This window comes from Mesocricetus auratus, unplaced genomic scaffold, assembly GCF_017639785.1.
Source record: "Mesocricetus auratus isolate SY011 unplaced genomic scaffold, BCM_Maur_2.0 Super-Scaffold_100676, whole genome shotgun sequence".
In the NCBI taxonomy this organism is placed as follows: Eukaryota; Metazoa; Chordata; class Mammalia; order Rodentia; family Cricetidae; genus Mesocricetus; species Mesocricetus auratus.
The window spans coordinates 167403026-167475114 of NW_024429266.1; the positions used below are offsets into that span (position 1 = coordinate 167403026).

The 72089-nt window shown below is 39.9% G+C and overlaps 2 protein-coding genes across 11 annotated transcripts; one reads left to right on the plus strand and one right to left on the minus strand.

Moving 5' to 3' along the window:
- Positions 1-846: 846 nt before the first annotated feature.
- On the plus strand, positions 847-16587 carry Trnt1 (tRNA nucleotidyl transferase 1). Of its 6 annotated transcripts, none has more exons than XR_005873683.1 (10): positions 847-960; positions 1492-1662; positions 5005-5198; positions 6990-7128; positions 9905-10031; positions 11827-12020; positions 12645-12898; positions 13006-13287; positions 15230-15300; positions 15711-16587. XR_005873683.1 is itself a non-coding variant. In XM_040737339.1 (9 exons), the coding sequence occupies exons 2-8, from the start codon at positions 1515-1517 to the stop codon at positions 13252-13254; spliced, it is 1305 nt and encodes a 434-aa protein (XP_040593273.1). In that variant the 5' UTR covers positions 847-960; positions 1492-1514; the 3' UTR covers positions 13255-13287; positions 15230-16587. The 6 variants fall into 6 exon arrangements, 4 of the variants coding, with proteins under 4 accessions (XP_040593273.1, XP_012965855.1, XP_040593274.1 ...); XR_005873684.1 differs by having other exon boundaries at positions 13006-13277; XM_040737339.1 differs by having other exon boundaries at positions 15230-16587.
- Positions 13791-30744, minus strand: Crbn (cereblon). 5 transcript variants are annotated; one of them, XM_040737338.1, is made up of 12 exons: positions 30597-30677; positions 30040-30272; positions 26581-26693; positions 25756-25958; positions 24863-25012; positions 23009-23168; positions 18575-18637; positions 17554-17638; positions 17075-17190; positions 16576-16640; positions 15774-15905; positions 13791-14995 (listed from the first exon to the last, which is right to left on the minus strand). In XM_040737338.1, exons 3-12 carry the CDS (start codon positions 26662-26664, stop codon positions 14815-14817), a joined length of 1239 nt encoding a protein of 412 aa, XP_040593272.1. In that variant the 5' UTR covers positions 26665-26693; positions 30040-30272; positions 30597-30677; the 3' UTR covers positions 13791-14814. The 5 variants fall into 5 exon arrangements, with proteins under 5 accessions (XP_040593272.1, XP_012965852.1, XP_005066240.1 ...); XM_013110398.3 differs by having other exon boundaries at positions 26581-26696; XM_005066183.4 differs by lacking the exon at positions 30040-30272 and having other exon boundaries at positions 26581-26696; positions 30597-30744.
- Between the last annotated feature and the right edge of the window lie 41345 nt (positions 30745-72089).

The window sequence follows — 72089 nt, forward strand, 5'->3', positions numbered from 1 at the left end:
GTTGTTGTGGGGCTCAATTTGCTAATAATGTTTTTTTTTTTTTTTTTTTTTTTTTTGGTTTTTTCGAGACAGGGTTTCTCTGTGGCTTTGGAGGCTGTCCTGGAACTCGCTTGGTAGTCCAGGCTGGTCTCGAACTCACAGAGATCCGCCTGCCTCTGCCTCCCGAGTGCTGGGATTAAAGGCATGCACCACCAACGCCCGGCTTCAATTTGCTAATAATGTTATTTTTGTTACTTTTTTATATTAGTTTGGAGATTGAGTTTGTCCCTTTAAACATTTTCTCTTACCTCAATGCAGTTATCTCTTTTTGAAGAATTTATCCTAATATTTCTACTTAGTCTTCTGGGACAAAGCACAGGGATCTGAGCTTTGCTCCCTCCACGCTGTCTCCCCAATGGGACAGGCAGTCTGTTGTTTCAAAATGTAGATACATATCCATGTCCCCTGAAGATAAGGGACCGGGTGATAGGAAGTACAGAAATACTAAACCGTAAAACTTTTGGAAAGATTAAGGAATTTTAAGTTGCAGGTCTGTTTTCCCACGCTCTGCCAGTCTCTCCACTTTGCAAAGGACTTAATCAAACTCAAGTTCTTCACGTGGCCTGACGGAAGTCTCCAGACCAGGTAGCAACGGTCATGTAAAGGGGGCGACTGCTTAGACAAAGCGTGTTGGGAGGCCTTTCAGGCACAGAGAGGCGCACACCACTGATTCCCTCCATTTAAAAAGCCCGCGGGACACTGCGTTACTGCGCGCAGGCGCAGGAGGAGGGAGCCCGCGCCACTTGGAAAACCTTGCCCCGCCCGGAGGAAGTGGGCGGAACCCGTCGTGGCGTCTCATTTGCTGCGCTCCCTCAGTACGCACTGACGTCACTTCGCCGCGACCCGGAAGTGCGCGTGTGGCGGCTGCCGGCGGGTAAGCAGGCCCTCGGCGTGGGAAGGCTGCGTTCCTGACGTACCGAGGTGAGCCCGCCGGTACCGCGTGCGCAGGGGGTCTCTTCACCGAGCCGTGGGCGGCGGCCGCGTCCCAGGGCGGCTTCCCGGCGGCTTTTAGAGTTGGGTTGGGCGCGAAAGCAGGCGTGTCTGACACACGTGGCCCGCGCCAGGGTGGCTGCTCCCGCGGGCCGGCACTGAGGTCGCGCAGAGGGAGAGAACTGCCCGGGTATCCCCGCCAGGTTCCACCTTTGGAGACAGTAGCCCTGAGGCCGACGGCGGGCGGGGAAGGAGGGTGACGAGCCCGTGTTAGCAGTGTCCGGGCGACCTGCCGTTCCTGCCAAATCTAGTATTCCATTTTCTGGGACTTTCATCCCCGCCTGCTGCCGACAGAGCAAAGGTGTCAGGAGCACAGAACTTGGTGGCTGCCCTCCGAGAGGTGCAGTGTGCTCTAAAGGGTGGCTTCCAGGTTCTTATCCGGAGAGATGAAGTTTGCGGGGTGAGCCGTCCGACAGCATTCGTTCGCCCTCATTGTGAAGTGTAATTGTGTTTGCCTTGTAGATGTGTTTAGTGACTGTCTCCAGATGCACAGGTGCCTGTATCCTTGGCACAGGCAGGCCCTGAGCTGTAGTTGGAGTAGGTTGTGCCTTCTGAAGCGATACCTATTCACGATGAAGTTGCAGTCTCCAGAATTCCAGTCACTTTTCACAGAAGGATTGAAGAGCCTGACAGGTGAGAGGCTAAGGTTGCCCTCTGTGTTTGGGAGTTGTCCACCACAGAGAAATAAAGGGGTGACATCTTTTAGCCAACGTTGAGATAATTCTTGTGGGGCCAATGAAAGAAAGGCCTACATTGAAAAATCGTAAACCCAGTTGCTACAAGTGGGGAGTTGACTGCAGCGTGAAGCACAGCTTTTCTATGCCTCTAACAAATCTCATTCATTAACCATACATTATGTAATGAGATCCAGCACCTCTAGATGTGTGTTCTCCTGTGTGGAAGAGGAGACACGTGCTTAGAAAGTGAAGTTCCTTTTCTGGCTCCCAAATAACTGAATGAGTTGGATTTTATTTTATTTTATTTGTTTTGGTTTTTCGAGACAAGGTTTCTCTGTGGCTTTGGAGGCTGTCCTGGAACTCACTCTGTAGACCAGGCTGGCCTCGAACTCACAGAGATCCGCCTGCCTCTGCCTCCCAAGTGCTGGAATTAAAGGCGGGCGCCACCAACGCCCGGCCGAGTTGGATTTTAAATTTGCAGTCTGATGTCATCCAGTTTGTAAACAGTGAAGTTACGTTTTCTTCCTTTGTAAATTGCTTTCTGAGAGAATAGAAGGAAATAAAAATGAATTACTCTTTTTCTGCGTGTGCACCTATGAAGCTTGTCTGGGAGGCAGACAGAGAATTGCTCTGGCTACAGTTTTATCAGTATTGGTCTTTAGTTGAGCAAGTGATGTTGAGGCAGCCCACAGTTACGATTTAAAGCCTGTGGGTATGATGGGAATGGCTTCCAGGAACACACTGAGTTGTGTGGGTGTGTAAATCACCCAGGCTGCACTTGAGGTACCTTTTCATTATTGGGGATGAGCAGGGTGCATGTTCTCATGTGTTCACGTCAGACTACTTGTAGAAGTCTGTAGTCCTGGTGTGCCAGGAATGCACTCAAGACATCAGGCTTGGCGGCAAGTACTCTTACCCCCGCAGATATTTGTCTCACAGGCATTGTATTTAACCTTCTGTAACTAATAAGCTCTCATAGGAATATGGTTTATGTGAAATGTAGGATATATGTAACCACATAGCACGTCTCTGTTCAGATTCATACATTTCCAGTGCTCGGTGCTGCTTGAACAGTGCAGACCTAACCTGTTTGTCTTTTCATGTGCTCTTCCAGCCCTTAGCTTTCCCATTCTCTATTGCTCCTCCCTTACAGAATCAGTATTATGGTTTCTTGAATATCTTTTTAAAAAATACTTTAATTCTTTGAGAATGTCTTCCAATTTGAATACAAACACTCTAATACCTTCCTACTCCCTGGACTTTTGTCCTTTTTTTTTTTTTTTATAACCCATCAACTTCATTTTGTGCTGCCCATGTATTCCTAGGTGTAGGGCATAGTCAGCTCAACTTCTCAGGAGTCACCCCCTTAAAGCCTATCTCACTGCTCTCTGTAAGTAATGTCTTTCCTAGTCAATGTTACTGGACAGGAAGTTTGACCACTGGCCAGTGAACTGGATTGAACAAGGTGGAAGGTGTTTGGAGTGAAGTGCTCAATGCAAACGAAGTTGGATGAAGTAAACTTCTCGGAGACTTTGATGTAGTAAAGTGTGAGGCAAAGATAAGAGAGATGAAACAAGTTAGATATGGGAGCCTTTATGTATTGTGCTGTAGAATTTGGACACTGTAATGCAAATCTGTAGGAAGAGGAATTGCCTAGTATAATTTACTCTGTTGATTTAGAGTAATTCAGCTATGGAGGCTGGATTTTAAGGGGCCCGAGGCTTGGCACTAGAGCAAGCAGAGTTTAGAGGCCTGATTTAGGTGCTAGAGGACGTAGATCCCAATTTGGACAATTTTTCAATTGTTTGGCACATGGACCTATCCATTAGTTTTATGAAAGTTGTGAACATGATTTTTACATTTTAAAGATTCTTAATAGGGGTTTTTGGTTGGAAGACTTGATTGGAAATTAAGGAAGCCTGAACCATTTTTGGAGAGGGCTCATGGAAGTGGTATCTTGTTCAAGAGCCCACATTTGTTTAAGGCAAGATTGTTTAGTCAGGCCATTTTAGACAATCTACAAAGTGAGGCTGATCAGCTTGAGTGAGTGGGTGGAAGAAGAGTATGGGAGAGAAACAAGTTGAGGATTGCAAAGCAAGTTGAGTTGTGATTAGGGGCCAGGTTTAGCTGAATGCATGAATCCCAAGGACATGCTAAGCTACTCCTTGCAGTAAAGGAAGAATACTACCCATAGAGCCCTGTGGCCTTGGAACAGAGGGTTTTGGAACTGACTTTACAATGTTGGGGTCTGGATTAGTTTGTTTTGGAGAGAGTTTGAGAAGTGGGATCTGAAGAGGATTGTGTGTTCATTATGCTTTGGTTAGCAACGTAAAAACCACAGCTTTCATTTTAAGGGGGCCATTTGAGTGTCCGGAGCCCTGAAGACAGATTTAGGTTACCTCAAATTCCATGTTTCAACATGAAAGTAGTTTCATTGGTTTATAGAACAGAGAAAGTCATAAATCAGCACAAGTTTAAAATAAATTGGTATGGTACATCAGAGAGGTAAGTACAGTAAAATGAGCTGTTCTATAGGACTAAATTGCTATCTGCTGGCATTCTTCCTTTTGGATTGCTAAAAGCTAGTTGCTTGCAAGGTTATCTTAATTTGTAGCTAGAGAACACAGACTAAAACTGACTGGAAAGTGGGGACAATCATTCATGAATTGTGTGCAAACATGCCTTGCATAGTTTTATAGTTGGTATAGCACAAATTCAAGCTGTTTCCAAACAATATATGCAGTTTTGGTTTTTAAAAGTTCTTGGCTATAAGATTTATCATCGGTTCATACTGTCTCTACATTTGTCCCAAAGAAATAGAAATAGAACAAATCCCATTCTAAAGCACACAAATAAACCACAGAGAAGCAAGGAGAATTTTGTATTGCTTGCTTTCCTGTTGAAATTCATGCTTACAATGATGATCTTAAGGCATCTTGGAATTCTGAACTATCTGCTGGATCAGGAAGAATTTCTCAGAGTTATATTTCTACAGTTTTTAGGGGCAGTCTACTGTAGGAGAACCATTTTAGACCTTTTTTTTTTTTTGAGACAGGGTTTCTCTGTGTAGCCCTGGCTGTCATGGAACTTGATCTGTAGACCAGGCTGGCTCAAACACAGACATCTCCCTGTGTGCTGGAATTAAAGGCACACACACCACTGTGTAGCTATTGTTTCCATTCTCATACAATACTGCTCAGTTCATTGATGTCTGCTTTCTGTAAGAGACGACAAGACCTTATATGAGTTTTAATCTTTAATCACGTGTGCTAAACAACAACAAAACCTTCTTTCTTAGAATTGTTTGCCAAAGAGAATCATGAATTAAGAATAGCAGGAGGAGCAGTAAGGGATTTACTAAATGGGGTGAAGCCTCAAGATGTGGATTTTGCCACTACTGCCACCCCTACTCAGATGAAGGAGATGTTCCAGTCAGCTGGTGTTCGCATGATAAACAACAAAGGAGAGAAGCATGGGACGATCACTGCCAGGGTGAGTGAAAGCTCTGCAGATTGGTTTCAGACAGTATGAAATTTTTAAAATGTCTAAGTAGAAATGTCAGTGTCTCCTATCCTCTGAAATCTCACACACTTCTCCATTGGAACTACTTATTATATCAGTTTGCTAATTACCTTACTTTTACAATTTCTGAGGTAAAACCAAGTAAGTCCTCTGTTGTACATTTTGTTTTACATTTGCAGGTTTAAAGGTGATCTTCATTTCTGTGAATCAGCTACCTTGCCCCCCTCTCTACAGCAAGCCCATATAACTCCTCTTTCCCCGTCATTCCAGGGTATTATTAATACCATAGTTCTTGGTAAATTCAGGATCAGGGTTTATGACTATGTTATTTATAACTGTGTTCTGAGTATATTTTACCAGATAGGCAGGTCTTTCTGGACATATTCCACAAGGGTAGTAGTCATGGGGGAGACCAGCTCTATCTGTGACACTTTGACTCTCATTATATTTGGATGTGTCCCCAGATAGCTATGAATGCAGTCCATCCCACTTGCAGATGACAGTGTCATGTTATGATGGCAAAAGGTTGTGTACCTATCCTTCCATCTTCAGCAATGGCAACCTTCGGTTGGTAGTCTATGACAGTGTGAGCTAGTGCTCCTGGTGCTGTTAAGAGTTTTCATTAGAGATCAGAAGTCTGCAGAGTTGTGTGCCAGACATAAGCTCAGTTGTATATTTTGAAAATCAAATGGGGAAAAGGACAAGTCTTGTTGATTTCCACTCAATCCTGGTTTCATGTGCCTCATTTCTACTATCAACAGTTTCTGGTGCCCCAAATTTTGATTATTTTTGGTCCACCCTGGTTTTGTATAGCAAGGGAAAGTATAATGTTTCTGATAATAATTTTACAGTTTTCCTACTTCAAGCCTGTTTCTTTTCCTTGAATCTATAATTGTATCTCAAGAGCCTTAGTTTGTAATGGGACTCTAGGTACAGCTTTGTATCTGGAAAAGTATGTGAAACTGAGGAATGCTAGAATAAACTTCCTAATGCAGAGGTGCTAAACTCCTGTTTGATTGAAAATCTCTGTGCTTGACTATTGCTAATACACCATTTGTTGCTGCACCATTGATCATGATCCAATGAGCCTGCATTTGAAATGGGCTTCTTCCCATGTCTCATGTCCCCATCCTTTACATCATGTGACCAGCCTTTGTAGCTGGAGGGTCTCTTTCCAGGATACAGTACTTCTTTCAGCAGCTGCTGCTCAGTGGTGTATGTTCCAGAAACTGGTCTTTGCCTCTCTGCAGACTGGAGCTGTTTTTTTTAAAATAACATTTCAGAGAGTAGCTTGCTCTGAAATGGAATAACTGGAATCCGATGCATTGAGTGCTCTTTCTTACCATCCCACTTCTCACAGCTGGATGTTTGTCTCTGAAATTGGTCTTAATTACAGTGGGTATTTTTAAGAAACTGTTCATTGGACTTTTTAAAATTTTATGTTTCTATAGAAAGTTAAATGTGTAAACTAATGGACTTTAAAAGACAAAGTAGTTGGCAGGTATCCCAGTACCCTGCCTTATGAAGACAATTTTTAAAAATACTTGGTGATACTGAAAACTAATTAAAAAGAAAGCAAAAAGTTTTGTGGGGATGAGTAGGTAAAGATGCCTGCTGCCTAACCTAACATCTTGAATTTAGTTCCTAAATCCCCCAGAGTAGAAGGACACAACAGACTTGGGTAAGTTGTCCTTGGCTGTGGCATATACACACACTCATACATGCTAAAATTTAAAACAACAAATTTGTGTTTAATTGCAGCTTCATGAAGAAAATTTTGAAGTTACAACACTCCGCATTGACGTCACCACTGATGGGAGACATGCTGAGGTAGAATTCACAACTGACTGGCAGAAGGATGCTGAACGAAGAGACCTCACCATAAACTCTATGTTCTTAGGTAATCTCTTGAGAAAACAAGACAGCTTTGAATTCAGTCTGTCAGTGTTTCCTTTCCTTGGTAAACTTGTGTTATGGAAACATTGGCCAACTTTAAAGTTGCACTAACTTAGGAGAGCCAGTATATCCTGCTGGCTGGAGCCAATATCTCTGGGCTCAGATTCTGTGTTACTTGCTAGTTGGAAACTTGCATGTTTCTGCCAGTTTCCTTTGTTCTACTATAGTGAAGATTAAGGGAGTCAATAATTGTCACTGCTTAACAGTCGTGCCTGACACATGTGCACATTCAGTCTGTTAACTCACTGTACCTAAACAGTGCAAGAAAAATGTGTAACAAATATCCCATATTGTATCACTCACTCTCTGCACTGTGTTTTATACATGTGTCCACTCAATGTTGTATAGACTAGCAGATAACTATCAAATCTTTGTTACTGACTCTACATACAACCTCAAAATCTTTGTTAGCATCCAGTCGTAGGTAGCAACAATAGAGTTGCCATAGATAATGAAACACCTGTCAGCTTTATCTTCTGTGATATTAAAAGTGAGGAGAAACAGTCAGGATGGAGTTCATCTGCTCCAGCAATTTTGTCGTTTAAATTCTGCACAGTCTCTTTGTGTTTGATTATTGCTTCAGAGCTGAGAAGTAAGTTTAGGCAAGAAGGATATATAAAACTGCAGAATGCTAAGTGCTGTAGTTCAGGTTAGTGAGTGATGGTGGGGGCTTCCACCTAGGCATTTATGACAGTAAGGAGCTCAGATAATGCTACACGCACACACTAGAAGTGTTTGTTTCTCTTTACTTCATTCAAACAAACTACTTCATCTAGTTTAGCAGTCTTGTCCAACAGGAATATTTTCAGTATAATTCACTGAAACAGAAAAATCAAGTCTTTAAAAGTGGTATTTTACATAAAACAAAGCTATTCTTGCTGTTTTGCCAAGTTTGCTGAGCTTTATCATGTGTCCAGCATAGCTATAGGCCCATTATCAATTTAATCTGCTCAACAACTCTATGAAGCCATTTAACTCATGTTAAGATGCCTAATGTGTAGCGTGTAAATTGAACAATTAGGATTCCAACTGAAACAGCCTGGCTCCAGAGGCCATGCATGCTCTTTGTAGCTTTAGGATTTTGTTTTTTTATTTTTTATATAGTAATCAGAGCAGAACAATGATAACTGCTTGCATTAGCTTAGTTATCTCTTTCGGCTTCTTTCAAATCTCACTGATTCAGGCATTAATAGTATGGATTAATAGCTGGTTACTTTGCTTCCAAAGACGCCCCCTTTGTTTTTGCAATAGCAGAGCTGAAAATGAGGTGCTTGTACATGGTAGCTGGGAAAAGAGTCAGCATCCTGCCAATCTTGTATTCGAACAGGATCTTATGAAAATACACTCTGTAGTCTCATTTTGCTTGCCTAACATTTTCTCTCATTTTTTTTTTTTTGTGTTTTTGATTTGCTTGTTTTCCTATGGAGCTTCTTGAAATTGTCATATAAATCAAGATTCTTCTAGTACATGAATTGGTTTATGATGTATTGACCCAGAACAGCCTGGAAGTACTGAAAAGATTTAAGTTTTAGCTTGCCAGTGGTTCTCTTAGAATAATCAAGCAGTATTTAATGTGAAACAGCTAAATTGACAGACACTCATTTTCCAAATGAGGTAGCACTTTCTCTTGTTCCTGATGGCACAGAGTAGAATATTTCACAGGGCCACTGGCCAACATGCTTAGTTAAGTGAATGAATGCTTTCATTTTCTTTTGAGTTCTTGCGGTAAGTTATCTATGTCGTTTTGAGATTTCCCTTGGAAGGGGAATCAAGACGAGTGGTTCACTCTAATACTGTTTCTAAGCTAGTAAGAGTAGTTTGACTAAACTCTTTCCCAACTTTTTAGTGACAGAGGCATCAGTGGGTCTTGTTACATATGTGTGTATGTGTGTGATTGCATCATTACCTCACAGAGTCTAGTGTCGAGCCATAGTGCCTACTTTGTCAAAGCCTATTGTTATCAGACAGATATTACCCAGTGTGAAAGAAATCTGACAAGTCTTTCAAAAACTTGTGACCAAGGTTGAAATGTTTTAAGATTTCTGGATTTTATTTATATGGTTTATGCTTTTGAAGTTTGGGTATGTGTTCAGGCCATCTTAGAAACCCTTCTCTTACTTTCCTAAATGTTAATAGGTATTTTACCATCTTGTGTCTGTTTATTTCAAAACAGCTTTTGCATATTAGGGAAATGAGTCATTAAGTCTCTTTTGGTACAGACATTTTTCCCAAATTATTTAAGCTTGTAATTTTCTGCAAGATGCTTTCTTTTCTTGCTAATAAGCATATTTATATTTTCATATTGTTTTAGTCTACTATGTCTGTTACTGGGCTTTTGTTTAAGATTTGTTGTCTTATATCTGAGTGTATGCAAATATGTGTATACATATGTATGCATGCACACAGAGGCTGGAAAAGGGTACTGAGTATTCTCTATTACTCTCCACCAATTATTATTTATTCCTTTGAGGCAGGGTAGCCTCATTTTAGGAATATGTTTAGAAGATTATCTGTTGCTGTTGATGTTCTGTATTAATAAGAAAATCCGTTTGTCTGGTATCTTCCCCTCCTTCCCACTTTATACAAGTATTATAAATTGGTTTTGTTCATTTTTAGTTCTTATCCTTACTGAATTTTTACTGTGTGTGGTAGTTAACAGATGATACTTTTTCCTTCATACTAACCATTGCTAATGATTTTTCTTCTTTTCTAATGAATAGGCTTTGATGGTACCTTGTTTGATTATTTTAATGGTTATGCAGATTTAAAAAATAAGAAAGTTCGATTTGTTGGACATGCTAAACAGAGAATTCAAGAAGATTATCTTCGGATTTTAAGGTATTTCAGGTAAGAATTTATAAATTTTAGCAATAGAAAATTTGTTTTTTTTCCCTTAAGCACTGTCCTGTTTTGTGTGGTGCACATCAGCAGGAATATAAAATGGAAGCACCCAAGTACCTGTCTTCAGGGATGAGGTAGCACCCGTTGGCTTTGACTTTGAAAATATGGGTAATTAAACCATTCTTTGTGCTGTGTTCTATATAAAAGCTTTAAATAATTAATGTATTTCCTTCATTGATCCTGTGGTTTGAGTCCTTCCCATGCACTGTGCTAGGTGCTCTGATCATAGTGAAGGATGATTTAAAGTGTCTGCCTTCATAGAACTTAAAGAATCTGAGATGCTCTGGAACATATCTGATCTGATGCCTCACCACAAAATGACACACTGACAAAAAGAAAATACTGTTAAATGAGTGGTAAAACAAGTCAGTATAAATGTACATACTTCAAAGGGAGGTGTGAAGTGCATGAGCAGATTTGAGGCTAAGAGTGGTTTTGATTTTTGTGATGCATTCTAATTTAATGCACCTATCTGTCTTCAGACATGTACTATGTTTATGATAAAACTTGGTTATCTGTTACTCTATTCTGCAGCAGGGATGAGAATGTCAGCTCTTGTGTATGCCTGTAACTCAGTGCCCACTGACGAATCAGCTGATCCTCAGCTTTAGTTCACCCTTTGACTATACGTGAGATTATGCATTTCTAGTCTTGAGGCAGGGCTTCTCTGTGGCTTTAGAGCTGTCCTGGAACTCGCTCTTGTAGACCAGGCTGGCCTCGAACTCAGGGAAATCCGCCTGCATCTGCCTCCCGAGTACTGGGATTAAAGGCATGCGCCACCACCACCCGGCGCATTTCTATAGTCTTTTGTGTCTAGTCGTCTCTAGCTTTGTCTATTGTTATAAGTGACAGATATTGCATCAAGAGTGGTGGCATATGCCAATAATCCTAACCCTGAGGGAGCCTAAGGCAGGAAGGTCTTGAGTTCAAGGCCACCCTTGGCAGACCACTGTACAACATTCTCAATGTGCTACATATTCTGACAGTTGATCAACAGTTTCTTTTCAAAAGTTAGCCACAGTGAACACAGTAGAGCCGGGGTCACCTCCTGATACTAAACTGACCTCCTCTTCTAGTCTTCAGGAGTCTCCCCATTCCCACAGTGCCTGTACCAGTGTATCTCTGCTTGACTTCTTCAGCTCTAGCTACCTTTGGTAACAGCCATTCTTACTAGAGTGATCCATGTGCATTTCTTTGGTGACTACTGATACTAGACATGGCCCATATACTTCTTGAGCATTTATACATTTTGCAGTTATTTTTTGAATTCTTTCTATAATCTAATGACTCATCTGATGTTTACATTCTGTAGGTTGTATCCTGATAGTTTACCAGTGATTAAAAAAAAAATCCAAATTCTAACCTAAAAAACAAAACGAAACAAAAAAACCTTACTTGGCTGGTGTACATTTGGTAACATTCATTGTTCACTAGTTGGGACCACTCAGAATACTGTGTATCAGAGCATGAATATTTTGTCAATAAATCCCTAAATGAGTATATGCAAATAGTCTGTTAAAAACAGACCAAACAGCAAGACTTTTAAATAGTAATTTTGTTGATCCATTACCTAGATATATACCAGAAAACCCTAGTAAAAATGGAAAAAATACTTTATGTGGTGAGACATACCTATATATAAGTAACAAAACTCTGAGGCTTACCTTGTAGGGTTTTTTTCTTTTTAATGATGATTTTTTGAAAATCTTGAAAAAAAAGTCACATGTCAAATGTCTTACAGGTTTTATGGCAGAATTGTCGACAAACCTGGTGACCATGACCATGAGACACTAGAAGCAATTGCAGAAAATGCCAAAGGCTTGGCTGGAATATCAGGAGAGAGGATTTGGGTGGAACTGAAGAAAATTCTTATTGGTGACCATGTAAACCATTTGATTCACCTGATTTATGACCTTGATGTGGCTCCTCACATAGGTGAGGATAAGTTATACAGTTAATCTGTAATTTCTAGCAACAAAATACCTAGTTTAAAGTACATGAGGTAAAATGTTTTGTGTCACATGGCTAAGGAATTTTAAGTGGGGAAATGAAATTCTAAAGAGAAACTTTGGAATTAAGGATTAGGACAGTTTATAGGTAAAGAATAGTTCATAGTGAACACTTGGATTTGATGAAGCTATGCCCCTTACTGGCTTTGCAAGTTGGCTTGGTTCATCATCAAAAAGGGTTGAAAATAACAGCAGTTAGACTTAGTTAGCACTTCTACAAGAATGGTTAATACAGTAATTATAGCTAATATATTCCAAACAGGAACACAAAATTGCAGAGTAGGGAATGGATGCAGATAGGAACGTGACTGAGAAGGCATCTACTGTGCACTTGACATGACCACAGCTCCTGAGCCTCCTGCTACATCTTGTTCCAGGAAACAAAACATGATAGGGTTTCCTGGGAGTTAAGGGAGTTAAGAGAGTGGCAGATGGGCCAAAAATAAGCAGTGGAGAAGGAACACTATACATTATTTAAAAAGTGCACAGTATGAGACAAACATGAGTTTTATAACTAAAAACTTTTTTTTTTTTTTTTTTGGCCATATAGGTTTACCTGCTAATGCAAATTTAGAAGAATTTAACAAAGTCAGTAAAAATGTTCAAGGCTTTTCACCAAAACCAATGACTCTTTTAGCCTCTTTATTCAAAGTACAAGATGATGTCACAAAACTGGATTTGAGATTGAAAATTTCAAAAGAAGAGAAAAACTTGGGTTTATTTATAGTTAAAAACAGGAAAGATTTGATTAAAGCAACAGATAGTTCAGAACCATTGAGACTATATCAAGACTTCGTTATAGATGTAAGTATGTATTGGGTTTGGTTAGAAAAGTAGTTCTTCATTCACTAACTGCATAAGTAATTTTTTCAGACTGTAGACTTTATGTAAGTATTTACTGTGTCACTTAGTCAAGGGAACCAGATGCAATTGCCCGTGTGTGTGAGCTGCTGAAGTACCAAGGAGAACATGGTCTGCTCAAGGAGATGCAGCAGTGGTCTGTCCCACGGTTCCCTGTGAGTGGACATGACATCAGGAAAGTGGGCATTTCTTCTGGGAAGGAAATTGGGGCCCTGTTACAGCAGTTGCGTGAACAGTGGAAGAAAAGTGGTTACCAAATGGAAAAAGATGAACTTCTAAGTTACATAAAGAAGACGTAAAATGAACTTTCTACAAAACAGTGGTGAGTCTTGGTAAGACTGGGTTTTCTTTCCTTTTGAAACAGCAAGAGTAAAAAGTATAGAAAAACTAATAAGCAAGTCTACATCCTCTTAATGGTTTAACTCTGAATTTTCCAAGTGCTAGTAAGAAAAGTGTAGCTGTTATTTCTTTACACTTGGTGGATGGGTAATTGTTGGAGAACACTTGTGTATGCTAAAATAACTACTTAGTTTTATGTGGTTTTAGCTGTTTGCTGAATCTTAAAATTAAAATTAGTCCATAATGCCATTCATTTTACACCGGACTTTCTGATTTCCTTATGTATCCAAAGCTTAGAATGTTATGGTAATAATTGAAGGTTGGCGTTGAGACTACTGGCTTTGTATCAGTGTCACAGATAGTGAATACAAGTATTTACTAATTAGATATGGCTTAGAATTTGACATTTTATAACTGACTTCCTGCGTAGACACTTGGTGTCCATGTACTATATAAGCAAACAGTAGCTTTTGGAGTTTAACAAAATCACTTGTGATGAAGCCCAAATAAGAGGAAGTTTAATAGGATTATGTTACAAAAAGGTGAGCCTCAAAAACTACTTTACATAGGTTAGTAAATACCTGAATTTTACACCATGGAGTTCCTGCTGTTGTTACTCCACTGTATACATATGCAGGAATTATACAGATGCAATGATACCAAAGCTGCTATGCTGTGTAACCCTTCCTTTAAACAGTACTATCTGCAAGTAATGATAAAACAGTAGGTGCATCATGCAGAACTGCCTCACTTTAGCTTGAGTGGAATTTAAAAAATGACATTGAGGAGTTACATTTTATTACTGTATTCACTATGAATTTTACTTGATTACTTTGACTTTTAAATAATTAAATTGTGTAGGTTTGGACATAGGTATTAGTTTTGGTCAGTTTTAGTTAAAGATGCCCTTTGGTTGCTTTTTTATTTCCTAAAGGGTATAATACCAGAAATATATTTATATTTAATTTAAATTCAAAATGCACATATTCTACTATTTAAAGGGGTCTTACACATGACAGGGTTATCAAATAAATAGTGCAAATACACAAAATGCTATTTTTTTCTGTTCAAACTGCTTATTTACTCTTTAATATTTTCAAAATTTACAAATAAGTATCTCAGACAAGCTAAAGAAAATTAAAAGGACTTTGTTCCTTTCAAAATAATATACACTGCCTTGCCTCTGTCTTGTGCTTGCCAACCTAGCTTCTGGAACATTTATCATTTAGAGCAGTGGTGCCCTTATCCTGTTCCACAGCCATTCTCATCATTTCAAAGGTTTTCCTAGCTTCTCAATGACACATATTCAACAGAATAATTAATGGCACCAGGCTACTAAGGCAGAGACTTCTGACTCCAACTGTATGCTTTAGGCTGCTTTTTCATCCTCTGAACAAGTATGCTCTTGAACTTGGTAGTCAAATGCTGTAACCACTGTACACATACATCAGGGGCAGAGGTGTCTGGGGCAGATCTGACTTGAGAAAACAATTCGTTAGGAAATTATCCCTACAATGCACTTACAAACAAAGTATTACTTTGTCTGGACTTATTTCATCTTCAGTTTCTGGAATTGTGGGTAACAGAGCAGAGCGAGTTAAGCCCCAAAACTTTTGAGGTGACATCTCTTTTTTGGTGGCTGTAAATTTCCATCCAATATGGCTTGCACAAATCTTACACTGGGCAATGGTCCATGCATACCTGTAAAAATGAAAGAAAACGACAAGCTAAGGAAATCAATTTTACCTTTTAGGCTTGCCGTGCAATTTCTCTGAAACTTCATAAATATGTATAACTACTGTGTCATAATTTGATACTGTATTGATACTATAATTTGATAATTTTATTACTACATGCGTCTTTATATTGCTGTTTGCCAAAGACTACATTGCTCCAGCCTTAACTTCACTGTTTTCTATTGCATTATTGTTACAGATGAGGTAGAGGAAGGAGAGCATGGACTCCTCCAAAATAAACTTCTGTTCTCAAGTTACCATTTTCCTCAGGTGGAGTAGTCTGCTTTTAGTGTTTACAGAAACATATTTTATTAGCTTCACAGTAGTCAAGAATGTTAAATAAGAGGACTCTTTTTCAGCTGCAAGTAAAATCCCTACTCCCTAATTCCTTTACCACTTTAAAAGTAAAAGGGTGGCCAGAATAAAGCAGGCTAGATATAACAGGACTTACTGTTTTTCCCATCTCATTATATCCCTGCTTAAGGCCTCTGATCTACATATCAATGGATCAAGCAATAGTTCTAATTACACTGGATCATAAAGTTTTACAATAAACTGCATTTCAGTTTTTTGCCCTAAGAAATGCAGTGACTTACCCCCTTCCTATTCATTTCTACCTATTGATGAAATGAAGGTTAGTTAAAACTATTCCTGTTCTGTTTCTCTTGTATGATTTCTAGAAGCTTCACTGAAGACTAAGCGAAGGAAGAGTCAACAAAAAACAGTGAACACAAACATATTACCCAGGAAACCAGCTGTGTACTGTAGAAGGCCGGCCTATCAGATTCAGGTTGGAAGCTTTATACACAGTCAGTGCCTCATGTACATATCCATGAGGATTCACATACGCTGCCATTGGACCACATAAAGATAAACTGCAACAAAGAAGCAATATGGAGAATAAGATAAAAACAGTAATCCCAATCTTTTCCTTCTTTGGTGTATATGTTTTTAATGTTTGAATTTTGTCTCAAATATAAATACAGTATACAGGAGGCTGGCAGATAATATTTGGTTTTTTTTGAGACAGAGTTTCTCTGTAGCTTTGGAGCCTGTCCTGGAACTTGCTCTGTAGGCCTCGAACTCACAGAGATCCACCTGCCTTTGCTTCCCAAGTGCTGGGATTAAAGGCGTGCACTTCTACCACCCAAAGACATTCTATTTTTACATGAAAATTTTCTTTGATAATTCAAAGGGAAACACACTATTTTTGAAAAGGTCCTGTTTCTTAATCTTTGGATAGTTGGCTGCTTTGCAGACAGTTTCCTTACTTTCTTGATTTATAATCCTACTGAATTTATCAAAATGTTAAACTACTGTGCATTAATTAGCATATATGCAGAGACATACCCTAGTTTGGTCCTGTGTGGCATAACTAGTTAAAAGATAATGCTTGACACACTCATGTCAGAAGATAAACAGCCTTACCCCAAACTGAACCAATTTTCTTTGTTGAGTATAATTTTTAGACACTGGAGGAGAAAGTTTGAAAGGGAAATTGGAAATGTATTGAGAGGTATACTAAAAATACAATAAAAATCTTACCTAAATATTTCATTCTTGGTTGTTATTTCTGTTTCTTGACATTGTTTACAGCACAGGGAAGTACACTAAAATGTTTAAGTGAAAAAATAGGCTTGTTACCCAAATCATGAATAAACTTCTCTAGGGTGAAGCCTAGGATTAATATTTAAGGACTGTAAAATAATTTCAAATTTTCAGGCTGAATATATATTATTCTAAGGTGTACTGACTATGTGTGTACACACACACACATACACAGACAAGACTATGCATATATACACACATATACATATAAGACTTTACTGTCCAAACATTCCTAATCCTCAAAATTTGGAACAGTTTAAAATTACAGAGCATTTAAGACTCAAGAGAAGCTTTATAACACAAACCAGAACAGGTAAACAAATGCTTCTCCAGAATATGACTATATTACTACACAATAGAGGTAACTCCTGATCTCAACAGTGTATTGTGTAACCTGACTGACAATCTACTCAACAGACATGTGGTCTTTACTCACCTTATTCATGATGTCTAATTCACAGCGAAGTCGTTGAATAGCACTGCCAATTTTAAGGAGCTGAATTCTCAACACATCATCAATAGGAAGACAAGCAGCTACTCTGTAAGAAAAGTCTTAAAAGACAGGATGTGTTTTTAGGCTTTAAACTTAGGAATCATTCATATATACTTTTTACTCCAGTTACCTTTCTTATGTCAAGCATATACTTGAATGAAACTGACTTACAAATATAGAGATGACATAAAGCTAAGTTCTGGAGCAGATTTCACTTGTAAAGGCTTTATAAAGAACAGGAAGTGTCTACTTTAACAAAATATGAAGATTCTGTTGCTTAAAATACTAACTTCTTGGGAAAAAATTTCCAAAGCAAAGAGATACAAATGCCTTTTCAAAATTCAAAGTTTAGTTTAAACCAATTAATATTAAAGGCTTTTTCTCCCCCAGTAACATGCCACAGTGTGCAGTACTTGCCATACCTATCGGATTTGCAGGAAGAGAATCATCTTTGAGATTTTCATCCCATTCACGTAACTGTTTCTTTATTCTATCCATTAATGTTTCCTGGTTTAAAATAAAAGTAGCCATAATAAGGTTCAGCCCCTTTAAAAATCATGCATTGGAACTAAATCTGAGACCAGGTGTAATGTCTATTCTTTAAAGGCAGAACTGGTTGACTCTTAACTCCTGTGACTAGCAAGTAGGCAAACTTCCCAGGTGTCTCACCCTTACCTTAGGCTGTCTATCCCAAAGAGTATGTGATTCAAAAAGCCTCTATGCTCTTCTAGGCTGCTGCTTGAACTGGCCTCTTCTGACTTTTCAAGCCCTTTTCTGGCTCAGTGTAAATGATGATTTGCCACTGCATTTGCTGTCTACACACTTCACATAGCAACTGGTTTCTACAGAAAAGTGCTGGCCTTTTGCAGGCATTAACACATTTTCCCAGAGTGCATCTGTACCTTTGTAAGGCTCAAGAGCCGCTGAAGGGCAGAGGTCAACTGTGTTTTCCTTCAGTGATACATACATCATACATGGTCAGATTACTTGTTTTATCTTTCCAGTTCTCTAGATTTCTTGGCAGGGATTCACTAAGAAATATAACTAGCATTTATATGTTTAATGTTTACTATGTGCATAGCTACTATTATACCCATCTCTCTCAAATCACACAGTAACTCATAGAAATTGGGCTTTGAAGGCAGTTATTGTATTCCAAGTCAAGATTCTTCAAGTTATCTAGTATTCTTTCTTAGGGATTTTGTTAGCAGTGACTGTATACTTCTGACACCAGAAGTCTGTGTAGAGGCATCAGTTAACATGCTAGTGATGTAGAGATACATATGAATATACTTGCTTGGAAAATAACTTTGTGATGTAAGAATTCCTAGTTACAGTGTGACTTTCACATGACCCTTCATAATTTCAGTTGTCAAAAATGTGCCATCTTATTTTGCTAAGATAACAGGACTATGAAAGACAAATTTCTGGCAAGTTACTTACTGCATCATATAATGAATATAGCCATCGAGGCCATGAAGTCAGATTTGCACAGTGAAACTTTCTCTGAAACAAAAAATGTCTCTTAAGAAAATTCAAGGAAAAATTTGAATACCATAAATAGTAACATTTAAAAATGATTAGTTCTACAAAAACATTTTCTAATTTAAAAAAGACAATTACCAATAAATTATCTGAAATGGTATAGAGAGACGGCAAACACTTTCAACACCTTAATGATAAGTGCATTCTGAGAAATGCCGGTCACAAATGGCACTCAACAGAGATCAGGGTGGTCTAACTACTCACCTAAACCACATAGTACAGCTTATTGCTTCTAGACTACAAGCTCACATGGCATATTGCTGTACTGAGTATTGTAGGCAACTAAAACACAATGGCAAGTTCCTGTGCATTACAAGCTAAGCTTTAACAAGTACAAAAGAATAAAAAAGTATTATGCCAATATGGGGCACTTAACACAGATGGATTATGTAGAACTGTTCACTGTTCTGGGTGGGTCAGTGGTAGGAAATGGATAGGAATGCCTAGGCTAGTAATGTCTGAATATTGCTATAGACTATATAAAGTATTTTCTTCAGTAATCTTGTCAAAGAAAAATTCTTGAATTAGAGGTGTATTTCAAGGGGAAATGATAATTTGCCAATATTAGGAATTACCACACGTTAGAGACAGACTTTCTGAAGTACCTATAGGCTACACCTCAAACTAGTAGATACTTGAAAAAAAAAAAAATGTAGCCTGGCATAAACTTCCTATTTCAGGCTACCTAAAAACAGTCTGGAATGGTTTCCTATTCATGCTTAGCTCAGGAATCCAGCTTAATAGATTGGAGCAAAAGACTTAAGTCCTCTCCAGTAAGTTATCCTTTATGTCTAAGACCATATCCCTTATGTCTAGGGTTACTGTCATGATTCAATTACAGATTTTAAAAGACGTGTTACAAATAAGAGCAGATGACTGACCACGAATCACCATGGAAACCATTAACATTATAGCAAGAACTTTATCTTTTATTCGAACACTGCATGGCTACTAGAAGTATCTCCATTTTAAAGGTAGGTGAAGCCAGGCATAGGAGGTCATGAATTTGGTAGTGGGAAGTAGCTAGGATGTATACAGAGTCAGTCTTCTCCTAACCACCTGTTCAATGTGCTGATTGTTTTTTATGGAGTTGGGATATTATAAATGGCTAACACAACAAAGTAAATCACAGCCCACAAGGTTTATACTTTGGGGAAGAAATCTTCCTAAAATTAGATATTCTTTAAATTACAAAATTACAAGAATCTAAGAAAAAGTTTCAGGTTAGGTTGCTGACACACATCTGGCTAAGAAGTAAAACATATTTTTCACATTAAGATGATCATTTCTGGAACAATGAAGACATTGTAAAGTGCACTGCAAAAATGTAATTTTGACACACACAAGAGAAACCAGTGTTTTTCCTTAGTATACGAATGGGTTTTGGTTCGTTCCTTTGGAGGGATACTCTCTCAGCCGAGATACACAGGGAAGGGCCTAGGCCCTGCTCCAAAAGATCTGACAGATTTTGATGATCCCCATAGAAGGTCTCACCCTCCCTGGGGAGTAGACGGAGGGTGGGATGTGGGACTGGTGAGGGGAATGGGAGGATGGGAGGGAGAGGGAACTGGAACTGTTATATAAAATAAGATTGTTTTTAATTTAAATAAAAATGAATTAAAAAAAGATACAACATGCTGAGTAGGCATATGTCTATTGGGCCTTCTTTACTGCTACACTGTCAGAATGGGAGAGTTCATAGAACACTTAAGGAAGTGTCAATACTACTTTATGATATCTAGGTAGCTTACATCCATTCAAAGATAACTAAATGTATCCCAGGAAGATCATATTCTCCTGGATCCTTTATCTTTCCTATTAGAAGTGTAACAACTACCTTAAATCATGTTAGCAATCTGCCAACTCTGCCACCTTAATTACTACTCAGCCATCGAAAAAGGACACATCTATTACAGCTGTACTTTGTGGTGGGATATACAAGTGAGTGGGAATGAATTCTATGAAGAGGACTGAACTGACACCAGGTCTGTCTAAACACAAGCAACACATGGTCCATTTTTAAAGTAATCCAATGTCCACCGACAAGTTCAGTATGCAACCTTAGCAGAAGTCCCAGCCAACCATCCCTGCAGCACTTCCCTGTTTTACAGCCTGTATTCTGGTGAACACAGAATGGGTCTAAGGTACAACAGAGTTTACAAGACACCTGGATACAGCATACATTTGCTAGCAATGTTTTTTTTTTTTTTTTTTTTTGGTCTGTTTGGTTTTTGTATTTGTTTTTTTAACCTAGTGATCAAGATTCCAAACTTCAGAACCCTAAGGCCTTCTAAGCTTAAACAAGGAAACCCTTAAAACCATCTGAAAAATATGAGGCTGAAGGCTTTTTTAAAATCTCTTAAAATCTCATGTGCCTCCCTCATTCTTGAGTTCCTTCTGTGAAAGCCTTGGTAACTCTGCTGACAGTCAGGATGGCTACTGAGTGCAAACCTAGGATGACAGAAGACTCAGGAAGTCAGGTGATCTGTCTCCAGATAAGCAGAAGCTTCCTTGCTCATTGAGCCAATGACAATCCACTTGCAAAGGAAAACATTTCTGAATTGAATGTAAACATGCAGATGCACTTTTGTCACAGAATATGAAGAATTTAACTAGTAAGTAACACAAAGTTAAACTTGCCAAGCTGATACTTGCTTAACTGAAGTTCAGGTTTAGAATTTCAAGGTCCTGTGGCCAGGACAGGATTTGTTATACAGAGCCAATAAGTCAGTAATTACGGTTCCTTCCTATACTTACTAATTTTCAAAGAGGAGTTCATTTGGAAAATTCAGGTAGTTAAGAATTCCCATTGCCATCCAAATCTGAATTATAAATCTCAAAATAAGTCCTGCTGAAAAGATGCCAGTCGCTGAAATGAACAGCTGCTGACAGGACTTGTAGGGAGCAAGCATCTCAGTATGATTATTTGCCTCACAATGACTAACGATTAGCAGACAAGTGACAGTACTAACTAGTAACGACACTCCTCGATAGAACTACCTTTTGACATACTTATTCCAAGAATTATGCTTAAAACCATCATGAACATTACTTCTCCATTGTTGTATTGACAAATAAATAAGGGTAGATACATTGAAAGTCTCTATACCCAGTTTGGAAAAGGACATACTATACAGATAGACCAACGCAACATGGAACAATAATGTCAAAGTTTCCGAAATAAATTATTTGCAAGGTTCTTCTTGCATGTGTTTAAGCAGTCTAATTATACTTCTGTAGAGTATGTTTAGAAAAACTAAATAAAGCATATTGTACTATGCATAAATTGCTAACAGAATTTGGTAAAACTGTAAACCCTAACAGTTGTGAGACCATCAAGTACCCACTCTGCCCCAAGTTCTCTAGAAACTGGTCTTCCAAAAGAATACTAAATGTAATGGAACAGTGAAAAGAAAATGAGAGCCTTCCATGAAAATTATATACTAATTCACACATCACCTTAGGATGCCATGCTACCTACAGCAAAATGTAAACCTCTATTCTAACTTAATGGAGAGTAAGGGATGATTCACAAAACTGTTATGTTTATAATGGAAATAATCTTCTTGTGTTTTTAGAAAATAGCAAAAACAAAAACCAAACCTAAATATAGAAATTAGTACATTTCTCAGCTATGGGCAAATCATCAATTTAGGAAGTTTTATACCTAAAGCTATTTACACATATACCCACTATGAAGTGCATATCTCACTGATGAAGCAGAACAGCTTTCACTTTTGTCTTAAGAGGTGAACTCATTTAGCCAATGGAATGCATAAGACATAATGTCCAAACAAGCACCGTTGGGTTTTCTCCCGTGCTGGGAATCAAATGCAAGGCCTTGAACATGCTAGACAAGACCTCAACCACTAAGCTACATTCCCAGCACTAAACAAGCACGACCTTACCCTCTCAAGTCAATTTCTGTTGGGGTCAGCAGCATGCTGTAAAACAACTCACAAAAACTTCCCTCTGAGAAGTCAAAGGACAGCATTCTTTTCTGAATGCCAGCCCAAACAATCTTGTCCCTTCAATCAAGGCTGTTTTTAACTCAAAAGCCAAATATGTGATCAGTTTTCTAAAGTTCCCATGGAATTGAGATCCACAGGCCTTTAATACAAACATGATAAGTATAATATTAGCAGTGTCTTACAATTGTGACATTTCACCACGACTGCAAGTTATCTTTCATAAATAACTGCCTGTGAATTGTTTTTAAATCCATCTATGATCAAGTGAGCTACAGTGTCTAGAAAATGTCAGGACAGTTGTGACTTCTTAAAAGCAACCTCTCTTCAGTTCTAGAAGATACATAAGAAATTAGTATCTCACCTTCTGGTATTTCTGCCACCATTTACATGAATACTGGTCTTCCCAAGAAACAGGTTTTGAAGGAAATATCTGGCACTTATTGAGTGATTCTAACTGAACTGCAGCCATGGTTGACGGCAATACACACTCTGGCAAAATTTGCACTTTAGCTTGCTGAATTCTAAAATAAAGAGAATCAAGCATGTTGTTCATTTTTAAGATACACTAAGTTTTTCAATATAGGACAATTTTAAATACCAGGATTTTTCCAAGTTCCCCACTTTAAACAAATGGACCCAATGTTTTATATGTATATACATACAAGAAATTATTAAAATAATTGTTTAATAAATCTTAATATAGAATATAAGAGATAATTAGATTTTAGTCTCACTTGTACAATCAAGGGATTATAAGTTTCAAATAAATGTGCAGGAACAAATTAAGCAAAAATTATTTTAAAAACTCAGCATATAGCCTACAGATTATCTAAACACATCTAATTTCTTAGATATTACAGTTCTCCATCCCCAAATCTCTAGGCTGTGAACCTCCCCTCATTCTTTGTCATTTAATATCCAGGCAGCAAAAACAGAGAAAGAAAGGAACACACATATTCTTTGGACAGCGTTACATACATACATACTTACACACACCTGTTTCTAGACAGAAATTTATTGCACCAAAGACATTGTGGAACCAATGTCCTCTAGATAACCCCAGGCCTTTGTGGGCAGTACCAGCTTTCAGAACTGGGGGTGAAATGAGTCTTCATGATCCCTGGTCAGCATGCCTGGGATGCGTACGTGTATGTGTGTGGTTCTTCCTTAAGAATTTATGACAGTTATTTCACGATTATAACATGATTTTGTAACAGGCTCTAAAAATACATGAAATTGGGGAAAACTGCAGAATGAAGATTTTTGCACTCACATTGTAATGCCTGTTCAAATGACCTATGAGTGGAGACGGGTAATGTGTAAAGAATATCCAGGAGCATCTGAATCCAAATTGATCTGCAAACCCAGTTCAAAGAAAACCTTTGTCTCTCCAAAAATCAAAATTACATATTATAATTTTCAGATAAAATGTTTGTAATACAAATATTTCCAACTTTCTGACTAAAAATTACTTATCTCAGATATGACAATAAGAAATCTCAATTTCAACAGGATGTTAAACTCCTTTTCTGTACACTTCTAAGAAATAGATTTCTGAAGAGTCCTATACTAAGTCAAATACACCCTTCTATGTGTTATGTTTTAAAAAGTCTATGTGTTACTTCTGGATTTCACATTGTGCAGAGACAAAAGTGTTTCTTCATTCCTCATATAAAACTTATCTTGAGAAGATTTAAATGCACACTGCAAACAGCCACAAACCTCCCTGGCTGGTACAGCTCAGGTGAAGCAGTTGGCAGATGTACTCAGTGTAGCTTTCAAGCAGCACAGGAACACTGCCAAGACCACACCTGTCCAGGTGAGCACACTGATTGGCTTTTGCCTTCTATTCTCCTACGCTGCAGAGGGCCCTTCAATCCCAAAGAAGCCACACCTCAAGCAGTACTTCCTTTGGGGCTTATATTACTGTTTTCAAACCTAGAGGAATATTACAATCACCTAGAAATAATTCTTAAGCAATGCCACAGCCTCACTCAACATTAAGTCACATTCTGGTCTGAGAGATGACGCTGAAAGTGAAGCCTCTACAATTTTACACTTGACAATGACTTTGCTAAACATCAAGGATGGGAACTATGGGCTTTTATCTTAGAAGGCAAGGAGAACAACTAATGAAGCTATAAAATATCAAGGATCAGTAACCAGTGAATTACCACAACACCCATCTCCCTCTGAAACGTCTGAAGTTTCTTACCCATCTGACTGTGTTCTGAGTTCAAGGACCTTGAACCTCTGCCGTCCAATTGCTTTCACTTTCACTACTTCAATTCCGAACTCCTGCTCTTCTCGATAAGCATATATCTCTGCTGTCGTTCCGAACTGGGCTTCCCTTTCTTGCACATTACTTCCAAGACGAAAAGTACAGGAAGAGTTGTCAGCTTAGCTTTTAAAGACACAAAACTGGCAAAAGTAATACAGATGGGAAAACAATTTACAGCAGTTAACCCTCGTTGCAAAGCTAACACACAAGGCTCCAGGAGGCAAACAGTGCAGCCTAGAATAAGGCAGACTTCTGGAGTCACTGAAATGACCTAGGGCTAAACAGTGTTTAACTGTCATTTCACAAAGTAAACATTCTTCCACTTTGTTAGACAATGATGGTTGCCTCTAGTTTAGCAGCACTGTGCATGTGTTGGGAGTGGGGGGGGGTGATGGGCGGCTTCCTGTTTCCATTTCCTGTCTCCACCATATGGTTCCTTCATTTGCCAAAGGTTAATTAAAGGACAGCTTCAGTTTATCAACTGTTTTGTGTTGGTACGACAAGGTGTGAGTTGTGAAAGGGAAAAGTAGCCTCTATGTGAAAAATAAAAGCCCAGCTGTCATTGATAAAAACAGTTCTGAACTCAGATTCCAGGCAGGCTTTCCATTAAATGCATGCAAGTTTTTCAAGAGCCAGACACAGCTAAATTGTAAAATACCTGACTTCCAAAGTGATGGAAATAACATTAGATGCCCCAATGTGTACTCTGACTTCACACTCTCATCCAACATCTTCTGCAAACCTCCAGCTGGAAATGGCTGCCACACTGACCTTGGCTGTGACAACACAGGTGGCAGCATAGTTGGCAGATTCACCTAACCTCTTACCTGTATGCAAGAACTGCAAAGGTCCTGTCTTTCTGAATTAAATTCCGTACCATGCTGACTTCTTGTGGGTGAGACAGCTGCAGTGGTAATGTCTGCCCAGGAATCAGGATCATCATCACTTGAGGGAGGACTGGAATTACCTGACAGCTATCATCGTCATGTAAAGTCCTCCCATGAAACTCTTCCATATCAGCTCCCAGATACTATTTAAGAACACACAGAGTCAAGAGAGACACTTAATACATCTTAGCAGATTAAGAATAAAGCAGAGTCAAAGAACTACACAGACAGCACACATTTATCTACATAAGCCTGGTCACATAAGCACATCTCTATCAAACTCTAATTTTTGATCTAGTATTTTCTGTTAGAACTCCTAGTTTTTAATGAAGAATCTCGTGTTGGTATTTTGTAGCTCAAAATATCTTTTTTAAACCAAAAACCCATGTCCAAATATGACAATTCTTATGACAGAATGTAGAATTCCACCCCACATCCCAGCAGTACCCAAGAATACACTCTTAATGGCTCAGTTACTAGTAGAATCATTCAGAAAGAAACAATTCTTCAAAGAGGCATACCCGGGATGACTTTTAAAGTTAAGGTTGCATATTAGAAAATAGCCAAGAATTACATGAGACTATAGTATTACATTGTTTCAATTTGTAAAATTACATGCCTAAACATGTAATTACATGCCCGTCCTCATCCACTAGTTGAAGGGTCAGCTAATATATAGGAATCCTTCAGTCACTTGCATTTAGGAAATTCCAAGCACAGTTAACTGTCCATCTACTGTATTAGTTTAATGACTAAATTACATACTGTATGTGACGTTGGCAGACTGGTGTCAAAGTTTATGACGTTTGGTTTTCTGGCTTCTTTACTATCCTGGTCTTCGACTTCCATTTCAATTTCATCTTCCTCATCTTCACTCTCTGCTGAAGTAGAATAAGAGAAGAAAAAACCAAGATTCAAAACAAAGCCAGCTCTGTTCCCTTCCCATTCTCTGCCCTGAGGAGAGACATTATTATCAAGAGAGCTGTAGGTACAGAGGCAGCAGAAAGAGGAGCTAGGCTCCTTCTGCCCGACTGCACTTTTCTCCTTTCACCCGTTTTTAAAAATCAACTATTTTAGAACACTTAAGATCATAGGAATGTTGGGAAAATAGAATTCTAGTATGCCAAGACTTTATCTTCCTCCAGTTAGCACCGTGCATTCATTTGGTAATCTTGTCACAATTAAGCCATCAATACTGGCACATTACTATTAATTACATTTCTTATTTTATTTGGATTTCCTTAGATTTTTTAGATAATCTCCACTTCCTGTGATAGACTCCCCTCCAGGGTACCACATTGTATTTAGGTATCATGGCTCTCTTGCTGCCTCTGGCAGGCCAATTGTTCTATTCTTCCGTGTCTGGGGAGACCCTGATCACTTGGAGCACAGATCAGGTACTTCGAACAGCATCCATCAATTAGGATCAGCTGGCTGTAATTCTCAGGATTCAGTTGAGGTCCTGTGGCGTTTCCTCGCCTCACATCAAGGGCACGTACAGTCAAGCTGACCTAGGGGCTGATGTTTCCTTGATCGCCTGGCTGGGGAAATTGCCATCAGACTCCTTTGCTGTAATTTTCCCTTTTCCCTCTCCTTTTGCACTGCAGTTTTAGAACACAGATCCGCAGGTATATACAGCCTTACACTCCAACAGCTAAATTATGCTCAATTCTCCTGTATGGATTCATTTTTTTCTTCTCTATCAAAACTAATTCTGACCACTTACATAATAAATTCCAACTGCTTAAAGCTTAGCTTCCTCATCTAAAGGGAAAAAAAAAGATTTGAATACGATAATCTCTGAGGATTTTTCAAACTTTAGCTGTTCCTCTGTGAGAAAGAAAGCAAGGGAGAAATAAGCAGGCAAGAAAGATCAGTTAGTTAAACTGGAAAACAATTCCATTAAAACCTGGCAGAGGGCACTGCTTTCCCACTGACAACTTTCCTGCAGTCACCATCATATTTAAAAGTGAAATGTTTGCAATTATTTTCATGCAAACATTGCTTCGTCATTTTAACTTTAAAAATAATGTTTTCTCAAAGAAAAGTAGATTTTAAAGAAGCTTTAAGAAGTCTAGCTGCATTTTATTTTTAATTATAAAAAGTAAGCTGACCTACTTTAAAGCCTGATGCTACCGAGGGCAGAGATAAAAGCCGAAACATCAAAACAAACCACTACTTTACAGAGGTGTTACTCTAGTAAGTAGGAATTGTTCTTTTCCTGCCAACTATGGGTTCATTTCCCACTCCAAGGATAATTTTGTCCCTTTATGATATTTGGAACTGTCTTAAGATATCTTAAACTGTCCCGACTAGAAAAATCCTTGGAATCCATACTAGGTATTGTCCAGGCATACAGTTAAGCTCCTGTACTGCTTAAGGGACATTTTAGAAGGGATTCTCCAGCTTGAAATGTTGACAGTTTTAGGGTTGGGAAACACTGGCCTAACTAGAATCAAAACCCACTAAATCTCTTTTCTGTTCATATATTTTTAACTGCCTCCCCCCAAAACTTTTAAATGCATAAGGTTTGAATATAAATAGGTCAGCTTTTCCATTATGAAAATTATTTTCATATAAAACCACCTGTAAATATGTCCCTAACAGAAAACAAAGATTTTACACTAAAGGAAATGCTTGGAACTTTATATTTATTATGAATTCCTAGATATAAGGTTTTGTTAGAGAGAAGAACGTGACTATTGCAAGTTGCACGCAGGTAGTTGATGTTTTTCTTGACAACAGTGAAGTTTCATCAAAAGATAAAGACGAAACTAAAATGATGAGAAAAACATTCTGAATGCAAATTTTTTTCACCTACAACTCTAAAAACCTGAGTTTTACTTGACATTTGGAGACAGCCATTCTCTTCTTATTACAGCAAAGTTAAAGTATCTGCTATTAGCTCAAGGGCTGCAGTTGTACGAAATTTACACCTGACATTTTCTACCTTTACTCTTTAAAGGCATTTGTTATATATGGTGGCCATTCTCATAAACTTGGAAATGTTTATCTTTGAGCATCGAATCTGTCCAGCAACACGTAAAAATGTTAAGCAATTTCCTTAGCACTTAAAGATGGTCACTTCTCAAAACAGTTCCACTACATGGATTCAGAGGGCAGGCAAGCCAAAATTTCTCCAGAAATAAAACCCTTACAATTTGGAAAACCATTATTCTGCATCTACAACATCTAGGGGCCTCTTACTTCTTATATTGTCAATTGAGAAACTACACACGGACTTTTCAGGGCTCCTGACGACTCATGCAGGAGCCTCTGGTGGATGCCAGCAGAACACGAGCATCCTCCTACTCCACTCTCCCTAACCCTCTGGCACACCCACAGGGGAGCGGATGCCACTGCAATCTCTTCTGTTGGAAGATGACTTACCTACCTTTACCGAGTACCGCTGCACAAGCAACCAATGACTTAGACAAAAGGTGCCTTCTATGAGCTGGCACAGCACCCAGCATTCCCCCCTCTTCAAGCTAAACTACTACCAAGGAACAGACTCATACCCACAGCACAGCTTTCCCTAGGCAACTAATTGAAACCTGAAATTATTTCTTCACAATCCACAAAAAAGCTCCAAACTCAAATGATCAAAGATGCAAGTTTTCAACAACTTACAACTAACCCAGTCCACAACTGCACCCTAAGTAAATCTACATCCTAAGATTATTCTTCAAGTGCTCTAACCCCAGAATAATTCCTACCCCCGAAGAATCACAAGAGGAGTTGGAGACACAGCTCCAGAGGATTTGGAAGACCCTGGTATCTGATCCAGCATAGCAATGAATCAAACAAACCCCAGATACCCTAACAGCACTTGTTTATCCGGCCCTAAAGGAGCTGCACCTGAGATTATAATTACTCTCAATAGCCTCACCACAAACGTGAACCTCCTTAAAGTAGACTGGTGTGTATGGTGATGGTTTTCATTCAAACAAAAGGCTAACACACTGCCTGGTTTATGACCAAAAAGACTCGGGAAATGGTCTGTGCTGTCTACAGCATTCTAGGACTAGTATGTACCCCCTAGTTCATGTCCGTTTAATGCTCAGTACTGCAACGTAAATTGTCACAAAGTATATGGGCATAAAGCGATCAGGAAAGAGCAACTGGCAATACCACTCTCTTGACCGGTAACATGCAAGCATATTATTTTCAGACCTGCGAAAAACCACCAAGTCCGGCCTCGACAGAGAGGTAGTTAAGCGATACCTGTTGTGTCGACAGACTGGCACACCGCAGGGCCCTGTCTCTGCAACCGTGCGACTTTCCATATTATTTAATTGCACACACAATTTAACAACTCGTTGACACATCTGTCCTCGCCAGCGAGGTTCTGAACAGGGGTGACAGGTGTCTCCTTAAAAGCAGAAACGCACGCAAAGCGCTCCCTTTCGTGGCGAGTGACGCGTTAAGGGCTCAGTCCGTGTCAGCTGTCAGTCTTACTAAAGACAGGGAAAGCAACGGCCACTAAGGTAACCCGGTTCCCGACGTCCCCCGGCTCCAGAGAATTTCCACGGAGGCGTGTTAAGGAAAAGGACGGTAAGGACTGGGTCCCTGCTCCGGGAAACGAAAAGTCCCCTGCCCCCCAAATCCACCCCCCAGCCCCCAGCCCAAGGAGACAGAAGCCGGGAGGAAAGCGCAGGGCTGCAGCGGTCGAGGCTCCCCCCACCCGCCGCTGCATCCGGCTTGCTGTCCCTGTCCTCCCCGTGGGGTCGGCCCCGGGTCTCGCTCTCCACCCGTGGCCAGACGCCCGTCCCGGAGGTTACCAGGCAGCAGCGGCAGGTGGTTGCCCATGTTGTGCGCAGCGCCCCGGCGATCTCCCTCGTCGGCCATGTCTGTTTACCCGCAGAGGAGCCTGGGAGACAGGGCGGTGCCGGGACGCAGGGGGAGGGTCTGCGCCCAGCCGCCGCCGCGCTTCCGGGTCACGGCGCCCCCTGGCGGCTCCAAGGCGGACAGCGACCCAGCGGAGGGCTCAGGACTGTGCCTAGGGAGGAACAGCAAGAGACCTAAAACTGTCCACACCCGGCCGAGAATTTGAGGCTGAGTTTTTAGTGTCCACCTTGAGCAAACAAACCTCCTTACACAACAGCCCCTTCTGCCCGGAAGTATGGAAAGGAATATTCGGAAAACACATCGACAGTTCCAGGGACAGTTGGAATACAGCTGATTTTTAAAACGATTTCAGTTTTCAGTGGCCCTCGTATATAGCCACAAATTAACCGGCATCAATATGAGGCAAAGATTTGCAAGAACAGCAAAAGGCCGATAATCACCTGAAAAATAAAACTTTCAGGGTATAAACTAGCCCAGTGATAATGGCTTCACTAAGAGAAAACGGATCAATATGTGGTAAAAGAATTAAAAATATGCCATAAGAGAATTTTTTTTTTAGCACTGGCAATGTCTTCCCAACATGTTTGCACTGAAGAAAGAAAACTGGAAAAAGAGAATGATATAAGATACATAAAGAAGGAAGTGTTGGAGGTAGCGAATGAGGGGAAAGGGAAAAAAAAAACACACAGAGAACACTGATAATCTGAGGTTTTAAGACATTGAAATGCCACAGCTGAAAACCTTTTTGCAAGAGTGTCCCAGTCAAGTCCACATCACTCTGCCTTCTATCCCTGAATCACTCTGTGGCCTTGGCAAAACCACCTTTATAGCCTCAGGACTCAGTTTACCCAATATCAATAGCAGATCAAGTAGTGTCCAAGACATGTCCTCGTTAATAATGCATGCAACGTTGATGCCTTTTGTGATCAAGTTAACAACAGCTGCATGAACAATTGCGATGAGTTAGTAATGTTAAGGTTTTGTTCTAGATAGTGAAAGGGCCATTCAGTTCTACACTGTCTGAGCGCATAAGCAGCAGAGAGGCAAGAGAATAGATGATGAATGTGAAAGAAAGAATAAAGAGTTCAACCCAGTCATCCATAAACGTATCTACACACACACACACACACACACACACACACACACACAGTTACCATCCATAAATGTATACACACATACAGTTACCATCCAGAAATGTATCTACATACACACACAGTTACCATCCAGAAATGTATACACACACACACAGTTACCATCCAGAAATGTGAGTATCTGCACACACACACAAACACACACACACACACACACACACACACACCACAGGCTCAAGTTAGAGTTTGCAGATTTTCAATCAACTGTTTATCTGTAGAATAATCTATATACAGCAAGCATCTGGTTTCTATTTTATGTCTATTTGTGTATGTGTGAATTCACACTTTTTGGTGCATGGGGAAGCATGTGTGCCAGTGAGTGTGGAGGCCAAAAATCAACCTTGGATTTTATTACTTAGGAACCACTCACCTTGCTTATGGAGTCAATGTCTTTCATTGACCTGGAAATAAACAATGAGGCAGAGCTGGTTGTCCAGTGAGCCCCAAGGATCCACTGACTGCCTCTGCAGTGTTGGATGGCATTACAAATGAAGCTTAACACTGTTATGATAAAACTTTAAGGGGGGTCCTTGCATGGGGGACCATGGCAGATTCCATGGCAGGCGGGGGTGACCGAGTGGGGGGGGCAACACGCCAGGCAGACAGAGTTTAAGTGAGAAGTTTTATTAGAAAGGGGAGGGAGGGGGAAGGAAAGAGAAAAGAGGGAAAGAGACACAGACACAGAGAGAGGACAGAAGAGGCAAACAGGCAAAGTCCTGTCTGCTCCAGGGGAATGGCGGGAAGAGAGAGCAGGAAGAGAGCTGAGAGACAAGAGCCAGAAAGAGAACTTGAGTGGGCGGAGTTCTTTCTTTTAAAGGGGTTCTTTGCACCTGCGTCCAGACTACTACTGCCTGAGTGCATTGTGCTAGGTAATAAGAGCATGCCAGCATAATGCCTGAATCCTTCCAACCCCCATGCCTGGATTAAAAAAAATGTTTTTTAAATAGATTCTTGAGATTGAACTCAGGGCCTCAAAACTGAACTCAAGTTCTTGCAGAACAAGCACATTACTAGTTGAACCTTTTCCCTAACCCTAAGTGCTTAGTTTCTAAATAAGGAAGCTCTTACTCTCCAGCGCTTCCATCAAAAGTGCCTTTAAAGTTGTCTGAACCTTGAGTCAATCAAGAACTGTTTGGGCAAGAAAGGACCACTGTAATCCTAGAAAAGCACAGGCCATCTCTCTCTCTCTCTCTCTCTCTCTCTCTCTCTCTCTCTCTCTCTCTCTCTCTCTCTCTCTCTGCTCTCTCTCTCTCTCTCACTCTCTCTCTGTGCCTCTGTCTGTCTGTCTGTCTGTCTCTGCACTAGAATCACCAGAGGTCCCATTTGTATGTCTTTTACTGTTCTCTCTTCTTTTATCTCTCCTCCATTCAAATTCACTGTCTTGTTTTTTCATCATTTCATCCATTTCGTATGGACTCATTTATCCGTAGCTTTATCTTTTAGTATCACAAGAAATATCACTGGGGGAGAAAAAAGACCTAAGCCAGCATGCTTCTTGGATCACAGCCCCGAGTATTAAGAAACCATGATCATGTGCTTGTGTGTGTCCTTGTGTCAAGTGCTGGGTCTGGCAGCTATTGAAGTGAGATGTGTACTTCAGCATCTTATGCTGCAAATCCCAGTTACAGGTAGATAAAAGATGGATTTTTGTCTGCTCTGCACAGGTCTAGAGAGGAGGAAAGGGGGAAACCTTTTCTGCAAGCAGGAATATAATCAGAGACAGTGCATCTATCAGAGCCCCTTCAGTGTCAACAATTTTATTAATGGCTCTCATATTTCAGTTATATGTAGAATAATGCAGGGTTTGAGGAAATTGTTATATACAGCTTTCACAGCTGCTGTAATATTTGCTGGTCCTCCAGAGCCTATGTATGTTCCGTAGAGGTTGGGTTATTTGTGAAAAATGATTGTTTGCGACAATACTTAAGGCTGCAATTTACTGAGACCTTCTACCACTGCATCCATCTCTGACTTGACAGGTAAAGTAGTGAAGATTTTTGCAAGATGGCAAAATGTTGGGCAATTTATGGCTCTTAAACTTTTTTATAGAATTTTTCATGAGTCACCTGGATATTCTCAATGGCATGTGACACTTCCACTAGAGCCAAGGATCACTGCAGAGAGGCGAGCATAAAACAGGGAAAGGACCCTAGGTTCCACTTTCTCCCTCACTGTTTACATCACGATTTCTACATCTTTCTCCTTGGCTCTGTTTTCATGGTGTTACGTCCCTAAAAATGACAAAATACCACTAGTTCAATGCTAAAGAGGTTCACTTTTTGCTCAAATAGAGTGTGTGTGGGGGCTTTCCAGGCCACTATCAGCTCTGTTGGAGGATCATGAGGCTACTTCGATATTGTAGCACCTCCTTACTGGGATTTTCTTCTACAGTCACTAGCTGCCACAGCAGAAGGAAGGAATCACTGTCACCTAGATGCCTTCGCTTCCAAGGGAAGCATAACAGCTTCTCCTCATATTTAGTTGGCCAAAGCAAATCCTTAGGCTCTGTCCCAGTTGGGGTGGAAGAATAGTATCCCTCACAGTGTGGGTAGGGCTAAATGCATGGTTTTCATGTGTGTGTGATTATGTTTCACTCAGCCACAGGAATAAACTCAAAGAATGTATCTTTAAGCGATTTCAATTTTCTATGAATCTGAGTGCTACAGTCTGCCAGACATCTAAGTTACACGGTTTAGTCCTTGACTCCTAGGATAAAGCTTGTATGCAGTGTTGCTGTCCTGAATATGACAGACAGTTAGAATACAATGTTAAGTCCTCGTGGAACCAATCAGAGTGAGGGTATGGCACTAAGTTTGGAAACTGGCACATAGTGGAAAGCCAATGCTCTGACAGAAGCTTCCAGTCCGATGAGTTATTTTCTGGGTGAGTCAGTGAATAAGTGATGAATGGGTATAAAGATGGGAGACCTTGTGCACACACCTGTAGACTTTGTAAACATGACACACAGACTCTTCCAAATCTATAAAGACATTTTCTTTAGGCATTAAAGTTTCGTACTGTGAAATCTTTTAACCCTGTGAGCTATTAAGAATAATTTTTGATTATTTAATTTGAATTTTATAATCTACTCTTATACTTTAAATTATACACTTGAAATTTCTAAGCTTATTTCTGTTTGATGAAAATTAAGACACACACACACACACACATACACTACCTGATGCCGACACAGGACCAAGCTTACCACCATCTGTATCATGTCCCTCTGGAGAGTCCTCAGGGCAGTAACATTTGGAGTGTGACCTCCTATGATCACAAAGACTTTGCTGGAGTACTTCCAGAAGGACCTGCCTGCCCCCGTTTAAATTTAACTTGAAAAAAAAAAAGCAAGCAGAAGAAATATTCTATAAAATATCCATTAAAGTATATTACAGTAAATATATAAAGTATTAACACATACTACAATAGTTGCCTATTAGTGATGTGATTTATGTGACTCATAGTACACTGTTTTTTTTTATACAGGTGACTTGACAAATGTGAGCAAGGTATTGTGCTATGACACTGTAATGTCACTAGGTGGCAGTAGTTCTTTGGCTGCATTATGCCTTCCCTAATCACAATCACAGAAGCTGTCCAGCAAGAATGTATCTGAGATTCTTGGCAGGCTGGCCGGCACTTGATTCTAAGTCATAAGTTACTTCTGATCTGTCACTCACAGGTGAGAAAGTGTTTGTTAAAGACATAACTCTAATTAAAAATTGACACGTGTGCTTTGTATGTGGTTTCTTTGAATTTTATAGCATTCTTGCGAAGTCTGTTCTCAACCTTTCCTAATATGTTGTCACTGCAAGTCAGTTTTCATGTAAGACAGAAGCGCAGCCTGAAGGACCTTCGGTATCTCAGTTCCAGTCCATGTCTTTGCAGCCTTGTCTCAGCATCTGAGTCGGCATTCATGTCTACAGCCTTGTCTTTTTTTTTTTTTAAATCATCAACTTAAAAGCTTATATTTTAATACACATTTTGAAAATCTAGGAATGTAAAGGTTGACACTAATGGTATATAAACACATATTCTATCAAGAGTCTATGTATCACACATGATTTGAAGAGACCACTCCTTTTAGACTCTATTTTAGGGGACAGGAATCAGGACTCTCTGTACGTTTTCATTAAGAGAAGTAGGAGAAACTACTTTAGCAAGAGCTGAAATATCAAGTAGCAGCCTTGTCTCCTTAATCCTCCTTACATCTTTGTTCACTCTGTCTTTCTAACGTTCGTCCTATCTTACTGGATCTTGCTCAACTACTGCCTAGACCAAACTCAGACTCCTTCTCTTACTATGAATCTGTGACCACCTTCTTGCTTCTTGTTGCCCTGTGGTACCATTCCTTTGCTTTGTTCACACAAACGTTGGTTTCACTTAAATCACTGTTTCATGCTTTTTTTAAAAGCATAAACTATTAGTCACATTTCTCATTGCTATGACCCAATGAGAAGCACCTTAAAAGGGGAAGGTTCTTGGAGGATAAGACATGGTGGGACCATCTCTCAGCTGTAACATCATGGGCAAGTGGAGCTGCTTGATTGTGTCTTTGAAGATCAGGGAGGAGAAATGGGACAAGAAACAACCTCAGGGCCTGCCATCTGGTGATCCACTTCTTCTAGCTAGGTTCTACTTCCCAAGGATTACAGAACCTCCAAACAGCGCTACTACCTGGGGACTGAGTGTCAAAACACACTAGCATATACATATATACGCACATACACATATATGCAAATATATACACACATATATGTATATATACATACACACATACATATATATATGTATGTATATATATATATATATATATTGCTCAATAGGCAATGAGCCAGCTGTTGGCTCCAAGGTCTTCTCAGACAGATTGAAGTTATATCCCAGATGCTAGGCTTTTCTTTGAAGACTGTAGGCTCTAATGGTTAATGTATTGACTATCAACTTGACAAGATGACAGGATGTAGAATAACCTAGTAGATAAACTTCTGAATATGTCTGCGAGTTTCTAAGTAACTGAGGTGGAAACTATGGATGGCACCATTCCATTGACTAGGGTCCTCTTGAACACTAACATTCATCTCCTTCTGCCTCCTGATTCTGGTCACAGTGTGGCCAGTTGCCTCATGCTCCTGTTACCCTGAATTCCCCACCATAATGGACTGTACACTCAGACTATGAGGCAGAATCCCTTGTTGTCAGCTATTGTGTGACCACAACAGGAGAAGAACCAGTAAGTAGACACGAGCTCACAGGTTATCAATTTGATGTTAACTTAAAGACTACCTATTAGGAAAATTTACAAATACAGATGATTTAAAATTTGATTTTCATAAAATAAGACTGGGGCATGATCAAAATTTTCTACAGACTTCAATTTTGCAGTCTGTCAAGGAGTCTGGCAGTCACCTAGTGTTTTGGCAATATTGTAGGTTTTCTGTTGAGACAAGCCTGAAGCAGAAAGATCCCCAGTACTTTCTGGAAGGAAACTCTACCTCTGCACTTCTACTGCATCAGCACCATCTTCTGGTGGTTTAGTTTTAATTGCTACTCTTGCTGTATGCTGCTGAAGATACGCAAAGGCCGATTGTTATGTGGGTGGATTCTTAGATACTATTCTGCTATTGCACTTATCTTGGCTATCATCTTCCCAAGGTCCTTTGCTTCGAACAGCATGTGTGTACAAGGTAGGTTGAATTAGTTCTCCTGCTCTGCTGTCCCCAGTCAGGGTCTAGAAAATGAGAGACTCATGGCTGGTGGCCCAGCCTGATGCCTTCTTAGACTTGGCATGTGGCCATTTTCTTGTCATCTGGTATCTCCCTGGGCTGACTCAAGGTGGTTGAGAAGCCTCCATTTTCTAACCAGCGCACAGTCTGTGCTGCTTGTATTTACGCTGTGCTGCCACAGGCAAAGCAGAGCACCCTCCCACTCACCCCTTTCATGCACGACCCTTTTCTTTGCCAGGCTTGGGCTGGAAAACAGGTGGTGAAACTCTTATTATTCCAAAACACCCATGCATGAATCTTGCTGATGACAGCAACAGACCCAAATGCCTCAGGTAGGGATATAATCAATAAATACACAGAGTGCAAAATGCTTATAATTTAACCTTTATCCTAAAAAGTTACTTTCTGCCCCACTCAGTTCAATCGGCTCTTAGCTGGAATCTTTCCTGATATTTTTCAAGGAAAAAGCTATTTCCCACATTATTTTGAAGCCATTCTTTCCTCTATCTTCCTTCCATTTCTTCCTTCCTTTTTTTCTTCAGTTTTGTGAAACAGGGTTTTACTATATTGTCCAGGTGTGACTTGACTATGTAGTCCAGGATAGCCTCAAACTTAAGATTTTCTGCCTCTGCTTCCTGAGTGCTGGACTTATAGGCTAAAACCTCCAAGCCACATGACTTGTTGTTCTTATGTTCTGCTTGTCTTGCCCTGAAGAATGAGCATTGGAAATGTAGATTATGCCTCATTCATCTTTTTATGCTCAGTGAAGAGTAAAAGTATAGGATGTTGATAAGAAATGGCTGAACCTAATTCAAGCCAGAAAAGAATGACTCAGCAGAAAGGCTCAACCATCTTTCAGGTGATCATGGACCCCAGACCCCAAGCCAGGCCAGAAACATAGCAGATACTGACACTAATGACTGTGATAACCTATATCCACAGAATGCTTTCTATGTGTCAGGCCCTGGGAGACACTTCTTTCCATAGTTTCACTTAATGACCTCAGTTGCCCAAAACGTAGGCATCTATACACCAGCCCAAATATACCAAAGAGCTGACATCCCATGACTGGGGTGCCACAGCCCTGAAGATGTGGAGCTGGGAAAGCAATCTAGGCCAGGCTGTCTGCAAAGAGAAGCTTCCTAAACTAATGAACACAGTGAAGGGAATTACTATAGGACAGGGAAAACAGGCAGTGTAGGAAGAAGAGTTTCTTCCATGGAAATTGCAGGAAATGATAAAGAGATGAGACGGTGGATGTATATTGCAAGGAATAATGGCCCTCCAAAGATGTCTACCTATAAATATTCTTAACCTTCCATGACAAAAGGGCACTTGTAAATGTGCCAAATTAGAAACTTTGAGTTGGTAAAACTATCTTGGTTGTCTGAGTGAGCTCCATGTAGTCTGATGGGTCCTTATAAGAGGGATGCCGGAAGGTAAGAATCCAAGAAAACATGATGGTATAACCAGAGGTTCTGAGATATGAATTATGGGGAGCTAAGAATTTCAAGGCAAAGTGTCAAGGTGTCTCTCTGAGAAGCTTCTAGATTTTTGAACTTTTCTGTCCAGAATTGAAAAATAGGATTTGATTTCCAGCCAAATCACAAGCAGAGGAATGGTGTGAGTGAGTGTGGCCATGCATACTAACTACAAACCCAGTGCTGGCAAAAATGAAATATTGACCAATAAGATAGGCACTCATTTGAATGGCAGGAATTAGGTGGTTAGAGCTCAATGCAAAAGGAAGCTAGAGTCCAGATGAAACCCACAGCCTCACAGTCTTGTGGCAGATAAGTCTATCCATCCTACTGTTCTTTTTACAGTGCATTCAAAAACATCTCATTTTCTATCCAGATATTGACTTAGCTGAATTGATTCGCTGCCCATGATTCTGTCCATGACCTAACTGTCCATGATGTAACACACTAATAGAACTTTTAAAAGAAGTTAGGCTTTTTGCCTTGTCTTATTCTACAGAGAAAGCACAAAGGAGCAAGTGAGGTTTAAAAAGAGGGGAGGCCACAGTTATGGGTTAAAAATGGAGTTGGGAGAAGCTATGAGTGTGCCTGCACTCAGATCAGTTTTGGTCCAACCATCACACAATGGCAATGAACAAACTACTGATCGATGCATTGGGAGCAGGCTGGGCTCAGGTTCTGATTCTAGAGCAGGGAACACAATTTTCACTCAAAGATGACTATCATCTGCATCAGCAAAGTGCAGAAAGCAAAGGCTTTCCGGAAACATAATCTACATTAACAGAGTCTGTGGTTATGCTCACATGGTAAGAAAGATTCTTGAGATAACAAGTAAAAGTTAGTAAAGACTTTACAAACAGTAAAGGAAGAAAGATGTTGTAGTCATATCTATACGAGCTTATATGACCATAAAGTATTGATTACTGCAATACTTCCTTAAGTCAGGAGACCTGTTGTTAAATTACATTTCTCATTTACTATAATTTTAATGCCTTTTTAAACAGTAAATCATCTTATTTTTGAATTTGAGCATGAGGATAAAAATGTATAAGATTTATCTCAGATGTTACTGATGTATCTGCCCCCCTCCTGAGTCTCCCCACCTGTATGTCCCTAGTAGGTAGCTTAAACCTCTGGCCTCTGTTTCCTCATCAAATCTTTTAGTGGAAATAATATTTCAAACTTAGGGTAAGGGGTGCTAGGGCTGGAATCCAGTGCCTTATGCATGCTAGGCATTGTTAATCCTACAAATATGAGAAGGAAGGTCAATGATCTTAATAATCATGACCAAATTAATTAAAGCAAGATTTAAAAAAATCCTGTACATAGGCTGTCTTTCCCTAAAAGCAGGGTTCAAGAGATCAGCATTAGACATGGGTAAGATAAGGGTATTTTACAGTTCAGGAGTAGGGCAAACCCCACTTAGTATGTAAACAGGTGGGATTAAAGAAGCAGAATATAAACTTAACAAGTTGGTCATAACAACTCCATGAAACAAAGACACAGTTGCAAAGTGGTCATAACAAGATAGTCATAATAAAGTGATCATAACAAGGTGGTTATAACAACAGGTGGTCATAATAACCTTTGAAACAAAGGCATGGGTGCCCTTTCCTGGAACAAGCAGTCTAGAACTGTTTCTAGTTAAGGTTGTGGGTAGGACATAGGTCAATCCTTGAGAAACAGAGATGTAGTCATAAGAAGGAATAAACATAGTTTGTCTTTACTATAAAATGGCTTTTAAGCTTAAGATAAAGGTAGGCTAGTTTATCAGCATGGCATCTCCCACTGAGTTAAATTCGGTTCTTAATAGTTCATATCTTTAAGAATGCTTGTGACATGTAATGGGATAATGTGAAGAATCCTGAGAACAGAGCATTCACCACCAAAGCTTAGCTAAACAACACTCCTGCCAAAGTGGCATCCCCCTATTGACTGAATACTTTTCTACTTCCTTGGCTTGCTTTTTTGTTCTCTTGTCACTAATTAAGCTGTGGTCTATCAGTTCCAACCTACCATTCTATTTTGTGACATGGGAGGTTGCTATAAGGTGCTAGACTGAAACTTAAGGGTGAAGGTGGGAAGAACTCCAACCTTCTATTCTCTATCTGGCATCCAGAGCACCAGTCTAATTCCTCATGTGCATCACAACAGTGCAAATATGTTTCCATAGCAATCGTTTCCAACATCCACAGAAGTTGACTTGCAATCCCTCAAAGACTCAGCACTAGCTGACCAGCGACAATTATGAGTCCCAAATTTCAGCTCAACTCGCCCCTGCTCTAAGTTTCTGATTTTTATAACATCAGTCTTGGCTCACTTGGATGTAGCTGTTTCTTACAAAATGCTGCCTCTGGAATGTATTAATGTTTATATTTTGGTTTTGACTTACCCACTTAAAAATCTGCATCTGTCTAGCCATTCTTCAAGTTGCAACCTCTCTTTCCACACAATTGGAGTAACATATATGTTTGGAGTCTTTATCCTTATTGATTTGTCTTTTGTATTTTTCCCAAGGATAAACTCAAGCTCTTATTTTCAATAACACCTAACAAAAACAGTTAAGGAAATCAACACAATAGTAAAGAATATTGAGTGAAAGACTTGAAAAATGAGTGAAAGGCTCATAAATGATGATGTCTAAATGTCCCCAAAATATGAGTGAATATTCAACTTCCTTAGAAATATGCAAAGTGTTATTTCAGACTCACTGAAAAATGACAAAGACAAACTATATGTACCTATAGTTTAGGTAATGGATAAGAAGTCAGTTATATAACAATACATATAATTCCATCCAAAAAAAAGTTAATAACTGGAAAAATGAATCTGGCAGAGGCCCACACCAAAACATTAGTCAGAGTTCAGGGAACCCTGTGGAAGCAGGGGAGGAAGGATTGTAGGGACCAAACTGGTTGAGGAAACCAGGAGAACATGGCCCATAGAATAAACAAAGCAGGGTTCAATAGGGTTCACGGAGAAACAATTATGGGGTCTGCATGGGTCTGCATTAAGTCCTCTGCATACATGCTGTGGTTGTTTAGCTTGGGGTGTTTGTGGTACTTCCAACAGTAGGAGTAGTGGTGTCTCTCTGATTCTTTTGCTTGGTTTTATTATCCTTTTTCTTCTACTGGGTTGCTTTGTCCAGCCTTGATATGATATGAGGGTTTATGCCTAATCTTATTGCAACTTGCTATGCTGTGTTTGATTAATATCACTGGGAGACCTACTTTTTTTCTGAAGGGAAACAAATTGGATCTGGGGTAGAGCTGGAGTGGAGGAAAGGGAGGCTGTGGTCAGGATATATTGTATGAGAGAAGGATAAATGAAATTTTAAAAAGAAAAAAATGAATCTTATGTTGAAAATCGGCATTGTAGTTAACCTTGGCCTGATGTAAGGGTTCCTGAGTGGCAGAAGAAAAGGGAATGTTGGTATTGATAAGATTCTATTTCTGAGCATGATTTATGTTTTCACAGATGTAATGATTCCATTCATTGTGCAGTAGTTCATTGACATTTAAAATTTTTGATTTATGTATGTGTTAAATTCAATGAAAGGTTTTAAAGTATTTAGAGTCTGACATTTATTAACTTTAGCATTTATTTTGAACATTTACTTTCAAAGTTTCTTTCTTACTACACTTTAAGTTCCTGCAGAAAGTGGAACTTATCTTTGGTTTCTTGCTGCTTCTTATAGGCCTATGTCACCACATAAGCCAAAGTGTGCTTTATTCATTAGTTATAATGTTTTGTAATGGCACGTGGGCTCACAACTCTATTATTGAAGGATTTTAGTTGGTTTTGAATTTTCAGGGCTCAAGGCATTGCCTGACTCCAGCAACTGCTCAATAAATATCTGTTGAGTGAAGGCTGGGGAATATTTGTTCAAAAACATCTCATTACTATCCTTGCCACTCTAATATAATGTCTTGTATAGTGAAGACATTCAAACATATTTCTTGAGTGTTTTAAAATGATTTCTGAAACTATAATTCCAATTTAAACCAAGTGGTACCTCACAGGAAAACTGGCTTCAAGTTCTTTTTTTACTAGGCAGGGAACTGTCACCAATTTGGATAGTATGTCACTATCCAAATAAATTGTCTACTTAAATGACTTTTTCTTGCCAATGATTTTAGATAGCAAAGAAAATAAAGTTATTTGTTTTTATTGATAATTGCAGCACTTTAGTTCTTGAACAGAAATAGTAGTGGCTAGGCCAGCTTGATGAAAGAGCAGCTCATTTATTCTGGCAAATATTGACCTTAGGACACTCATCCTTATAATAGAGGAGTCTGGAATTGCAAAACAAAGTAAATGACTTCTGTACCAACTAGCCAATATCCTGTCCACTCAATGTAGACATTTGCTAATCAATAACATCATGTTTTTCTACCAAGTCCAAATATAGCTTTAGAATTCTCAGCTTAGTATACAAAAACCACACAATGAATTATAGTCAGCAAGTTAGAAGTTGGCAAAGGTTGATTGCCTACCATTAATAGGATGATCCAACAAATACCTCTTAAATCCCAACATTCTATGACCTACTATAAGTCATATCTGCTGTGATGACTTCAAGACACTGAATGTTCTTTGAGTACATTCAGAACTATCAAAGAAAAATTACATTGTATTCACATTTTCAGGCTAGTTTATTAGATCAGTCTTTGCAAGTGATTATTCAATGTGTAGGGATCATTTAACATAATTCTTCTTACATAATTCATTTCCAAGATAAGATTTAAAATTAGCATAGGAACAAATAACAAGTGTCTCCAGTCTCCATGGAATGCAGATGCCTTTAATCTGAAATCCACTGCCCCTTAAGTATCAACAGTGAAATGAATTTTCTTATAACTGTATCACTTGGCAGGTAGAGATTTGATTTGCTTCTCCTTTGAAGTACTGAATTTACTAAAACTAGGAGCAAAGACCTAGAAAATTGCTCCAGCAAAGGTCTGGGGTCTCAAGTATTTTAATAGTATCTTTGTGTTAGGTTTAATACCAAAATGTCCTCTAATAAACAACCTTATCTATTTGCTGACAATATAATAATATGGTGTCATGTGGGAGATGAAAAGAAAGTGAGAAATCCATAGTTTTCAAACACAGTGTGCATGAGGAGATTGTCAGAGCACCAGCTGATAGTCAGGCCTTTCATTTCACTCTCCCTGAAGAAAGTGGAATGACTTTCACTTCTTCCCTCAAGAGGTGGGTAAAAAACCCACTCCTTCTCTTATGGATCATAAACTCTTACCTAGGAATCACGTTTTCAGACGGAAGGTTAGACGATGGCAGTGTATGATGAGTTATAGCAGCATTTTATGAGACTATTAGGATAGTCTTATAAAGCCACCATTAATTCCAGTGAACAGAGGAGAAAGTCTGGAGCTGAGAGTTAGCAAACACACATGAAACTCTGGCTGTGTTGCTAAGATCAACGTTTAACCTCCCAGGGAGTTTCCTTTTGGATAATTTTGAAGAAAAATGAGGTAACCCAAGTTTCTCAGATCTAACATCCTAGAAGCCATAAATGTTCACTAGGTAAACAAACACATCAGAGGTAACATCAAAATTATCCAAATAATTTAGGGTGGAATGGCTCTCTTTAAAGGAGAGACCTGCAGAGATGGTTTAGTGGTTAAGAGTCCTGGCTGCTCTTGTAAAGAACCCCAGTTGGTTTGCTTCTCAGCATCCACACGAGTGGCTTACAACTTTTTGTAACTCAAATTCCAGGGAGGTCTGGTGCCCTCCTCTGGCCTCTGTAACACTAGGTAAACAAGTGTTGTACAAACATCCATGCAGGCAACACATCAGTGTGTGTCTGTGTGTGTGTATAAAAATATATTGTCCTGGAGCTCCTCTGTAGGCTATGCTAGCTGCCTAGTTGTTTCAAGTTTCTCAAACCCTTGTAATCCAAGGCTGCATAGTAAAGGCTGTTTGCTTCTGCATGGTTTATACTGTATGTGCTCTGCTCACCCACCACCATGAGCTCAGCTGGAGTGGCATTTGCCAACTGTGTTTTTAGAGCATTCAGTGTTCCCTGCCCCTGAAAAATTAATCTGATTATATCTGACTAACAGTGTACATTTGTACATATGCATGCATACATGCACAAATATGTGTCTGTTTGTATTTCCATATACATAATTTATATATATAAATGTATATACAAGTACATATGTATAAGTATGATGCTCAGGCCAAACAACATTGTAGATACGTTTACAATAGGTCTTAGCTTGCCCAGTAAGCTGTACTAACTACTGGATTCTTGCCTATGTCTTGTAATTTTAGGATACGTTTATTAGTTTTTTAACTACTATAATAAGAAATAACCATGACTTAATAAGTTTAAGCAGTGCATATTTATAATCTTGTAGTCTCATTGGGCTATAATAAAAGTGTCAGCAGTTTTATTTTCTGGATATTTCATAAAAGACCTTGCCTTTTCTAGCCTTGAGAGGCTGTTCATGTGTCTCGGGCCACAGTATTCTTTCTCCATGTTTACCAATGTTGCTTCTCTTTGACCCCTCTTCCACCCTCACATGTTCATCCCCCACTGGTTGCAGCTGAGAAAGGTTCTCTTGTTTTGTAACTAGAATGTGATGAGGACTGAACTCACAGTGTAGCATTTACTGTGCCAAGTAAAGAAAGATAGTCATGGGTCCTGAGATTCAGAATGTAGACACCTGTGGATAAACTGTTATTCTGACAATATAGTCAGTGGGACTTGTAAAATGGCCTTCTTTTTACATCAAAATGTAAGGTGTGGGAGGGAAATTTAAAACTTCAATGATATAAATAATATGCAGATGCCAAAGGAACATGGAAACCACTTCTGCAAAAGGGGAAAGCAGGGTCCAGTCAAGTGCATTACTTACTCAAGGCTATTCAACAAGTCACACAGCTTTTGACACAGCTTCTTTTTCTGTGACTCCTCTGATTGGATATTCACTATAAAAAGTGTTTTGTTTTATAAAACCAGATAGACATCTCTGTTCTGCTGGATGAATAGTTTTCTATAAGAACAGAGATTTGTTAAAAGATTTGAAGATGAAATGTCAAGATGGTTTGCCATTTTACAAAAGAATCATTTTTAATCCCAAGTGACAAAATTACTCAGTTGCCAAAGGGAGATGGTATTTCAAAAAAGGTCACACAAAATTAAGGGGCTCCAAATATGATGTGCCAGAAACTCAAGGAGTCCCAAGGATCATTGGACCTTGGAACCTTCAAGGTTCTGCCTTCTGCTCTAGTCCACTCTTCAAGTGTGTGAATCTGTTCCCTTTCATCCATCATCCACACCTACAAGTGACTCACATACAGATTGTATGTCCGGAGGACCTATGATACACTGATGAGCAAAACATAGATCTTACAGGGTTAAAAGAAATAGATCAAGGCTCTGAAAAGTACCTTGGATCTCACCTATGTCAGCAATGTCAGGTTCTTTGCTCTTGCACATCGACAGAAGTAGGAAGGCACAACCTTGATTTCTGCAATTTAGCAATCTCCCAAGGCAACATTAACATATGCTGTATTAGAGTCAAGTGACAAACTCAATTTGGCTAATAGACACCACTTTCCTGATCTTCACACAGTTCTCTGGGATCTGAAACAAGAGATGGGGAGGGGAGGGTGTGGGATGACAAGTCATTTAGGGCATGCCCTTCCGTATGCTTAGGCTTCACTTCAATTGTCTGGGTTTTATTTTCTTTGGGGAAGCTGTTAGCCTTCTAATGAAGTGAACATTCCCCTTAACAAACATCTGGGAACCTATAAACATGCTCTTTAAGTGCAGTGAAGTTTGCCAAGCTGAAACTGTATGCAGTGTCAAATTTTACAATTCTGTTTCTACCTTTCTATAATGTCTTATTACTCACCAATAGATTCTTATGTTCTCCCATTGTGTGTATGTGTGTGTGTGTGTGTGTGTGTGTGTGTGAGTTTGAACAGCATTTGTCAGAACCCAAAGTATAAATCGGATATCACTAAAGGCATGTTTGATGTGACCTAAGTTCATATTCAAGAACACTTTCTTTCTATGCATGGAAATCTGCTCGTTCACCAAGTAACAAGCCTCCCAGTGGCAGGGCTTAAATCGGTTATCTAAATGTCACTTGATAACCCCACAGAATCTGGCAAACATCAAAATGTGAATTTCCCAGCTGTTCTGACTTGACTGTTGATTCGGAGAGGTATCAGTTCATTGGTAAAGACCACAGCTTCCGTAAGAGGACTTCTCGTGAATCACATCACTAAATAATGGATGCCTTATCCTAACAGTCTCGCTTTCAGCAACCTGACCTGAATCACTGCGTCTATTTGGAAGTACCAGAGATATATATCCAAGCCATTTTTACTGAACTCTCTGAGCAGGCGCAAGTTCCCATCAGTCACAGAGATTTTCCTAACTTGTGCTTTTCTACAACTGCTCTCATTTATTTTTAAATTAAAACATAAGTTTTAGTAATTAAGCTCCGTTTATCAGTTATCATGATTTGAAAAATACTTGTTGACTGCCTACTGTGTGCTAAGGGCCATGTTAAGTAGTGGGTATATAATGGTGAAACACAAATAAAATCTCTCACCACAAGGAATATATTAAATTCTGAGATAGAGCAGAGGGGGAAACAAACCAATAAAAATGTGTAAAAAATAGTCCCAAAGAAACAAAGAGGAGATGATGTAAAGAAGGATGAAAGAAAGTGGGGTTAGCCTGAAAATAAAAGAGACCTTCATAGCTGTAATCACAGAGATGCTTCCCAGTTCACAAGCCAGCATTAAGGCATAAATGTTGGGTAAGGGTTTTATATTTGATATCTTTATAATTGTCCTTTGTTTCGCAATAAATATTTGACAATGAGAATATAGTTCATTAGCACCACAGAAGAGTCTGTTCATCAGAATTCATATTTTATTTAATGATTGAAGGGAATGAGAAATTTTAGTGTGTGCACAGTTCAAACTGTGACTTAAATCAGGAACAGGAAGATCTATAAGCCACAAGATGGCGTGGTTGATATTTCCAGAGAAAGGTGTATGTGTGGGAGTGGTGGTGTTGGTGGTAATGTTTTGAGAACTGTGATGTCTCTCCCTTTCCTTTCTTTCAGTGAAGAACAAAGTGAAAGAATATAAGAAAATGAATTCCTTTTTTAAAAATACTCAACTAGAAATTTAAAAAAGTAAACATCCCAAACTTGTGCATAAAACCCAATGCCAATTGTGTGTGCTGTGTCAACTAGAAGATTTGACTACACATAAAGATGTCAATAAAATGGTTTTGTCCATTTCTAAAATATATTTGCCACTGGTAAAATCTTTCCCCTTTCTCTTAAAAAATATTAAGTAATTTGTTCATACAAACGAACCAGGACACTATCTTGGACCCTAGTCAGTAGTAGCCTTACACTTTGAGGCATATTCTTTGCCTCACACCTGCCTTTGACCTCACCCCTTCTGGGCTCCCCTCATCCACACTGCGCAGGATGTACCAGCATTGCCGCACAACTATGACCTTGGTCTTCAGCAGATTGTTATGCCTACAGAGCTATAAATATTCTCATGGCTACCCTTGCTCCGGATATACCTCACATACTCTTCAATTCCATTTCACCTGAGCATTAGCGTCAATAACACAATCCTAACTGATTCTGCTCACCCTCACAATGTGCAACTATAATGAAAGGAGATAAGATTAGACTCACCTTATTGCAGTCAGGTTTCTTGATGTAGAGTTGAAAACAGTTTATACTTTTTACTTGACATTTTGGAGTCTACCTAATTAGTGTATTCTCTGGGATGTGGCTGCCAGTCTCAACTGCTATGTTAACTATGGGATCTTCTGGGTGACCTTCCAGGACCTCTGAATCCTCTAGAGAATGAAGGCCATGGCACTTGCTCTTTGAGGCCACTCTGTTTCTAATATTTTATAATTCTGTAACTAGGTGAAACACACTTTGCACAGCATCTTTCATTTAATTTTTGTTGACTTCTCACTAATATGTATGGGGCTGCTCCTGTGTGCCAGTGAGCAAGTTCAGAGCAGGGTGGTTGGGGAGAGGCTAGGGATGAACCCTTTAGTTCCCCCTTCTACAAATTCTGTGTCCTACCTTCTGCAAAAGTTACCTAGGCTAAAGAAAATTCAACACCTTATCTTTTAAATCCTGTTAAGTGGCATAGTGACTTTTTCAAGTCATCTTTTAAGTTCCATTTAGAAGAATGGTAAGACCAAATAAGTTAGATACAGTGTGATATTAAAAAATGATAATTTAACCTTCAAAGAATGGATAGGTCTCTTAGTGACATTTCTCTTGGACCAAGAATAAATGCAAGTCAGCTGCTCCCACGAGCGTGAAAGGAACAGTCTTTGTATATTCCCATCTTTCCTAACCTCTAACTCCTCTATTCCAGAGCTTTTCACTGGTATTGTTATTGAGACTGCCTCCCATTCTGCACTTTCAAGCTTAAGTACTTACATTCTGCCAAGTTACCAGGTATGCTTATTCAAACTCCTGGCTCCCTAAGAACCTCCACTCTGAACAAAGGCAGGTCTGACCCCATGTCCTCCACCATTCATACTATCTGTCAATCTCTGCTCTCTCTGTGGTAAAAGCCCCAGTTCTCAAGCCCTGTGAGTATATACACCATATGTCAATGGGAACTTTGCAGAGGTCTGTAAGTATCTAGAAATGAGAAGTATCTAGGATTTTATGTGTGGGCTAATATAATTACAAGGGCATTCTAAGTCAGAGGTAAGGGTGTCAGTATGAATGAAAGGAGAAGCAACCACAAAAACAAGGTTGATGTGAAAAAGGGACCACAAAATGCAAGAGGCCTGCACATATTGCAAGAACAAAGCTTTTGGTAGGTTGGCCTGGAATTACCAAGTGTTGGGGAAGTCTTATGCTAATGAAGCACTGTCTGGCTAATAGGAATCTAGATAGGTGGGGCTAGGAATCGAGGAGAACTCTGGGAAGGAGAAACACAAGAGAGTTCGAGATGTAACGCCATTGGGGTAGGAAGCCCGGAAACCTCTCCGGTAAGAGACATACTTAGATTAACAATTATGGGGTAATTACTTAAGTCAGAGCTAGCCAGTAAGAAACAAGCAAGGCCAACAGCTTCATAATTAATATAGCCTCCTGTGTGTTTATTTGGGGACTACAATGTGGCAGAGCCCAGGCGACTGGCGGGTGATAAGCCAAAGCGGCTAGCAAAGGAAAAGCTTCTCTTAACAACCAAGTTCGAAGGTTAACTACATGAAGAAAATAAAATGAAACATATGTCCAGTCAAATACATGCTGGTACCAAGTTCCAAAGCCATTTCTTCAATAAAACTTCAGGGCATGAGTTTTCTTTCCCTGCCTCTACTGCCTTCTTCTTAGGCTCCCCTACATGAACTATTATGGTAGCTACCAACTAAAGATGGCCACTTAAATGTAAAATATGAAACTGAATGTTTAAGGCTGGGATGTAGCTCAGTTGATGGAGTCCTTGTCTAGCATGAACCACACCCTGATTTCTAGCACAGTATAAACCAGGTGTGATGGCATGTGCCTCTAAACCTAACACTTGGGTTATGTAGGCAAGAGGACCAGAAGTTTGAGAACATCTTCATCTATATAGGAATTTCAAGGCTAGTTTGGATTATAGACTCGATAAATAAATAAATAAATAAATAAATAAATAAAATCAAATGTAAACCTCTTCACTACATGTTGGTATGGAGGTTGGACTGAACTAGACATGGATTGTGCCTATCACAGGGAATATTTCTAGATAAGGCTGCCTTAGTTGTTTCTTACTACTGACTAGCACAAATCAGGCATAGGTAATAAATTTGATTCTAATAATAGAATAATAATCCTGGAAGAAATACAGGATTTGACCCAGTTCTTTAATGTTGGCATTGTCAGCAGTCTATGGGTTAATAGCACCCAGGGCATAGAGTTGATCAACAGATGACCATTTAGTGGGAAGAATGAACTAGAGTTCAAATAATCTTATGATTGTTTAATTGTCTTATTATTGATATTTTTGAAAATCCCACGATGAGCTAGGCCATTTTAGAGATAAATAAATTTAAGTTTAGAGAATGTATACTATTTGAACAATATTAAGCTACCAAAATTAAGATACCAATGCTTAATCACATTTATTAATATAGGAACTTGAGATGCAGAACAGACATTCTGTCGTGTGTGTGTGTGTGTGTGTGTGTGTTCACAACACATGTCTATGAAAATGTCAGAGAGAGTGAGAGAATGAGAGAGAGAGAGAGAGAGAGAGAGAGAGAGAGAGAGAGAGAGAGAGAGAGAGAGAGAGGAAGGGAAGCAAAGCTTTCTTGAGTCTTTTTTCACCTTTCACCTTGTAGGTCCTGCAAACAAACTGGTGGGGATGATGACACCAGGAAACCACCTACACAGCTCTTGTCATTCTCTGTGTAAATAGCAGCAAATTAGAGAATGCTTAAAGCAGTGAACTAGGAGCTGTGAATTCTGCAATCATGTAAGGTTTGGGGTATGGTTATTGCAAATTCTTTTTTTGGGGGGGTGTTAATATATATTTTTTATTTTTTTATTTTATTTTATTTTTTTATTTTCCAGTTTAAATTTAGATAAGAAACGAGGTTGCTTCACAAGTCAGCTCCAGGTCCCTCTCCCATTCCCTCCCCTTCTCCAGTGCCCTCCCCCAACCCCCCGTTATCCCCTCATTCCCCCAGGGAGGGTGAGGCCCTCCATATTTCATATAGGGCAGGGCCTAGACCCTTCCCCTGCAAATTCTTTAAACTGTAGTTGCTTAGGGACCAGAAAAGTTCTGAGGAAATTTTATACCTATCTGAGAGTGGCCCTGAAAAATTCTCAAATCTGATCAAGATTCTTTCCATGTGGTACAATGATAATGGTAAAAGTATAGTCTCCTGTTCTCATATCACCTATTTTTGAAACCAGGTCTTGTAATATAGCCTAGACTGACCTCAAATGCATGATTATAACACAATTTGGCCTCATATGAAGATAGTCATAGAGGTTAAAAAGTAAAGTTTGCCACAACCCAGATTTTAGAATCCTCTCATTCTATATAAATCTGAACTCAAACCAATTTCCTATGCTCCTACTAGATCTTGGGGTATTTTAAAGCCTGAAGGAGAAACCACAACAGCCTATGATGCCCAGATTTCTCCAGGGATAATGGAGGAGAAATGAATTTCTGCCTAACTAAATGAGAACAGATTGCTCTTGAAGGTATGTTGTTCCCCTCCAAACTCCTGTGAGAAGCTATTTTGCTTTGTGATGTCCAACTCTGGAAATTAGCCAAATACATGCCTTTAGGTATTCTGAGGTTCTGGGTCCTGATGGAAACGTTTCCTGTACAAGTCACTTGATGAGGGCATGCCTAGCGACAGGCACAATTAGCAAGTTTAGCCATCACTACTGGTGCTGCCATGTTGGAAGGCAGTTTCACTATTCCCCAAAAACCTAAGTATCATTTTACCATATGATCCAATATGTATCTTGCAATCTACTCAAATGAAATGAAAACTAATGTCTACACAAGAATCTGAATAATATACACTTATGGCAATTATATTCATAATTGTCAGAATGTAGAAGAAACCAACATTTGCACTGGTAAATGAATGCATAAATGTGAGTCAGGTATGGTGGTTCATGAGTATAAAACTAACACTAAGGAAATGGAGGAAGGAGGATCATGTATTTTAAGTTGAGCCTAGGCTATAATACAAGACCCAATTTAAAAAACAAATAGAAATGTATACAAACAAACACATCAAGCAAAAGAATCTCAGAGAAAATGCTGTTACACACAGATAATAGAATAGCTATTAGTGCTAGAATAGAAACAGATGATCAAAAGCCAAGAATAGACTTAGACAAACATGAAGTGAAAGATGCTGTGTAAGCAAGCTTCCTATTACTGTCACAAATACTAAAGACAATGAGCTTAAACAAAAGACCCAGGATAGCTAACACAACCCTATACAATGAAGGAACTTCAGGAGGCATCACCATCCCTGACTTCAAGCTCTATTATAGAGCTATAGTCCTGAAAACAGCTTGGTATTGGCACAAAAATAGACAGGTAGGCCAATGGAATCGAATTGAAAACCCTGATTTTAACCCACACACCTATGAACACTTGATTTTTGACAAAGAAGCTAAAACTATACAATGGAAAAAAGAAAGCATCTTCAACAAATGGTGCTGCCATAACTGGGTACTGGTATGTAGAAGACTGCAGATAGATCCATGTTTATTGCCTTGTATAAAACTTAAGTCCAAATGGATCAAAGATCTCAACATAAGTCCAGCCACACTGAAGCTTTTAGAAGAAAAAGTGGGAGATACTCTTCAACAAGTTGGTACAGGAGACCACTTCCTGAACATAACACCAGTGGCACAGACACTGAGATCGACAATTAACAAATGGGACCTCATGAAACTAAAAAGCTTCTGTAAGGCAAAGGACACAGTCAACACGACAAAAAGGCATTCCACAGAATGGGAAAAGATATTCACTGACCCCACATCTGACAGAGGGCTAATCTCCAAAATTTACAAAGACCTCAAGAAGCAAGTCTCCAAAACACCAAAGGATCCAATTAAAAGGTGGGGTACAGAACTAAACAGAGAATTCTCAATAGAGGAGGGTAAAATGGCCAAGAGACACTTAAGAAAGTGCTCAACATCCTTAGCCATCAGGGAAATGCAAACCAAAACAACTCTGAGATACCATCTTACTCCTGTCAGAATGGCTAAAATCAAAAGCACTGAAGACAATTTATGCTGGAGAGGATGTGGAGAGAGGGGAATACTCCTCCACTGCTGGTGGGAGTGCCAACTCGTACAGCCACTTTGGAAAGCAGTATGGAGATTCCTCAGGAAAATGGCAATCAATCTACCACAAGACCCAGCAATTCCACTCTTAGGCATATATCCAAAGGAGGCAAATTCATACAACAAGGGCATCTGCTTCACTATGTTCATATCAGCATTATTTGTAATAGCCAGAACCTGGAAGCAACTGAACAGTGGATAGAGAAAAATGTGGTACATTTACACAATGGAGTATTACTCAGCGGAAAAAAACAATGGAATCTTGAAATTTGCAGGTAAATGGATAGCACTGGAAGAAACCATCCTGAGTGAGGTAACCCAGTCACAAAAAAACAAACATGGTATGTACTCACTCATATATGGATTTTAGACATGGATCAGGAGAGTGCCAGTCTGCACTTCCACTGACAGAGAGTCTGGGAAACAGGAAAGAACCTAAAAGATATGCATGGTACCCAAGAGAAGAGAAATGAGGCAAGATCCTCTGAACAGATGGGGAACACGGCAAGGGGTGGGGGGAGGGGGACCTGGGAAATAGAGAGGGGGAGAAGTGGAAGAGAGAGTAGGTCGTGGAGGAACAGGAAGGTTGACTGGGGGGGGGTAGGATAGGGGGAAGAGGGAATCATAAGTTAGAAGACAGATCAGGCACCATTGTGACCTCTAGTGATCTAAAGGGATGACACCAATTGGCAAGCTAAGCAATAGTGTAGGGACCACCTCGAATGTCCATTCCTGATAGTGAACTAGATGTCTATAACCATGCTGGAGCCTTCATCCAGTGACTGATGGAAGCAGAGGCAAACACCCACAGTTAAATACTGAACAGAACCCAAGGAACCCAGCGACAGAGAAAGAGGAGCGATGAGCAAATTGGCAAAGAATGGGCTGACAAAGCCAGCAGAGACAGCTGATCTGAACAAGGGGGAGCTCTTGGATCCCAGACCGACAGCTGGGAGGCCAGCATGGGACTGATCCTGACCCCCTGAATGTGAGAGTCAGTGAGGAGGCCTGGGCAACCTATGGGGTCCTGAGCAGTGGATCAGTGTTTATCCCTCGAATACTAACAGACATCATGTGTATGTGTCCATAACACAAAGAGGGTTGCTCTCTCTGCCTGGACTCTTAGGGAAGTGCCTGGACCCTACCCTGAGTGAAATGATAGACTCTAGATATCCCCTATGTGGAAGGAATTGGCAATAGGGTAGGAGGATGGGGGGGGATGGTGGGGGGATGTGGAAGGAGGGGAGGGAGAGGGAACTGGGATTGACATGTAAAACAAGCTATTTAAAATTAAAATAAAAATAAATAAATAAATAAGCTTAAACAGAGGGTTCATTTTGACTCACTGTATTGAGGTGATAGTTGATGGTTTGTTGGTCTGTTGTTTGGGGCAGTATATTGGGGTGGGAACACATGACTAAGGAAGCTCTTACTTCCTGGTCAGAAAAAAAAGAGAAGGGTACCAGAAACTCAATAAACTTACCAAGCACAGACTGTAGATGACTTACGACTTCTCACTAGACTCTTTCCCCATCTCCTCCCGCTTGTCTTCTGCTCTTGTCTCCTCTTCCCTCCTTCTTCCACTCATTTCTAATTTCCTCTCCTCTCCTTTACTTTTCTCTGACTCATCAAGTCAGGCTCTTATTGTATAGCCCATCTTGATCAAACTCTTGATCCTCTTGCCTCTGCTTCCCCAGTGCTGAGATTTTAGGTATGTGCCACTTTATACCTGGTTAGATTTCATGTGTTAAAGGTTCCACCACTTTCTTAGATTACCAAGATGGCAATGAACACATGGGCTTTTGAGAGAGATTCTAAATTCACACCGTAAAAGGTCAAATTGTTTAGTTGCAGTGACACGAAATTCTATAAAACACCAAACTCTTGATCTACTGGAAACAGAGATAGTTGCCAGAGAGAACTTGAATAGACACAGAAAGTTTTAGACATAGAAAGTTTTCAGGAGTGTAGAACTACTCCAGATGATGCTTAAATGGTGGACACATGATGGGCATTGCCCAGACCTACTGAATTTACAACATGGATAGTGAGCTAGCATGTGAATTATGCATTTTGCTTGATAGCATGTCAATGGTCACTCATTCTGATAGGATGCTGACAGTGGGAGAGGCCGAATATGTGTGGCTCCAGGTAACACATGGGAATTCCTGTGTTTTCCACTAATTTTCTCCATGAACACTAAAGTGCCCCCAAAATCTCTAGGAAAATATACTAAAACTTGAACCAGTAGAACACTGAGCAGGAGACATCCAGGATATTTACTGATCTCACTCCATCTCTACTTCTTATGTATCTTCAGCTTCCTTCTTTTATATCATTTATTTGCTTGGGGAAGGGGAACCTGTCCTGGTCTCTCGAGTATCTGTCTGACTGTTCTGAAGAAATGTGGAATATTCTCCCCACTGTGACCCACAGAGAAAATAAAGAGGACCAAGTCAATTTCCCAGCACCAAGCAGTGACAGATGGGCTATCCACAGGCTGCGTTGTGCCCACAAGTACATTTTATATTTTAATCTGAACTACTTGACAAAGTTTAAATTTAATGGATCTATTTACAAAGGACCTAGGTTTTCACAAAACTTTAGCAAAACCTAATGTGACATTTTACCTTCTGACCCTTGAAACAATCAGGATTGAGAGCTCTACTACAATGGGTCATAGTTCTAGGTACTTTTAACTTCTCAGAGAGTTGGCTCCCAAGACTGGGCTGGTTTAACCCCCAGAAACAGCTGACCTGGCAAGGGTTAGCTCTTGAATCCCAGACTGATGTCTGGGAATCCAGCATGGGACTGATCAAGACCCCCTGAATGTAGGTGTCAGTGAGGAGGCCTAGGTAATCTATTGAGCCTTGGGTAGTAGATCAGTATTTATCCCGGGTATACAAATGGACTTTGGGCTCCCATCCAACAATGAGAGATGCACTCTCACTCTGGACTCTTGGGGGAGGGTCTAGGCCCTGCCCTGGATGAAATGACAGACTATGGACACCCCCATGGTGGGCCTCATCCTCCCTGGGGAAATGAGAGGATATAGGAGGGGATGGTGGGAGGGTGTGGGAGGACGGAAGGGAAAGGGAGAGGGACCTGGAATTGACATGTGAAGCAACCTTGTTTTTAATTTAAATTTGAATTTAAAAATAAAGAATAAAAACAATCATCAGAAGTTGAAAATTTCATAAAGCCAATCCATTCAACACACTCACTCAACCCAATAGCGAAGATTATCAGCAAGCCGCATATAGTGCACTGCATAGTGTCAGCTGAACAGTCACATGGCTTACTGGATGCTGTGGCTGGCTGCTACTGCCCACTATCTCGGATAGTATTAACAACATATTGCTAGCCTGGGAAAAGATCAAAATTCAACATTTCAACTATAGTGTCTGCTGAATTCATATCACCTTTTCTAAGACAGGAAAATCATTGAGTTGAATCATATTAGATGGGGGTGCACTGATGTCTGCAAGGACATAAGCACTCCAACACTATAATATTCATTTAGGAGATGGGAAGCATAAATTAGGGTGTCTCTTGGGCCTCATAGAAAATTTCCAGAATATTTAAAATAGTGGACTTTTTCAAAGGTGTCATTATCACAGGAGTGTCTACAAAACAGAGTAAACGTGCACAGAGGAGGAGAGAGTTTTATTCTTTACTAGAAAAAATCATCTGCAATTTTAACTCTGAGTTACCTGGATGACCTCAGAAGAACAGAAGTATGTTTCCCCTTAGCTGCAGGACTTTAGTATTAGGGCTTGAGGTAAGCAGGGTGTCCTAGAGAGTGTCTTTAGAAGACCCATCTCTGAACACACTAACATGAAAGCAAGGTTCTCTTTTCAAAGTGTTAAGAACTGTCTGTCTATCTGTCTGTATCTCTTTCCTCCTCCTCCTCGTCCTCCTCCTCCTCCTTTCCCTCTCTCTCTCTCTCTCTCTCTCTCTCTCTCTCTCTCTCTCTCTGTGTGTGTTCACACGTGTCTATGAAAAGGTCAGAGGATAACCTCAACTGTAAATCCTCAGGCACCATCCACCTTGCTTTTTTGACAAGGCCTCTTACTGGCTAGGACTTTGTTGATTCAGAGAGGCAACTGTCTCCACCTTCCCAGCTTTCTAGTCCTTGGATTACAAGAATACCAGCATGCCATGCTTTACTACTATCATTATTTTACCATGGATTCTGGGTCTTCAAGCACTGTATGGACCAAGCCATCTCCCCAACTCTTTATGTGTTGTTAGAGGAAATCTTTTGGCTATTAGCACATTAAGGAGCAGCTCTATAGGAATAAAATTTGGTTAATGTTGTTTAATTTAGTGCATTTTATATATCTCCTTGCCCAATGAACATTTAAAAAGCAGACAGCATCTATTAATACTATGCGGAGCACACTTTTTGCTAAGTCACAGGTACAGAGCTCCATCCAGCCTGAGGGTCTGTAGCTTCTGGGAGGGACCTCAAGTACAAATTCAGAACTTGAGGGATTTGCATCTTAGGATGCTTCTAAATGAACTCATTTGCATTTTTCATTCCCCCCCCCTGGAAACAACACTCTCCTTTTCTCTCTTGCAAAGACAGCTATGAAACAAATTAGCAATGAAAAGTACATTCTCCTTGCATTTTCTGAATTTGATTTGTTTTCTGGAATCTTCCTTTTCTGGTTATAATGGGTGCTTATCCCTTTCCAAAGCAATCATTACGCTGCTAAAATACTGAAGTCTTGCAAGAATCAGGCTACTGCAGAAACATCAAGGAAATTTAATTACTGCACTATGGCACCCCCTAACATGGTATTGTTGAGACACATCTCAACTGGAGGAGACGCTTTTTTTAAAAAAAATATTTTCTGTATCATGATTTCTATCCTTTTTGTTTCTCTTGTACTCACGGGGCAGATCAGGATACTTTATTACATACATTTGAAATGAGAATTTTAAAAGAAATCTACTTTCTGGGAACGAGGCAAGCTTAATCTTTTATGGCACCTCAGGGGCAAGTTTGGAAGCTTGAAAAATACAGCAACTGCTTCTGGGGCACTAAATTCCCTGAATGAGCTTATGGAAATGCTGGTCCCTCCAGGGGATGTGACATCCACAGCAGGCACAGGAAAGTGCACCCTGTGAGCTGATTCTACCAGGTATTAAGCCAACCAGAACATTCCATAAGGCTGAATTTAGATTTATATGTGTAAACTGTTCTGAATGGTCACATTTAAATCCCTGATATGAAGTTCCATTCTTTTCATGACTGAGGGAGAGATGGGTCAGGTGTCCTGTTCAGTGCTGGACACATGGCTGATTTTCCTAAGGCTTTCAATGGTGACAGCAAGTGCCTTCTACCATAGGGATGAGCTCGCCTGAGGCACACCAGCAGATTGCCCTCTGATTACAGACTTGGCTCTGGCATCTGAAAAGGACTTTTTATGGTGATGGTAGAGGTCCAAGGACTGAACCCAGGACTTTGTGCTATACACACCATCATCTTCAGAACTTTCAATAGGATTTTGATATTAACAAACCACAAAACATTAAGGAGTCTTCAGCACTAAAATAAAATTTGCTGGAGATGTGTCTACAGCCTCTGGCTAAAGTCCAAAGGATAATACTGCACAAAGGTACCATGGATACATGGACCAGGAAACTTAGTTGATATATGCTTGTACAAACCAACAGGTTTTCTGATTCTATTAATGAGAGCACTATACAGAAGCCCCTGTTTATTAGTTAGTGCTAGTACTAGCCTGATGCCAAATATCATGTCTTGACAGGGACTATGATAAAGCAGAGTTTGCAGAGAACAGTAGTAGGGGACAAGCAATCTAGGAAACCTGGCAAGGTGGGGACCATGGCCTCTTGGAGACCAAGCTCAATCATGTTCACACATCCAACAGCTGGTTATTTGAATTAGCTGAGAAAGCATGGACTAACAAAGAAAGCCTTGGGGAAGTAACAGCTGACTTGGCTGTGGAAGAGAGTAATTTCCCCATGTCAGGGGAAAGAAATACGATGGGCAATCGCAGACCATCACTGCATAAGATGGCATAACATTGTGCATTCCATCCTAGGGTCCAATGTTCAAAATGAATTCAGAATTGTTGAAAGATTTCTACTATCTGTTCTGTTCCCAGTCATTTGCTCATGGTCAACAAGACTTTGAGTCATCTTTCATGAAGTAATAGATTTATAATGTGGATTTTTTATAATTGTTCCCTTCCTATTGCTTCAGCTAAATGTTTCAGAATATGTGTTATTTTCCATGATATCACCTAATTCACAAATGACTCCAGTGATAAGTGAAATGCAGATTGTCAAATAATACTGAGCTGGATTAATCAGTGAAATAATAACTCTAGAAGCACCAAAGCATGAGACGATACCCTTAACCCTACTTTCCCATGTCCCTTTTGCTATGTGGATTGCCATGGTGACTGAGGACAGCTTCTGCAAATGTAAGATTTCAGCTTACTATTTTGTGTGAAAGCCAGGCACAGTACTCACTCCTTATAAATCTAATGCTTTAGAGATTGAAGCTGGAAGATTGCAAGTTTCAGGCTAGGCTGAGATACATATCTAGAGTCTGCCTCAGAAAGAAAGGGAAGGAAGAATGAAAGAAAGATGGAAACAAAGAAATGGAAAGCTTTGCCTCCGGCAGCATCAGGTAAACAGGCCGGCTTCCCAGCCTGTGTTCCAGTGCCTGCAGATCCCTTGGGAACTGCACAGAGCTCCCAATCCCGACGGGAGCCAAGCACCCCAGACTCCAGATCTTCTCTCCCACCAACGAGACCAGGAAACCAGAGGAGGCAGGGAGACCAGGGGAGTAGCTATTCCGGATCAGGTACAACAGGACCCAGCATAGGGTCCAGGGGACCAGGTAGGAGGCTAAGCGCCCCAGATTCCTGTTCTTCTTCTCCACCCACGGGACCAGCATTTGGACAAGGAATAGAAGAACCACCAGATTATTGGACTTGCTAGCACCCACCAAAAGGGAACTCTGGTCCCCAGACCAGTAAGGGGCTCTTTCTGCACCCACTAGAAGAAGAGATGGGAAAGAGACAATACAAAAACACAGTCAGCAACAGAAAAACAAATATGACACCGCCAGATTCTAGAGACTCCACACCAGCAAGACCCCAACATTCTAATGCAAACGAAGCAGAAGAGAAAGACCTAAAAAGCACTTTCATGAAAATGATAGAGGCCCTACAAGAGGATATAGGAAAATCCCTCAAAGAAATGGAAGAAAAAAACAAACCAAAAATTGCAAGAAATGGAAGAAAAAACACACCAAAAATGCAAGAAATGGAAGGAAAAACAAAGCAAAAAATGCAAGAATTGGAAGAAGAAAAATACCAAAAAAGGCAGGAAATGGAAGAAGAAACAAAGCAAAAAATGCAAGAAATGGTAGAAAAAACAAAGCAAAAAATGAAAAAAATGGAAGAAGAAACAAACCAAAAAAGGCAGGAAATAGAAGAAGAAACAAAGCACAAAATGTGAGAAATGGAACAAAAAGCCAACCAAAAAATGCAAGAAATGGAAGAAAGAACAAACCAAAAAATTCATAAAAGGCAACAAACGGACGAACAGATAAACAGAAAATTGCAAGAAGCAATGCAAACACTGCAAGGGTTGAAAACTGAAATAGAGACATTAAAAAGAACACAATCTGAAGAAAGGCAGAAAATAGAAAAGCTGGACAGTCAGGCACTACCAATACAAGCATTACTAACAGAATAGAAGAAATGGAAGAGAGAATCTCAAGTGTTGAAGATACACTAGGAGAAATGGATTTATCAAGCAAAGAAAACCTTAAATCCAACAAATCCTTAACACAAAACATCCAGGAAATATGGGACACCATGAAAAGACCAAACCTAAGAATAATAGGTATAGAAGAAGGAGAAGAAATCCACCTCAAAGGGGCAGAAGGCATATTCAACAAAATCATAGAAGAAAACTTTCCCAACCTTAAGAAAGACATGCCAATGAAGGTACAAGAAGCCTACAGAACACCAAATAGAGTGGACCACAAAAAAAAAATCCCCTGGCCACATAATAATCAAGACCCCAAACATACAGAATAAAGAAAGAATATTAAGAGCAGCTAAGGAAAAAGGTCAAGTAACATATAAAGGCAGACCTATCAGAATTACACCTGATTTCTCCATGGAAACTCTGAAAGCCAGAAGGTCCTGGATAGATATTCTACCTACACTAAGAGACCATGGATGCCAGCCCAGACTACTATACCCGGCAAAGCTCTCAATCACTATAGACGGAGAAAACAAGATATTCCATGACAAAACTAGATTCAAGCAATATGTGTCCACTAACCCAGCCCTACAGAAAATTTTGGAAGGAAAACTCCAACCCAAGGAAGCTAACTACAACCAGAAAAACATAAGCATTAGAGAATCCCTCTCTACCAACAGCCAAAAGAACAAAGGGGTGAAATTCCACACATAATTCCACCAACAACAACCATCGCAAGTCGAAGAAGGATGAGCAATCAATGGTCATTAATATCCCTCAATATTAATGGCCTTAACTCACCCATAAAAAGACACAGACTAGGATTCGAAGACAGAACCCTTCCTTCTGCTGCATACAAGAAACACACCTCACCCTCAAAGACAGACATTACCTGAGAGTTAAAGGTTGGGAAAAAATTTTTAATCAAATGGACCCAAGAAACAAGCAGGGGTAGCAATCCTAATATCTAACAAACTAGACTTTAAAATAAAATCAATCAAAAGAGATGAAGGAGGTCATTACATACTCATCACAGGTGAAACCCACCAAGATGAAGTGTCTATCCTGAACATCTATGCCCCAAATACAAAGGCATCCACATTCGTTAAAGAAACATTATTAGACCTTAAATCTCATCTAAAGCCCCACACAGTTATAGTGGGAGATTTCAACACACCACTCTCACCACTAGACAGGAATACCAGACAGAAACTCAACAAAGAAGCAAAGGGTCTAATAGAAGTAATGACCCAACTGGGATTAATAGATATCTATAGAACATTTCATCCACATAAAAAAGAATATACCTTCTTCTCACCACCACATGGAACCTTCTCAAAAATTGACCACATACTTGGCAACATATCAAACCTCAGCAGCTACAAAAACATTGGAATAACTCCATGCATCTTATCAGACCACCATGCTTTAAAATTAGAATTCAACAACAACACAAATTGCAGAAAACCTACAAACTCATGGAAATTGAATAATGCTCAACTGCACCATCCCTGGGTCAAAGAGGAAATAAAAAAAGAAATTAAAGACTTCCTCAAATTCAATGAGAATGAAGACACAACATACCCAAACCTATGGGACACTTTGGAAGCAGTACTACGGGGGAAGTTCATAGCACTAAGTGCTCACATGAAGAAACAGGAGAACAGTTATACCAGAGAATTAACATCACAGCTGAAAGCTCTAGAACACAAAGAAGCAAACTCCCCCAGGAGGAGTAGATGCCAGGAAATAATCAAATTGAGGGCTGAAATCAATAAAGTAGAAACCAGGAAAACAATACAAAGAATCAATGCAACGAAGAGTTGGTTCTTTGAGAAAATCAACAAGATAGACAAACCTTTGTCCAAACTTACCAAACAGCAGAGAGTGAACACGCAAATTAACAAAATCGGAATTGAAAAGGGGGACATAACAACAGACTCTGAGGAAATCCAGAGAATCATTAGGTCATACTTTGAAAACATGTACTCCACAAAATTCGAAAATTTAAAGGAAATGGATGACTTCCTGGACAGCTATCATTTGCCAAAACTAAATCAAGAACAGATAAGCAACGTAAATAGACCTATAACCCCTATGGAAATAGAAGCTGTCATCAAAAGTCTCCCAACCAAAAAAAGTCCAGGTCCAGATGGCCTCAGTGCAGAATTCTACCAGAAATTCAAAGAACAGCTTATACCAATTCTTCTCAAAGTGTTCCACACAAGAGAAGCAGAAGGGTCTTTGCCAAACTCTTTCTATGAGGCTTCAATAACCTTGATCCCCAAGCCACACAAAGATACAACTAAGAAAGAGAACTTCAGACCAATATCCCTCATGAACATTGATGCAAAAATACTCAATAAAATACTGGCAAATCGGATCCAAGAACACATCAAAACAATCATTCACCACGATCAAGTAGGTTTCATCCCAGGGATGCAGGGATGGTTCAACATAGGAAAATCCATCAACGTAATCCACCATATAAACAAGCTGAAAAACAAAAATCACATGATCATCTCACTAGATGCTGAAAAAGCCTTTGACAAAATCCAACACCCCTTCATGATAAAGGTCTTGGAGAGATCTGAGATAACAGGGACATACTTAAACATAATAAAAGCTATATACAGTAAACCAACAGCCAACATCAAACTAAATGGACAGAAACTCAACGCAATTCCTCTAAAATCAGGAACAACACAAGGCTGTCCTCTCTCTCCATACCTTTTCAACATGGTACTTGAAGTTCTAGCTATTGCCATACGACAACAAAGGGGGATCAAGGGGATACAAATTGGGAAGGAAGAGGTCAAACTTTCACTGTTTGCAGACGATATGATAGTTTACATCAACGACCCAAAGAACTCTACCAGGGAACCCTTACAGCTGATTAACACCTTCAGCAAAGTGGCAGGTTACAAGATCAACTCAAGAAAATCAGTAGCCCTACTATATACAGATGATAAAAGGGCTGAAAGAGAAATAAGAGAAACATCACCCTTTACAATTGCCACAAACAACATAAAATACCTTGGGGTAACACTAACCAAACAAGTGAAAGACCTATATCGTAAGAACTTTGAATCTTTAAAGAAAGAAATTAAAGAAGCCCTCAGAAAATGGAAAGATCTCCCATGCTCTTGGATAGGTAGGATCAATGTAGTAAAAATGGCAATCCTGCCAAAAGCAATCTACAGATTCAATGCAATCCCCATTAAAATCCCAGCACAATTCTTCACAGACCTTGAAAGAACAATAATCAATTTTGTATGGAAAAACAAAAGACCCAGGATAGCCAAAACAACCCTGTTCAACAAGGCAACATCCGGAGGCATCACCATCCCTGACCTCAAGCTCTATTACAGAGCTATAGTTCTGAAAACAGCTTGGAATTGGCACAAAAATAGACAGGTAGACCAATGGAATCGAATTGAAAACCCGGGTATGAACCCACACACGTACGAGTATCTGATCTTTGACAAAGAAGCTAAAAATATACAATGGAATAAAGAAAGCATCTTCAACAAATGCTGCTGGCATAATTGGAGACTGGTATGTAGAAGAATGTGGATCGATCCATGTTTATCGCCATGCACAAAACTTAAGTCCAAATGGATCAAAGACCTCAACATAAATCCAGCCACACTGAACCTCTTAGAAGAGAAAGTGGGTAGTACCCTTGAACGAATTGGTACAGGAAACAGCTTCCTGAACATAACACCAGTAGCACAGACAGTGAGATCAACAATTAATAAATGGGACCTACTGAAACTGAGAAGCTTCTGTAAGGCAAAGGACACAGTCAGCAAGACAAAAAGGCAGCCCACAGAATGGGAAAAAATATTCACTAATCCCACATCTGACAGAGGGTTGATCTCCAAAATTTACAAAGAACTCAAGAAGCAAGTCTCCAAAACACCAAAGGACCCTACTAGAAAGTGGGATGCAGAACTAAATAGAGAGTTTTCAATAGAGGAGCACTTGAGAAAGTGCTCCACATCCTTAGCCATCCAGGAAATGCAAATCAAAACAACTCTGAGATACCATCTCACTCCTGTCAGAATGGCTAAAATCAAAAACACCAATGACAATTTATGCTGGAGAGGATGTGGTGAAAGGGGGACACTCCTCCATTGCTGGTGGGAGTGCCAACTGGTTCAGCCACTTTGGAAATCAGTATGGAGATTCCTCAGAAAAATGGGAATAAACCTGTCACAAGACCCAGCAACTCCACTCTTAGGCATATATCCAAAAGATGCCCATTCATACAACAAAGACGTCTGTTCCACTATGTTCATAGCAGCTTTATTTGTAATAGCCAGAACTTGGAAGCAACCTAGATGTCCCTCACCCGAAGAGTGGATAGAGAAAATGTGGTACATCTACACAATGGAGTACTATTCAGCAGAAAAAAAAATAATGGAATCATGAGATTCGCAGGCAAATGGATGACACTAGAAGAAACCCTCCTTAGTGAGGTAACCCAGTCACAAAAAGAGAAACATGGCATGTACTCTCTCATATATGGATTTTAGACATAGATCTGGGGAGTGCCAGCCTACAATCCTATGGCCAGAGAGTCTGGGAAACAGAAACTTCATTTAGCGGCTGGTTAAGTACTGAGCTGAACTCAAGAAAGCCAGTAACTCAAGAAAGCCAGTAACAGAGAGGGGGGGGACTGATGATCAAAGGGATTAAGACTGGGCTGGTTTAACCCCCAGAAACAGCTGATCAGACAAAGGTTAACTCTTGAATCCCAGGCATCAGCCTGGGAATCCAGCATGGGACTGATCAATACCCCCTGAATTTGGGTGTCAGTGAGGAGGCCTAGCGAACCTATTGAGCCTTGGGCAGCAGATCAGTACCCATCCCAAGTATACACACGGACTTTGGACTCCCATCGAACAATGTGAGGTGCACTCTCACCCTGAACTCTTGGGGAAGGGTCTAGGCCCTGCCCTATATGAAATGACAGACTATGGACACCCCCATGGAGGGCCTCACCATCCCTGGGGGAATGAGGGGATAACGGGGGGGGGTTGGGGGGAGGGCACGGGAGGAGAGGAGGGAATGGGAGAGGGACCTGGAACTGACTTGTGAAGCAACCTCGTTTCTTATCTAAATTTAAATGGAAAATAAAATAAAAAAAAAGAAATGAAGTGAAATAAACAGTATTCTCAAAGGAAAAAAAAAAAAGAAAGAAATGGAAAGCTTTCTGTCTCAATTAGGCTTGGGGTTGTCCTTGACATGATTCCTGTTGCATGTGGGTGACACGTTAATCAAATCTCCCAAGATACTTTCACATAGTTTCTATCCGATTTTAAAGGTAACCTCAGGCTTTCAAAGGCTTGTAAATGTAAGATGGCAGCAGACAGGCTGTGTGTGCATGAGTGTGCGCATGCGTGCGTGCATGTGTGTGTGTGTGTGTGTGTATGTGTGTGTGTGTGTTTGTGTGTGTTTGGGTTACACAGAAAACATAGAGAAAGCTAATAACTGCTGAAGTTTTAAACAGTGTGAGCAGTCCAAGCATGTCAGAACAGTCATCCCCTGACCTCAGAAAGCTAGAAGCAAAGAGCCTGAAAAATCTAGCCACAGCAGTGAGGAGTCTCATAACATTAAAAAAGCAGATCAAAGGACCACTTCTGAGCTTTCTGTTCTTCAAGCCACTAAAAGGCAATAACCAAGCAAAACAAAGTATGGGAATCCTTCAAACTGCTACCTACACAGAAAACCAATTTTCCAGTCTGCTAGCAATGTCCTTCTCCGTTTTTCTGTTTAACTGGTCATCCATGTTAATATGACCCAGAAAGAAAAAAGTCTTCAGTTTCTTGGTCATGCTGACCCATCATTTTCTCACCTTCGAAACAGCAGTTTCTGGCAACGGACAAAAAATTAATGTGTGAGTGGGGAGTGGGTTGGGAGAGTTCGAGCACTTGTTTAGCTTCTGATTTGATTCATGCAGCACATTGACACATGAGGAGGCAGAAATTCAGAGTCCCTCCTCTCTGGGGACATAAACATCTAGCTGAGGAGACAGGCAGAACCCTAAATTCTCTCTCATTTTTTATGAGCTCTTTAGTCTAGGTTAAATGAGCAGATTTGGTCTACACAAAAATATCCTTTCTTCTCTTTGCCTTTCCTTTTTTACATCTATTAAAAATCATTTTTATTTGTATGTATGTGTGTGAATGTATGCTACACGAATGCCAGTGCCTTTGGGATCCAGAAGCCGTCTTCCAATTCCCTGGAGCTAGAGTTATAGGCTGCCTGATGTGGGTGCAGGGAACTGAACAGTCATGAATGGTCACTCTTAACGGTTAAGCCTCAGCACCCCCTTCATACATCTTGATGAGCTCACATTTGTGCTTCTTGTCCATCAGACTCCTTGACTTGCTATTTTTAATGCCTTTAAAGATTTAGATGCTCTTACTTTTATCACATCTCTTTCACCTGAAAAACTAAGGGAAACGCCATGTATTCTTTTCAAAATAATTAAAAACCCCCAGCATGGCCATCAAGCCTTGCAATTACATGCTCCAAACATTTGTACCTTTGCCTACAGACAGGCTGTGCATGTTACTTTGCTGCAAGCAACTTGTAGCCACCTGCAAAGCTTTCCTGGTCCTTTCCTCTTTCTATCTTTGCATATTTAATCCTCGCCTTCCTCCAGGCCCTATTCAACCTCTAGTTTCCCACTGAGCCCACTGTTACATAGGACTGCTCTCCTTTATAGCAGTTTCCCAATCCGGCTCAAAACACACTTCTTTGCATGGTATAAAACTAAAGGTAAGCTACTTAAATTTAAAATAAAGAATATTCAGCAAATGATAAAAGAAGAAATATCAACAAACTATCTTAAATTTATATACAAAGTCCGTGGTCCGTGGTCCAGCTCAACTTGTAGGAAAACTGGTAATAGTGGACATTTTGAGAAAGAGACCTTGGCTTTCCATATGTTCCCAATTGCTCTTGGAGATTTTAAGAGGAAGGCTTGCCATGGGCTTTATTTATTTATTTATTTAGTTATTTATTTATTTTTGTTTCTAAGCTGGATCTAGAGAGTGATCTCTATGTAATAAGTAATAGCATGATACACACCTTAATATTGAGCAAAACAAACTTTGAGTAAAGAAAGGGTTTATTTGGCTTAGAGATTTTAGTCTATCATCCAGGAAAACCACAGCAGGAACTCAAGGCAGGAACATGGAGATAGGAATTGAAGCAGGAACCAAGGAGAAATGATGCCCATGGCCTACTTTCATGTTTACATTCAGCTAATTTTATATGCCTTGGGATGCTATGGCCCATAGTAGGCTGGATACTCCTAAATCAATTACCAATTAAGAAAATGCCCCCATAGAAATGGCCACAGGCCAATCTGATAGAGGTAATTCTTCTATCAATGTTCCCTCTTCCCAGATGTGTTGAATGAACAACTGAAGGTAATTATGATGGTCTCAGAACAATACTCAATCTACTTGTCTGTCTGAAAGGGAGGACACACAAATCCTCAAAAGAGAAGACATTACAGGTGGGCTCCCCTTTGATGCTTTTAAATTTCAGGAGTAACAATACATTGAATCTATCTCATATGGAGTCCATAAAACTAGCCTCAGACATTTATATAGCGATTAATTTGAAGTGGTTATTTCAAATAGCCACATAGACTATAGCAAGGCTAACTATGCCTCCCCAAATGCTACACTGAGGAATGGAACCTGATGTCTGAGTTTCCTGAGAATAACTGTTAGCAAGTGACCTAAGATCCATTTTCCAAACAGACAAATCCATAGCAGGCAGCATAAGAACTTAAACACCCACAGGAGCCAGTGGTGTAACCAAGATGAGCTGTAATCTCTTTGCAAGCTCTAGGATGTATGGTACATCTCATAAAACTGATTCACATTAACTACAAAGTGCGGCTGATGTCTGTCTCCTCATTTACCAATGTGTGGATCAGCCATTTATCATTCGCCTGCACAAAGTGGGCTGCATTATAACCATGATGAAATCACCCTAGCCATATTTCAGTTAAGAAGAGACTGTCAACTCATTGAAAATATATGGAAATAAATCCACCTGATTTATCCGTTTTTGATCTGTTCCAGCAGGACATGATAAAAATGTCTCAGGAGACGTTTTATTGCTGATGAAAAGCAGAGGCTGACAGCCCAGGGGGGTAGGTTTTCAGAGCACAGAGCTCATAGGTTCCGTCTCCTCCCTACTGCAAAGACCCTTCCTGCCTCAGATCTATCCAGTTAAATCATAGAGAGTGTTGAAAGGGAACCGAGATAGCCGTTTCCAAGGCTTTGAACCTGAAATTCAAAATCTTTATAGGCTGTGAAGCTTATAAAACTCCCATGAGTACATTTTGGGGGAGACCTAGAGTACCTCTTATGAAGAGATCCATGGATCTCCAAATAATACACAGACATTAAAAAATTGTGATACAACACACAGAATATAAATTAATTCCTATTTTCCCTTGGGTTTTCTGAAACAGGGTCTTGCTATGTAGTCCAAGTTGTCTCAGACTTACTGGGTAGACCAGGCTAGCCTCAAATCCACACACCCCCTGCCTCAGTCTCCTAAGCACTGGAATTTCAGGCATATGCTACTATGTCTGGCTCATATTGCTGGTTGTGTGTGTGTGTATGTGTGTGTGTACAGTGCACATTCTGCTCTGTCACTCTACAGTTTACTCCTTTGTGACAGTATGTTACCGAGCCTGGAGTGAGACTGGCGGCTAGCAATCCCCAGCCTTCTCCTGTCCTCTGTCCCATATGTAGGGCTATAGGCACATGTATGCCCATGCCTAGCTGTTTGAAGTGGGTGCTTGTCTTAGTCAGTGTTCTATTGCTGTGAAGAGACACCGTGGCCACAGCAACTCTTTTAAAGAAAGCATTTAATTGGGCTTGATTACAGTTGCAGGGGGTTAGTTTATTTTTATCATTGTGGGGAGCATGGTGGCATGCAGGCAGACATGGTGCTGGAGAAGTAGCTCAGAGTTCTACATCTGGATCTGTAGGCAGCAGGATGAAAGAGCCACTGTGAGACACAAAAAACAAATGACACAGAGTCTGATATTCAGGTTCAAACTTCAAGTTGATGATCAGAAAATAAAGCAGCTGCCACTCGCTTACTACCTCTAGCACAGGCTGAATGGCCTGATCCTGTCTCCAAGAGCCCTCATCAAATCTCATCTTTCCCCAGCATGGTCGGAGAATGAATGCCTCATCTGAGACCTTGCTTCTGCTTATATTCTTCCCTAATGCTGGGGTTAAAGGTGTGAGCTACAATTCTCTTTTAGACTGATTCACTCTTGTGTAGATCTGGGTGGCCTTGGACTCACAAAGATCTATCTCTTAATCTTCAGCCCTAGGATTAAAGATATGTACCACCACCTCCTAGCTTCTGGTTGCTGGGGTTAAAACTGTGTGCCTGGCTTCTATGGCTTGCGGCTGACTTTGTTTCTGAATCCTTAGGCAAGCTTTAATAAACTATAAATAATATATCACTCTACCACTGGGTCTGGTTTGGGTTTTTTTTTTTTTTGAAAACCTTAAAACTTACCCTTAGTGATACACTTCCTCTAACAAGGCCACACCTTCTAATCCTTCTAAAGGAGTCCACTCCCTGATGTCTAAGTGTCTTAGTTAGGATTTCTATCGCTGTGAAGAAACACCAAGAACACAGCAACTTATAAAGAAAAACATTAACATCTTATAAAGGAAACATTTAATTGTGGTGGCTTGCTTACAGTTCAGAGACTCAGTCCATTATTGTCATGGAAGCAGGTAAGGAAGCATGCAGGCAGACATAGTGCTGGAGCTGGGAGTAATTTTGTTCCAAAGGCAAAAAGGAAGCAAACTGTCTCGCTGGAAACGTCAAAGCCTGTCTCTACAATGACACACTTCCTCCAACAAGACCACACCTACTCCAACAAAGTAATACCTCCTAGTAGTGTCACTCCCTTGGGGGGGCATTTTCTTTCAAACCACCACATTAAACATTCAAACATATGAGGGAGTTGGGACCTGATTTATTCAAACTACCACTATGCTATGATATGAGCTCAGGTTCTCAGTACTTGGGTAGCAAATGTTCCTACTTAGTGAGCCACCTCCCAGCTCCCACCCTATTTATTTCCTATTTGTTTATTTATTTATCTATGTATTTATTTTTCACACTCCTAAAAATTTATTTATTTGTTGGTTTGTTTGTTTACATCCTGATTGCCGTTTTCCCTCCTCTCCTTCCAGCGAACCCCCAAATCCCAAATCTGTGTCTCCTTTTCTGTTTAGGAAAGGGCAGGCATCCCATGGATACTAACAAAGCATGACATATTAAGTCACAGAAAGAATAAGCATCTCCCCTCCTATTAAGATTGGACAAGGCGACTTTGTATGAAGAATAGGTCCCCAAAGCCAGTAAAAG

Coding starts and splice junctions, on each gene's coding strand:
- Trnt1 (XM_040737339.1), top strand. CDS start 1,515: ATGCACAGGTGCCTGTATCCTTGGCACAGGCAGGCCCTGAGCTGTAGT. Junction 5,199..6,989: donor ATGGGACGATCACTGCCAGG/GTGAGTGAAAGC, acceptor GTTTAATTGCAG/CTTCATGAAGAAAATTTTGA. Junction 12,899..13,005: donor ATCAAGACTTCGTTATAGAT/GTAAGTATGTAT, acceptor TGTGTCACTTAG/TCAAGGGAACCAGATGCAAT.
- Crbn (XM_021224858.2), bottom strand. CDS start 29,288: ATGCTGGGTGCTGTGCCAGCTCATAGAAGGCACCTTTTGTCTAAGTCA. Junction 17,639..18,574: donor TATATTCATTATATGATGCA/GTAAGTAACTTG, acceptor ATTTTAAACCAG/GAAACATTAATGGATAGAAT. Junction 15,906..16,575: donor ACCAAGAATGAAATATTTAG/GTAAGATTTTTA, acceptor TCTTTGTTGCAG/TTTATCTTTATGTGGTCCAA.